We start from the raw sequence: 72,089 nt of genomic DNA, 5'->3' as shown, positions 1-72,089 counted from the left end.
CCTGCTCCCTGTAGAGCACCAACTAGGTTCCAAGACAGGCCCTAGGCAACGTGATCCATCTTCTGTGTACTCACCAATCTCTACTGCTTTCCAAGTTTTTAACATTCCTGGAGTAGTGGGGAAATTGAGTCATTTTACAAATAAGGAATCCAAGACTCAGAGATGCCTGACCCCACAAGCTTGCTAAGGACCTGAGACAAACCAGCACCTGGGACTTTGGTCTACACCTTGTGTGCCCTTTCCATGAGCTCGCTCTGACTCTGGGGTCAAAAGGGAAAGAAAGAAATGCAGAAACCTGAGTCAAGGGAGAGTGACCTTGATCTGGAAATGCACCTTCGGTTTTCTTTCTTTATTCTTAAGGAAACTTGTTTTAGGAGTTTACCTTGCTTTGGCCTCTATTAGGGCTCTTTATTTTTAAAAAAACACACACAACAAAAAACACTTACAATGGTACTTATCCAACAGAAGTTCTTGCAGTCCCATTTCTTCGGCAGGCTCACTTTTACAGTAATGAGACCAAAGCTTCTCTTTATCTTGGGATGTCATAGGCTGAGCAAGTGTGAAAGCAGCTGGGGCCCTGCGGAAAGTGTGTGCCGGGCTTTACCTTCTGTCCCCAGTTCCTAGGTGACCCTCATGGTAAAAGGAAACTCCTCTGATGTGACTCGCGTGCATGAAGTATCTCAGGTTAAAGGGCATCCGTCTTTTTCATTCGGAGAGTGTGTTTGGGCTCTGTTTTTAATTCTCACTACGCTCTTTTTAATAGCGTGGGGAAGCAGGCTCTGTTTGGGAAAGATTTCCATCGAGACAGATAAAATGAAAGTCCCAGCCCACGAAGCTGAGGGCTGGAGGGCCTGCGATGCTGCGGGCATTACTCAGGCTGGGGGACCGGCCGCCTCTCTGTCCGCCTAGATTTTCACCTGCCTCGTGGATACTAGGGAAAGAGTAGAGGGGGGCGGGCATTAACGGTCTGTCCCCTGCGGAGTCATCGTCTTTACACTGCTCCTTCAAGTTGCTGTTCTCTCACTGTTCCCCCCTCTGCCAGGGTGGAGGGAGGGGGCCGGGCAATGGGGGGGCCTTTACTTCCTTTTATGAATCTGTCTCAGGCCCAAAGAATCCAGGCTCAAAGAGGGGTGCAAAAGGGCCTTTGGGTCTGGCCTCTCATTCCGGAAAGGGCCGAAGCTTGCCTTTAAAGTGATCTGTAAATGAGCTTACGTAGAAACATCGGCCGACGGGACTGGAAGACACTGACGCCTGCCTTGCAGCTTAGGCTTGTACCGAGTCCCTGAGCTACAGCGTCGGTGGCACCCGCCTGTGCACCGTGTAATTACCCTGCGCAGAGCACACTTTTATTGCTTGTGTTTCTGTGTGTGTCACAAAGCATCAGTTTGTCACATGCAAGGGTTTAAAGCATACCCCGATCCTTTGCAATCATATTTTGTAATTTCCTTATTTTTTTTTAATACACTGTTAGCCTCGGAAACTGGAAGTGGCCCTGCCTCTCCCGCTGTCTGAAGGGCCTTGAGAAGAGGAAGAGGCGGGGAAGCCGTGGTAACGACAGTCACCGCAACAGGCAACACGCACTGAGCGCTTTTCCAGGCCAGACACTGCCAAGTGTCCTAATTTAATTCACATTAGTTATCACATTAATTAACATGTACGGATTCATTTAACTTTCCCCTATGAGGTAGGTATTTTACAAGTAAGGAAACTGAGGCACAGCTGATAAGTAGCTGTGTATAAAACTTTACTCAAGGGTTGGGAGAAGCCAAAGGGAATTAGAGTGTGAGGGAAATGACATAAAATGGTTTGAAAACTTCCTGGTTAAAGGGAAAAGCACTTAAGAGGTTAAGTCCCTCAAAAAGGAAGGAAGCCCCCAGATCCTAGCCTTGTTTCCGGATCCTCATATTCTCATACGAGGGTAGCACCTGCCTCTCTGGAAGATTCCAGCCTTCCAAAGGCTGTTCTTGCTCCAGGCATCCCTCTCCCCCAACCAGGTGATGTGTTCACTGTAGGTAAAAAATCCCGGAGTCTGAGTTACTTAGTCTAGAATAACACTCAGGAACTTTGGGAGGGGCGGGTAATGGGGGAGGGGGTTGTTGGCATCCAAATGTCTGGCCCTCTTTGGCGTCTCTCTGACACGGTAGGCAAAAGTTAAAGATCTTTATTCTATCTCAGCCTGTCAGTAACTGCTGGATCTACTTGTATCTTCCAAAGATTAACATTGTCAGAGGAAGTGAAGTCTAAATCACCTCACAGGGATGCAGAGAACCATCCCTAAATGCTTTATAACTTGCGAATCTTTCTCAACAATGGGCTTGGTGCTTCGGTGATCTGATTCACTGTCTCCCTCCCCTCCAGTTGGGTTCCGTTGGGCAAACCACAGTCCTCCCAACAGCTGCCTGGGGTGAGCAGGAGGTGGGTGGGTGAGGGTCTGAAGGCTTAGGTCTTCCAGTTCCAACAATGGAAATTCCTCTACATTCTAAGTGACCAGTAAAGGACTGTGGTTGATATTCTTGGGTCACATCTTACCCCAGCACTGAAGTTATTTATAGAGAGCTCCTGAGGGCCCCGTTGTCATTAAACACTGTTATTAAACACTGCTTTCTTTGAGCCAAGTACCAGGGCCTGACCCTTACCGGGCTAAGAGATGGGAAATCTTATGTTAACGTTTTATTATGATCAACATTACTTGCAGCTGGCCTCAAGCAGAGGGATAGATTGGTACTATAAACAATTCAGAGGCAGTTTTTAGAATGAAAGCTCCATGAATTGCTTGTAATGCCCAGAATAACAAGTTAAGTTTTCCAAAGTACTTTGACACATACCACATTGTTTCAGTCTCACAATAACACAGAAAAGTCATTGGACTTGGCATTATTACCTACATTCAATAGACCAGGAAACTGAGACTTGGAGAGTTTAAGTGATTGGGCAAGGTCACCCAGCTAGCTAATTAATCACAGAGTAAAGCTTGCTTTTTGACATCCTGGCCCAACTCCTGCCAAAGTGTTGAAGTTTGACTTCCTTATATCCGTAAAGCATTTCACAGTTATTCCCCCTAATGTGTAGTTCTATAGTTTAATATTCGTGACGGTTAATTTTATGTGTCCACATGACTGGGCTGAGTGATGCCCAGGTCGCCCAGGTGCCAGGTAAAACACTGTTTCTGGGTGTGTCTATGAGGGTGTTTCCAGAAGAGATTATCCTTTGAATTGGTGAACTGGATAAAGCAGATGGCCCTCCCTAGTATGGGTGGGCATCATCCAATCAGTTGAGGGCCTGGACAGAACCAAAGGGTGGAGAAAAGGTGAATTCACTCCCTCTCCCTATGAGCTGGGACACCCATCTTCTGCCCTCAGACATCCTCAGACTTGGACTGGGACTTCCACCATTCCCTCTGCCAACTCCCTTGGTGGCTTCAGTGCTGTGTTAAGAATACAAATTTGAGATCCTGGAATGATCTCTGAAACAAAAGTGCATAAATGGGAGGAGACAAAGGTCCTTCATGTAAGCCAGGTGCCAGCAATAATTCTAATAATTATTACTGACATTAGGAATAACTTCTCAGAGTTGTCATCAATTGATTTTCAACATGGTACCAAAGCAATTAATTCATTGAGGAAAGAATAATCTTTTCAACAAATGGTGCCGGGGCAGCTGAATATCTACATGCAAAGAATAAAGGTGGGCCTCTACCTCACACCACTACAAAAATTAACTCAAAGTGGATCAAATGCCTGAATGTAAGAGCTGAAACTACACAACTACTAGAAGAAATATAGAGATAAATCTTTGTGACCTTGGATTAGGCAATAGTTTCTTAGATAAAACACCAAAAGCACAAGTAACCAAAGAAAAATAGATAAATTTTATCTAAATTAAAAAAAAAAAATTGTGCTTCAAAGGATACCATTAAGAAAGTAAAAAGACAATCCACAGAATGGGAGAAAATACTTGCAAATCATTTATCAGATAGAGGACTTTTATCCAGAATATATAAAGAACTCTTACAACTCAACAATAAAGAGAGAAATAATTCAATTAAAATATGGGTAAAGGACTTAAAAGACAATTCTCAAAAAACCCAAAAAAAACCCCCAAAACACTAATTGCAAACATTGCAAGCACATAAAAAGATGTTCAACATCATTAACCATCAGAGAAATACAAATCAAAACCACAATGAGGTCCCACTTCATACCTACACGGATGTCTACATCAAGCGCTAACAAGGATGTGGAAAAATCGTACCCTTTGAGCACGCAGGTAAAAATATGAAATGGTGCAGCCACTCTGTTGGAAAACACTCTGGCAGTTCCTCTAAAAGTTAACCATAGAATTACCATATGACCCAGTAATTCCATCCCCAGGTATACACTCGAGAGAACTGAAAACATCTGTCTACACAAAAGTTTGTATACAAATGCCCACAGCAGCATTATTCAAAGTCGCCAAAAAGTAGAAGGAATGTACATCATTCAAATGTACATCAACTGGTGCATGGATAGACAAAGTATGGTAAATCCGTACAATGAATAATGCTCAGCCATAAAAGAGAAATGAATTACTGATGTCGCTACAAATAGATGACCCTTGAAACACCATGCTTACTGTAAGACGCCAGATGCAAAAGGCCACACAGCGTCTGGTTCCATTTATATGAAGTGTCCACAACAGGCAAATCCATGGAGATAGAAAGCACATTAGTGGTTGCCAGGGGCTGGGAGGAGAGGGGAAAGGAAAGTAGCTGCTAATGAATTCGGGTTTGGGGGGAGAGGACGATGATGTCCTGGCATTAGCGGGATGGTTGCGTACCTTGTGAATCTACTAAAATCACTGAATTCACACTATAAAAGAGCAAATGTTATGGTATGTGTATCATATTGCTCTTTTTTAGAAAAAAAATAACCCCCAGCTTCTCACGGTTGCTACATTAAAGGAAACAAATAAATCGCTTAATTCAGTGCCCCTCAGCCCATCATCAGGGAGCCAAGCGAGACAAGAAGGATGCTCAGAAAACCCAGTGAGGGAGCTCAGACTGGCTGTCCCGACTCTGAAGCATTCTGGTTGCACGCCGTGAAGGCCCCACAGAATCTGCATTCACGCTTTACGCCGTGACTAGGCCCAAAGTAAAACTGTGGCCTAAGGACCAAGCTGTTCTCGTTCCCATTAACCTCCATCTTGCCATCTTTCAGGTGCTCCCTCTGTGGTATTAGGAAGAAAGAAAGTCAAGCTTATTATAAAAGTCAAACTCAATTCAACTCAACACATGGTATTGAGCACTTGGGAGAGGCCAGGCGCTTGCTAGACCCAGGGAACTAGCTGTGATCAGGATGGACAGTCCCCTCCCTAGATGAAACTTATAGTCTAATATGATCAATGGGTGATAAAAAATATGCTGGTTCTTCTTCAAGGGCCAACCTATCCCCAATTCATTTGATGGGCTTTTCTGACCTTCTGCATTCTGGGGAGCTGGGGTTGGCTTCTGTGAACTGCATCACCCGGGCTCCCTTGTAATGGCAGGAAATTAGGCAGCAGGAAAAGAGAGATCAGGGTATTTCTTCTGCTGTTCTCTCCCGGCCTCAGCACCACAGTTCTGGCAGCGCACAGACCTTCCTCCATAGTACCAGATCTCACTGGAAATTCTATTTTCTCCCACTGTCCTTTCATACTGAGGCACATGTGGTAGATTATCTGCCAAGACGGCTACAATGATTCATCTGAACGGTATATGCACATGCCGCTCCTGCCCTGAAAAGGTAGTACCTATTTCGATCCCCTCGAAGCTGGACTTGCCTTGTGCCTTGCTTTGACCAGCAGCCCGTGGCAATGGCGCTGCTCCGTCGGCTCTGTGACAAGTCCTTAAGGGGTCCAGCCGCTTCCACTTTGACTTTCTTGGGGTCTAGCCCCCTCTGAAGTGCTCAGGCTGATTAAATAACGAGAGACCACATGGAGAGAAAGAGAGAGAAGCCCGCCCCACCCCTCGCCATCCCAGCCACCCTGGCCGAGGCGCCAGATGTGTGAGGAAACCCATTTTTGGATTTCCACCCAGCTCCCCTTGGGTTGCCACAGCAGACGCCACAAAGTACAGAGCGGAGAGGAGCCATTTCCACCAAGCCCTGACCAGACTGAGGAACTGGGAGCATATAAATGGGGGTGCTTTTCTAAGTCACTAAGTTTTGGGGCAGTTTGTTACACAACAACAGAAACTGATGGCAGTGGCTCCTCATCGGTGCTAGTCCCCCTTGCCTGGACAACCGTACTGACATCTTTAACCCTGACCTTGGCTCCGCAAATGGTCAGTTCACTTCACTCTCTTCATCTAACCCCCTTTGGGTGCTGTTTTCTGCCTTGAGTTCTGCTTAATATTACAAGTAAATACAGAAAAAAGACAACCACAGTTTCTGGTTGGTACATGATGAAAATGAGCAGGCTGCTATGATAGGGAATGGCAGAGTCGGGACTTCTTCCTATTAGGCTGAGCATTTGAAGTCAAACAAAGAAAAAAAAAAGAGAACAGTTCCCTCCGTGCCGCGCCCGCCTTGCATCTCCCAAGATACTTGGAAGTTCGATTTTGAGGGGTGTGAGCCACACTGACCAAGAAGAAACGGGGCTGAAAGATGGGAGAGATGTTAGAAGAGACTTCGGTAGAAGGTATGAGAACACAGGTTTACCTCAGAAGTACTTGGGAATTAAGGAAACATATTTTTATCAGTCCCATTGGCAAAAATTCAAAAGAGCAATAGCTTCTAGAGCTGGTGAGGATGGGATGTGACAAAAATGGGTTTTTCAAGGTGTTGCTTGGTGAGAGTGAGAACTGCTGTAATCTCTTTGGTATACAATCTGCCAATATCCAATTAAATAAAAAACACATATCCTTCCCTGTTCCCACTTTTGAGAATCTAAACACCATATGTAAAGATAGATGTACAAAGATCTGTTTTACTGCAACACTGTTTGCAGTAGCAAAACCATAAAATAGCAACAACCTAACTACCCATCAACAGGAAAATGGTTCAATAAACTATGGTGCGTTTATGTTAAGGAATTACACCCATATTAAAAAGGAATGAGTTAGGTCTGTATTTACTGAACTAGGGGGCTATCCATGATATTATTATTAAGCAGATATTTTTAAAAGTAAGCCTCATGTACAAGCACGATCTTAAAGTAAAACCTACAAAAGTGCACATGCATTTGTTTATATTTGTAAGAGACGGAGAGGGTGTGGGAAAGTACATGCCAAGCTTTTAACAGGATTACCATCGTGGGATGAAAATAAATACAAATGGTTTAACTTTTCTTTATGCATTTTGGATTGTTTCGATTGTTAAAATGAGAGTATATTACTTTTATTTTTAACTCTCCTGTTCCCACCCCTCCTTCCACCTCAAGCAACAATGGCTCTAATTTATTTCACCTTAGGTTAATTTTGCCTGTCCTAGAAATGTATGTAAATGGAGTCATAACCTTTTGTGCCTGGCTTCTCTTGTTCACTACTACATTTACGAGATTCATCCAGGTTGCTGCATGTATGACTGCTTCATTCCTTTTTATTGCTGAGACATATTTCATTCAAACAATGTTCCACGATTTGTTTGACCACATCCTGCTGATGGACATTTGGGTTGTTTCTAGATTTTGGCTATTGTGAATAAAGGTGCTATGCACATTCTTGCACAAGAATTTTGACACAAATTTCCAACTGAATTTATGGATCAAAGGGCAGATATACGAATATATACGGGCATATTTTACTTTTGTAATAAAAAAAACAAACAAAACCCTTTCAAAGAAAAAATGTTTAAGAAAGAGAATGAATCTGTATTTAAGAAGACAGTAACACTTGCTTTCTGCTCCTCCGGTCCCTCCCCTCTCAATAGGTATTTGGGTCTGTCAGATCTTAGGCTTCCCAGGCCAAGTCAGCAACCCACCACTTTTTCAAGGTGAATCATCAAAGATGGGGAAATTCTAACGTCCTACCTCCAAGGAGGAACTAGATTTAGATATCACCCACCAGAAGCCATAAGACTCAAGCGATAATTCAAGAGAACTGCTAACACACAGGAAAAGCAGCTTCCACAGACAGAAACTGCTTGCAGACAAAACTCATGACACTCCTTTTCGATAATAACCATCTGTCACCAGAGTAGATACTTAGCATTGAAAAGAAGAAGAGAGTGGGTTCCGAAAGTACTCAAAGCAACCCGTCAAGAAAGAGGGTAGCAGAAGTAACCTCACCGCAAGGGAAGGTTTATAAATAAATTGTGAAGCAAACGTTGGTAAATTCCAAATCTAAACTGGAAGTCCCAGATGCTATGAAAATCCAATCAATATCACAAAGACCTATTCTTAGGAAAGGCTGGCTGGAATATACATATATTTTTCTTTCCTTCCCTTCTGTCAATGAGAGACTTTAGGGGTACCTACTAGGCCCATGGCCCACCACCCCCCTTTTTTCTCAGAACTAGCCTGAGTCCTAACCCACAGGAGGGCAACACTATCAGTCTTTCTTCTAGGATACAGCTGTTTGGAGCAGGGATGGACCCCTGATAAGTCAAGTCTGGGTTCTAAGTGCCATGGGAAGCCATTGAAATATTCTGTGCAAGTAGTCACATGGTCCCCTTTATGACTCAGAAAGATCTTGGAGGAAGGAATTAGGAAGCACTTCAGATGAGAGGTGATGATGGTTGACAATGGAGGAAAGCAGTAGGTGTCCTCAAGCTCTACAAGCCAGGGAGAGGAACACGGGTTTCCGAAGGAGCCTGAAACGCTGGAAGAACTGGAAGAGAGGGGAGGTCATGAAAGCTAAGACAGCAGGGAGCTGTGAGAGGGAAGGAGTGGCCCGCGGCTTGGGGAGGAACGAACAGGAGCCTGTTGGTGAAGACCACCTTCTGCAAGGGGAGCAGAGAAGTGGGAGAAGCATGTCCTGGAAGAAGATGAAGGGTCAAGGAAGCGACTACAGTGTGTTCATAGCTCCTTGTTGCACTTCAGATAAAAACCTAAGAGGCAATGTCCTTAGCTGGATGCCTCAGATCAGGCAGGGTCCCAGCAGCAAACACTGGTCCGCTCAGAGTTGAGCTGAAGAGAGCAGAACAAGGCGAGGAAACCGATGACGGTCTGGGAAGCACCCAGGGGTCAGCATCAGGGTAGGGAGCCCCAGCCACAGAAGGCAGCCCCCCCCCCACCCACACACACACACCAGCAGTGGCCGCAGGGGGACTCGATGCAGAACCACGCTCCTGAAGCAGGGAGGCGGGAAAGAAATCTCATGACTTGTCTCTCCTCCATCTACTGATCCCACCTCCCAGCACTGACTGAAGCCCACAGGAAGCCAGAAGCCATGAGAATGTAGATAATGGGGTCCACAGAGGGCAGGAGGGAACAGAGCAAGGCTCAGCTCCCCGGCTCGGCTCCAACTATTTTCCCCCTCTCCCTCCAGCCTCACTGGGCTTCCTTTATGTCCTGGAACATGCTGAGCTGTAGCCTATCTCTGGCCTTGGCACAGGCTGTCTTCTCTATCTGGAATGCTCTTTCCCTCTCCATCTCATTAACTCGAAATTATCTTTCTGCCTTCACCTTAAATGTCACTTTCCCAGAGAGGCCTTTCCTGGCCCTTGCTCCTCAGGCCCAGTGAAACGCCACTGTTATATTCTCTCATAGCACCCTGTTCTTCCACTGCATTCATTACATTTGCAGGGATAGATTTATCAGGGTGCTATTTGTTTAAAATCCATTCCCTTCCTCAGACTGTAAACTTCGTGAGAACAGGAATTGTGTCTGTTTTTCACGTATACTTTTTGGCAATGGGGTAAGTGCCCAAATACATATTTATTGAAAGATTTGATGCACCTGCTCTAACACCCTCTCCCACGTTGCCTAGGATCTCTGCATATGAACAGTTTAACAATGATATTAGCTCTTAATAGGTCCTTGTTACATGTCAAGCACTGTGCTAGATGGTTAATGTACGTCACCTTACTCACTCCTCACAGCCCTATAAATCAGGGACTTTTATCAGCCTTATTTTCTTAAAAGAGGTGCAAAGGCCTGCGAGATCCAGTAACTTAGTCAAGGCCACACAGCTATACGGTGTGAACCAAGGTCCTGATGATAAGACAGCCGATGCTCTGAACTCTCCCCCACACTGTGCTGCCTCCTTAAATATCTCGCTGTAGTTTTTATTTGTCTATTTATATGTCTCTCTTCCATAGCAGACTGTAAGCTTCTTGGGTAACAACAGTTTTAGTCATTTATTTAACTCCACTGCACATTGCACATCGCATAAACATTGAATGCTGACTCCTTCCCACCAGGAAAGCACGCCTTGTGCTGACTGACCACCCTCCCCTAAGTCTTCAGCCACATTAATTGTGTTTATTAAAGGGCAGAGGTCTGTCCATCAGACTGTTTTAATGCCCACTGCCGTGAGCTTTCCCTCTAGAGCACAATTCTTTTAATGAATTGATAGAATTCAAAGACCAGCAGAGCCTCCATGTGAACTCTGGACACCTGGGGGCTTTCCCAAGACTCTTGACCTTATCCAGAAAGACCCTGCCTCAGAAACCAGCCAGCCCATCCTCCCTGACATCCACCCCATTCGTTCCTGAATCTGACTTGACAATGCAGGGTCAGTTCCCACACTCACACGCTGCCTCATGGCTTCATTGACGGCACCTTGGCTTCCCGTGAATAGTTTCAGAGACCTAGACACTAGGAGCAGCGTGTCCACTCTGGGCTCGCCTGTGGCCAGGAAACAGAAGGACAGAGCATCCCAGGAGGCAGGGAAATGATTCCAAGAGCACTTCTGCCTCCATCTCACCTCCTGCCAGCACCTGCACATTCCTGCAGGAGGACTGCAAATGTGTTAGCCCTTTAGAGCACCCAGCAGGCTTTCTGAATAGGCCCACCTGAGCCCTGCTGACAGCCCTGAAAGGAGACGGAAACTCAGCCAAGAAGAGCCCGACTGCCAGGGGAACAGAGCCAGCAAGCCAGGGCACGCCCTGCTGCCCACTTACCTGCCGCACAGCGCTGCAGTGCCGCTCAGCTCCTCCCTTCCTCGTGGCTCCCTTTTCTTTTCTGTTATTGCCCATATAAACTTTTCTCTTCTGCTCTCTCCAGCCCAACTTTTGTGGAATTTGGGCCTTAAAAATAAAAGGTATAGTGTTAAGCAAAAAGGACCTGGTGTCATCCTATCCAGAGCATCCCCAACCCGCCAAAATCACTTAAGAGGTTGTTTTAAAAAATTAAATTAAATTAAAAAATAAAATAAAATAAAATACTGATTCCTAGCCCCCACCTGAGCCCTGCAGTAGGAAACAACTGTTGTTTTCATCTGCCAAGGTGTGGCTTTCTTCCACTTTCCCGCTCCCTGTGGTTCTCCTAAAGCTACGGAGTCGGTAACCAGGCCTCCTAGAGGTGACAGGCCCGTAGGCAGGCACCTGATCAAAAGCGGGCCAACCACAGTCATTCCCTGTGACAGTCGACTCAGTGGATGAAAGCGAGGGATCTTTTCCCACAGTGTTGCCTAATTGGAAAAATGGTACCTATTCCCCACAAGGTGGTGTCCCTATTACCTGCCAACTAGGAGAAACCTATCTGCAATAAGGAAAAATGAGAATTAGACAGTTCCGACAACATTTGCTAAGTTCCTGAGGCAAATTCCATCTCTGAATTCTCCCCTTCCCCTTTGTCAATAAACTCCTTTGCTCTGCTTAAAGCTAGTTTTTGTTTCTGTCACTTGTGGCCAAAAGTATAGGGGATAATATACCTACTGAATCAAGAACTCAAGGGTTAGGGCAAGATCATCTGAAAATTTTAAGGGTGTCCAGGAATTTCTGATGTATGGTGGGGTTTAGGATACTCTGAAAGACCAAAACTCTCAGTTTATAAGAAAAAAGCTAAGATGCACATAAGAAAAGAGGTTTGATATTAATAATGAGGTAGAATTTAGTGAGCACTTACTATATGTAAGACCCAATGAGGAATTATATATATTATTTCATTTGATCCTCAGCATATCGCTTTGAGCTTACTATGTCTACGAAATCTATTTATTTGTTTATTATTTGTTTTATCTATATTGTAAATTTCATCTATAAATTGTATATCCACCACCTAGCACAGCCCCCTGGAACATAGTAAGAGCTTACTAAATATTTGTTGAATATTGACTACATTTTACAGACTGACACGATTACTATTATTATTATTAGAAGGAGGTGTAGGAGTTGGAGGAGCAGTATCACTACCATTTACTGAATGTTTATTTTGTGTTAGGTACTGTTCTGAATTCTTTTTAAACATTACCTTATTTAATTGTCTAAAAAAGCCTTTCAGGTAGGTTTCTAGTATCCCCCATTATGACGAGAAAACAGCCGCAGAGAGGACGAATCATTTTCCCAAGGTCAAGCAGACGAATCATTTTCCCAAGGTCAAGCAACTAGTCAGTAGCAGAATTAAAACTGAAACTCAGAATCTGGCTGCAGAGTCCTAGTTCACAACCACTATGCTTTGCTGGTTTAATGAACTTATCCAGAATGACCATGCTACTGAATAGCAGATGTTATTTGGGCCTAGGTTGGTCTGAGTCCAGAATCTGCACTCGTTAACCACTGCCTTATACTTCCTCTCTGGGATTAATTGTCTGGCAGTTCATGATAGTCCACATATATGGTTCCCCTAGGGTTATGCGATATATAATCTGCATGTATCGTGTGGCAACCATCTTATTATGATTAGAAACTGAGTGCCCTGACTTTTAGAGAATATAAGCAATAATATAAATGGAGCCACTTTAAAATGGAGCCGGAGCTGCCATACCAGAGGAACTGCCTCGCATGCCTTATACCTCAAACCCTGGAATGTTAAAAACAGGGCAAAAATCACCTTTGGGCTGGGCCTAAACAACCTGGTTCCCCAAATAACGATTTGAAAAACTAACAAGAGGCCAATTGTTGTGACTACTGGACTGAAAATTCAAAACATTGTTTAGAATTAATATCACTCTGTTATTTTATGAGCACCGAGAGAAATGCCTTCCTTCTGTTGATGTACTTATCTGATTTTCCCTTCTTATAAATACCCATTGCCTTTTTCTACTAATCAGAACATTATTTAGACTCCTGCCTGAATGAATGATTTACAGCTAGCTATTCTTTGATCTCAAATAAACACTTGTTTGCCTTTCACTTTGAAAGGCCTTTTTATTTTTAGGTTAGCAAGAGGAGCAGTCAGGTGTGATAAAAAAAAAAAACAAGATTCATTGTGCCAAATACTGAAACCAAGTTACGACTGCTTGCCTGTTGTGTCAGTTTGGGTACTGACGGGAGCAGAAGCCAAGGTGGAAGTAGAAGTATGAGATTTATTGAGGGAAACACCTATGAAGGATTAAGGGAAAAGGGAACAAGAGTATGTGGGGAGAGCCTCAGGCCACAAGGAAGTTCTGGCACTTGTCAAGGGAGAAAGAGAAGGCAGGAAGACAGGGTAGGAAGAGGGTCCCTCCAGTTGCAGGGAAGCTCTGAGGAAATCTGGGCCAGGTTGATGGGGAGTCCAGGACAATGCTTGCTTAATAGGAGTCTGGCCTTGGGCAGAAATGGTCCAGCTCCAGCACACCTTGCTCAGTCATTGCCTGGGAGTAGCCCAGTGAGGGCTTGGCCTTGGTGTAAATGCTTCGGCCAATTCCCAAGGAGTGGCTACTGGGAGCTGCTGGCCATCCACACTCCTCACACCAGTTCTCTTGAAGAGCCATCTGGGCGGTGCCTTCCCAGGCCTGCCACACCTGTGTGCCCTGAAGTAAACTCCCTAGAAGGAAACACCAAGGTGCCAACCACATGAGATCAGCAGTCAGTGTCTATAACTGCCCCTCATATGTAAATAATGCAGCCCAGTGCATTTGTTTTCAAGCCCTGCAGTTGGCTTGGCCTTACTAAAAAAGTGTCAGCTCATTGAGTGAAAAATATGTTTTCCTGAAGAGGGATGGGTAGGGCATTTTCTCAGTTTTTCTACCATGGACACATTTAAATTGCCACAAAGAAGTTCCTATGGAAACTGCTCCCAAACTTGTAAGATAAAATGTAAAAATGGAACACTTTGTTGACATACAAATGATTAGTTTTGTGACCATTTTTAACACTCCCTTTGTCTGGTTCTTCTGAGTCCATTAGGGGCTCTCTTGAATCAAAGGTGGACAGGCAGGTTTTTGGGTGTTACATGATAGACTGCCCTCAGTAACTGTGAAAAATCCACAAGTGACAACCCTGGAATAAGTCTAGACACCTCCAAACTTGGTGTTGGAACAAGCAAAGTAGACAATGACATTGTACGTTCTGGGTAAATCTGGTGAAGGTGACTGGGAATTGCTATGAACAGGCAGACAGGCCCAGAGCTGGGAAGGTGGTTATTTTTACACCCTGCCCATTCTGCTAGAGTACCCTGGACCGGACTGTTCGAAGGTTAACTAGCTGAGCTCTTATTTATGCGAAGTGGTTTCTCTTACCTCCTCCTGCCACATTCTATCCTTTGAATCTTGGGCTGGGCAGTCCTTTCAACAGGAAACACAAACTTTTCATTTAGAAGTCCAGCTTTTCTACCTATCTCTGCTCGTCTTTACCTGCCTCTCCCACCCAACTCTCCGCCTCACTGCGTCTGCCCAAGCGCTCCTGTCTTGACAAAGCTTAGACCTCGTTTTGTCCTGATTTCTGTTTTTTGCGCTTTTCTGCCTGGCAATTCTTTCAACTTGCTTCTCTCAGGCCTTAATCCCAAAGCTTTATTGAAAACCTTTTCAAAGCTGCTTCCAGTAATTAAGTGGATGCAACAAGTTGAGGTGGCTTGACCTGAGGAGCCAGGGGTCAGAGGTCCTGGGTTCTTCATTTGGGATCCTTGTTACTTAGCTTTCTGACCAGCAGCACTTCACGCCTCCTTTGGGGATCAGTCTGTTCCCTTCACCAGGAATTACTTTATTGCAGGTCTTTCTTTCACCGCCAGCTCCTTTTAATCATTCGAGCTTCAGCTTGAGTTCCTCAAAGAGGCTCTAAATACTCCCTGATGCTATTTTCCTCTAAAATTTTCTGAAACATTCTTCCCCAGGCACTTTCTCTCTGCAACTGTCCTAAAGTTTCCTTGATTATTTTGTTTCCGCCAAAGACCATTAAGACCCAAGAGAGCTGGGGCTTGTGGGGCTCGTCCCCCACTGTGCTCTCCACTCCTGGCACATACATGCTCAATAAACATGTGCAGAATGAAAAGGACTGGACATTCTAAGCAGTTGGGCCAAATGCTTACAGCTTTTGGTTGTTTACAGCTTTAAGACGAACACTGTCAAAAATATGTAAATGGGAGACGAAGTGGCAGCAAGCCTCGCAGTGACGCCGACTGCGGTGTGCGTGTGCCCGCGCCGCGGGGCCGGGGCCGGGCCGGCCGGTTCCCGGCGTGGACACGGCTGTTCCCACCGCCGGCCATGGAGCGCGAACTGAGCTCCTGCGCTTCATAATGAAGCACCTAACAAGGACGTCAGGCAGCTGGCGAAATGTGAATCCACCGTACCCTAGAATTCGCGCAGCGGTTTCCGAGCACAGCCTCTGCCCTCACGGGGGAGCTGAGGCCGGGCAGGCAGCGCGGCTGCGCCCCCGGGGCCGCGACCCCGCTCAGCTCCGCGCGCTCGGGGAAGCACCGCAGCTCACGGCGGAGCCGCGGTCCCGCCGCCGGCGCGTGGAGGACGGGAGAGAGCCAGATTGCCCGCCCCCCCTCCCCCGGAGTTCCCGGCTCTGCGGGAGAGGGAGGGAGGGAGGGAGGGAGGGAGGGAGGGAGGGAGGGAGGGGTGCGGCGGCCCGGGCAGTTCGCGAGCGCTCGCAGCCCCCTCGGCACTTCCCCTCTCAGTCTGAAGCTCCGCGCGGCGCGCTGAGAACTACTAGTCCCGGCGTGCCCCGCGCGCGCGGCGGAACCTCGGGCACTTCCGCCCCACGCAGCGCCCGGGCCCCGCGTCTCGACGTGTCACCGGCGGCGCCGCGGCTGTGCCAGAGAAGGAGCCGCCTGGGGGAGTTCGGGGCGGCGGGCGGCGGCGGTACCCGGCCTGGATCTGCCCCGGCGCGGAAGTGTTCCGGGGTCCGTGCGGAGCAGGAGAGGGAGGCGCGGCCCGGCCCGCGCGGGGCACGATGTTGAACATGTGGAAGGTGCGGGAGCTGGTGGACAAAGCGTGAGTATCGGGGCAGTTGTGGCCGAGGCCCACGCGGGGGAGGGGAGAGGGGTGAGGGGACCCGGCCCTGCGCTCGGGCGGCCCGCGTCACGCCCCCCGGCCCGGCCAGGCCATCATGGCGGCGGCCGGCTCGCTCCCCGGCCCGAGCCTCGGCCCGATCGGCGGGGCCGGGAAGGGACTTTCCTCGTCTCAAACATCCCCTTAGCCCCGTGGCTCCCGTGCAGGCCTCCCTCGCTCCGTCCCGCCCCCACCCCTGGGCACCAGCCCCCGGGTCGGGGCCAGGGGCGGGGTTGCCCGGCGCTGGGTCACCGCCCCGGCGGACCGGCCTGGCCCGGGCCGTGCGCTGCGCCTCGGGGCCGAGCGCCGGCCCCCGTGTCCCCCGGGGTGAGGCGGGGTAGCTCCTCTCCCTGCGGGCCCTCGACGCCTCCGGACCCGCCGTGGGGCCGGCGGGAGGCGTAACAAGTGGCCTTGTGGCCGGGCTGCAGTTCACCGAGGGGAGACTCGCTCTTCGCTTCTCTAGCCCTAGTGAAAGTAGATCCCGTAAATTCCTGTGGTTCTTTCACTGTTGCCTTTAACGCTACACCTCATTTTCGGAGGGCCCCTTGTTTCATTAGTTTTAATTAGCAAGTCATTAAGAAATTTCCCCTAACGAAGAAAACAACCCACCCAGATTTATATCCTGTTGATCTGCTTTAACTTCCCTGGCAGGTTAAATGACTAATACGTAGTTGATTTCCTTTAAGACTAAGTGATAACTTTAATGTTACTGCGCTAAGAGAACTTGAACACTTACATCGAATGTATCAGATATCACAGTGGTTAAGTCAGGTCTTCCAGGCAGGAAATAGAGTTTAAGAATTTAACCACTCTCTTCCTTTTGGGTTTAGTGAGTATGCAATATGCATTAAGTGTGGTGACAGAAACAGTTCATTTGTGCCTGCATCCCACCTAAAATTAGGAAATGTAGGTGGCAAACTGTTAGGCTTTCTTGACTTCAGAAAAAAATAATTCACGTTGGCTTGGATAATGCATCAGATGGAACTTAGAGCTTGACCATATTTTCAAATTTTCTGTGCTACCAAGAAGGCAATAGAGCGCCTAAGGAGCCTAGGTTTCAAGAGCTGGTTCAAGTGCTGTAACCCTGACACGTTAATTCACCTCAAGTGCCCCAGTGTTCTCAGGTGCAGTATGAAAATGATAGACACTTACCTTAGAATGCTAGAATTAAGGGCTAAGAGCTTAGATAACACAATATGTTTAGATCAGTATACTTCTGATAACTGTAGCAAGTGTTCTGCATTGAGAGTGAGATAAACTTCATTAAGAGAAGCCTCATGTTTGAAAGGTCATTTGCTTTAATAATTTTTCCTTTATCAACTATTCATTTGACCATTAAACCCTCAGACATTTATTTTGGGCTTATTTTGCTATTTATATACTCTGTTTTTGCTTTCCAAAGATAAAATACTGTTTCTTTTCCAGATCCAGATTCATTGATTGCTTTTCATATGTAGTATAAAGACTAGGGTACTAGCTTAAACAGTTTTTAAAAGCCCAAAAGTTTCTAAGCAGGACAGCATAAGAAAACCTCTAAGAAGCACCTTCTTATCTTAGCGGACTAAATTTATGGTGCTCAAAAAATTTGAAGAGGCTGTACATTTTTCAGGAGACAGCAATCAAGGCAACATTCCTGCTGCTGGTGTTCCTTTCATTGCTTGTCTTCATCATCTCTGTTACTAATCTTCTAGTGCTTTAGGTTAAATTTGCCACATAAGTAGTTACCAATGATCTAAGGGAGGAGCTGTTGTTGAAGAGTAACTCCTACCTTTGTACCACTCAATTTAGAATGGAGACTTAAGTTATTCAGGAATTTGTAAGAATGTTACCACCAAGGACTCCTGAAAGTTTCGTGTGTGTCTGACATGTGATGTTAAGATTAGGACGTAGTTATTTTATTGATGAATACTTGGGATTTAATTTTCATTGTTCGCTGGCAGGAGAGAAGAAATTCTTCCCCAGAAATGTAAGCATCTTACAGAACCAGTACCTGTGGCACTGTGTCCAGTTAGACTGTTCACCTTAAAATGCTACTAATAGGGGTGAAGTGGATCCATAGAATGGCTGCTCTGATTAGCAAGGGGATAGATGATCAGAAAACTTGCAAATGAGGAAACAATGAAATGATTAAGGACTGCTCTGAGAACTTTAATAGAATGAGGACTTTTATGACAAAAAAGACCCTGGTTTGTGTTTTGGGGTACTTGGTTCAGCTTCTGACACTGCCTTTTAGAGGCAGAATCACATGACTCTCCATATGTTGGTTTCCTTATTGGCAAAATGAGGGATTGGGCTATATAGTAGGACTTTTTCCAACTTTACTGGCTATTTAGAGACATGAATTTCCACCAGGGGGAAAAATTGGAACTAGTATTTCATAATAGTAGATAATTTTTTGAAAGTCATTATATTATCCTCCAGAGACAGTTTTGGCTAAAAAAAGGACATTTTTTAAAAGAGTGGTAATCAATAAATGTGTTTAAATGCTTTATGCAGTAAATAAGTGCAACCCATGACTCAGGAAAACTAGGACTTTTATTTAGTATATCCCTACTCAATGAGGTTTACTTCAGGAAGAGAAATGTACTCTTTAAAAATAGTTCCCTACCCTGCCGGGCGTGGCTCAGCAGTTGAGCATTGACCTAGGATCCAGGCGATCGGGGTTCGATTCCCGGTCAGGGCACATGCCTGGGTTGTGGGCTCAATCAATGACTCTCTCATCATTGATGTTCCTATCTCTCTCTCTCTCCCTCCCTCTCCTTTCCTCTCTCTGAAATCAATAAAGATATATTTAAAAAAAAAAAGTTCCCTGGAGCTACTGTTTGATCCAGTATGGTAGCAGTTCTTAAGTATAATGATATATTTCAAATACTCGCTTTTGAGAACTTTAAGACTTCCGGAGGGTGGGGAGATATTTTCCACACTTGTGGCACCTCCTGGTGGTATTAAATAGCTCTGTTTTGCAGAACTTTGTGGAACTGAGGAAGAGCAGATAGCCATAGGTCAGCCAGAGCTGGGAGTACCAGTTTCCTCCCACATGTACTCAAGTTGCACAAAAGGCAGCTGTGGCAGGAAAGGATAAGTGGTACCACTCCCACCAACTAGGACTAGCTTGACCATTGCTATCCTATAACCTGCCTCCCTTTATTTGAGGCTTTAATAAATTGGATACTTTTATATTTTGCCACGCCATACAGGATATAAATTGAAAGTTGCTGCAGTTCTGTTACATTTCTTCCTCCAAATTTTGGAAACAGGGTGACGTGGTGTAGTGGTAGATAAAAACTGCTACTTATCATTCAGGCCTGGCTAATCCTCCTCTTTCATCTCAGGGGGTAATAGTAATTAATGGTACATCTGTTTCATCAGTGGCTCTTACTCTTTTTATGATAGTGGTTCAAAAACAGCGCTGGCCAAGGTCCTAAGGCAGCTGCTACAGACAGTCCATTTTAAGTTACTCTCCTAAGCATAGTTTGCACTTTCCACCAGTAAGTTGATTTTTGTTGGTGTTATGTGTATGTTTTCATTTCCTAAATGTTAAATAATGTAATAGAGTTATAGAAACTACTGTTCTTATCAGGCTGACCCCAGAGGGAGAACCTTTTGCTTTTATAGAAAATAGTTCATTCAATTATTTCAACAGATAGTATTTTTTTATTGGATTAGTACTGTATTTTGTGAACTTGCAAAGTAAAATATCTGCCTTAAAGAAACTTGCCCCTACAAATGTGCCACACCTTGAACTTATCATTGGTTTTACTTTTCTTTCAGTTTCCCCTCTTATTTTTCCTATCTTACCAGTAAATCTGTTCAGTTTGCTTCTTAGAACTTGAAAGCAAAGATGATTGTCAGCTTTCTGTCTTCCCATATCAACTTTTCTTTGAACCAGTTGTAAATAATTGTTATTGCTGAAACAGTAAATTATCCGTCCTCTCTTCTAGTAACTGGACAGAAGTAGATAATACGTATTTAATTACAAAGAAAGATGAGTTTAATTTCTCTTCTGCCAGCATTTCTTAGGGATGATTTTCTGTAGCTTAATTTATTTAGTACAACTGTCAAGATACTTTTAAAAAGCACTTTACTGCCTCGTGTTTTCCTTAACCCCCGTTTGTGTTAGTTTGCAGGCAGTTTTTCATATGTTTACTGATACATCCACTAAAAATACTTGCCTTTCTTAAGTACTTCTTACTAGTACTCCTAGTTTTTACTAGGAGTATAGTATAGCTCTCCAGTTAAAACTTTTTCTATGCTCTTGTGTTATCTTCTTATTTCCAATGTTTAATTTCCTTTAAGAAGAATATAGGCAGCTTAAATAACTTTCTTTAACCTTGAAGGAATTTTATTGTTTCGTCTTTTATATTTAGATCTAGACTTCAGATCTAGTTGGAATTTATATATTTGTTAGTTTTTATTATGCAAAATTTCAAAAATATCAGAAAATGGAGGGACTGTCTGTGACACAGAGTAGCTTCAGCAGTTGGTCAGCCTTACTTCACCTGTACTTCTGCCCAACACGCCCACTCCCTGTTATCCTGAAGCGAACCCCAGACACCATATCCACTCATCTATAAAGATAGCAGTCTCTGAAAGGTAAGGAGTCATCTTTTTTTTCAATCATAACCACAATACCATTATAAAATCTTTAAAAATGATGATTATTTAATATCAAATGTCCAGTCAGTATTCATTTCTTAACTGCCTCATAATTCCTTTTCGATGTTTCTGGCTAGTGGATATACCTCTTAATTCTCTGATCTATACATTCAACCTCTACTTTTTTCCCCATGCAGTTTATTTGGTGAAGAAACATGGTTATTTTCATTTCCCTCAGCCTGGATTTTGCTAATTGGACCCCCATGGGGTTATTTAAATGTTTCTAGTATTTGCTGTAAATTGGTAATTGTATCTAGTCATTCTGATCAAATTTGAGTTCTAATTTTTGGAAAGCAAACTACCTCATAGATTCAAAGTACATTTTTAGTATTATGAGTCTTATGTACAGAGCTAACTCTGTAGTCTCAGCTGACACTACTTAACATTCTAGAAGAACATATTTGACTGTTTACCCTTTTTTTTAAGGTGTCACTTCATGTAAGCGTTCCTTGTTTAGCCTAATTATGTGTTTATCCATCTATGGTTTTTCTTTTTTAAATATATCTTTATTGATTTCAGAGAGAGGAAGGGAGAGGGAGAGGGAGAGAGAGAGAAACATCAGTGGTGAGAGTCATTGATCGGCCTCCTCCTGCACGCCCCCCTCCTGCACGCCCCCAACTGGGGATCGAGCCACAACCCAAGCATGTGCCCTGACCGGGAATCGAACTGCAATCTCCTGGATCCTAGGTCAATGCTCAACCGCTGAGCCACGCCTGGCCAGGCCATCTACGTATTTTTATACTAATTTGCTAGCCATACCTCTTCTCCTACTATTCATACGTACCCCAGGTGGTATGTAATGGATCTGGGAAGTGGTTTGTGATTCAGAGATCAGAACTGGATTGAAATCATACTAAGAAACAGCAGTGGAATGGTGTCTCTAAACTTCTTATCTGTAAAATGGAGATATTTATTTTACATTGTTCTTGTGAGGATTAAGTGCATGTGAAACACTTGGCGTAGTACTGGAAGTGCGTAATAACTGTGCCTTAATCCAGGGACCCTTATATTTTCAGTGGGTGCTCTTCACTTTAGACATCTTAACCTACATATAGGAGACTCATATAAGTATCTTTATTGTGTGTGCCTCGTGGTTGTGTTTACAGAATTGTAAATGCTTTTACTTTAACATTGTAAAGCACATTACAGAAATAACTCTTTTGAAAGTCAAGTTGAGGAATAAAGTCCTTGGAAAGACATATTGCTCCACCTGCTCATTTTTGTTCAGTTTGTTTTGTATTTCCTCAAGATTTTAAAGATACTGCTAATGTAAACATTTTTTAAATGTAAAGATTTATTTTTTTGACAAGAAATTGAAGTTGACATTTATCCTTAAAGAGACTGAATAATATCAAGAAAAAGAACCCTCTAAAATATGATATCAAACTCATGATCTCTGACATAGATGAGCAGTATATACAAGGAAAGCGTACTGCGGAAAGGGCTTTCTAGTTTTTCAGCCCAGTCTAAAAACCGGCAACAAATTCTTTTGGCTTACCAGAGCCCTTCAGCCTGAAAATTAAATACAGGTAAAAGAACATGGCATATTCCCATGTTGGAACCAATTTATAGCTACTTATGACTTGTGGCTAGATTTAGCTAATGAATTATTAAATATGAGTGATTTTGTTACTGTACAGCAATAGATAGGCATGTTTTATACTTAAGAAAAGTTGAATTAGCCAATTATTTTAGAATGTCCCCTCTCATATGAATTTTGTTTAGTTTCTAAATGCTTAGGAGAGTCTTTAATTCTAATATAAATAATTTTTATAACTTCCATACAAACTGACCATTATGTGATAAATGTGTATGCATGCTTTTAAAATGTTTCACTCAAAAATTCTCATCCAGCCCAGCCAGGCGTGGCTCAGTGGCTGAGCATCCACCTGGGATCCAGGTGATCAGGGTTCAATTCCCGGTCAGGCCACATGCCCGGGTTGTGGGCTTGATCCCCAGCAGGGGACGTGCAGGAGGCAGCCAATCAATCATGACTCTCTCATCATTGATGTTTCTATCTATCTCCCTCTCTTTTCCTCTCTCAGAAATCAATAAAGATATATTTTTAAAAATTCTCATCCAGATAGCCTTATTTTTTTTAGTAGAAAAATGACATGCATTGAAAATTCTGCTGATTTTCTTTGCTGTTTGTTCTCATGCATTTATGAAAATCATTAAAGAACAATGCAGATAAATGTACTGAACTTTTTTCTGTTTTTCTTATATTCATTCTTCAGTTGTCATTTTTTAAAGTGACTTAAAATTGTCTGATTAAAACTGTGTTTTATTTGCAGTTTAACCACCATGGTTAAATAATATCCTTAGTTTGATGTGTTCGGCTTATAGTTAGAAGCTTGGTACTAAATGGGCTTTCGAGGTATGACTCGTTTCTCATGAAGCTAAATAAAAATTTTGACCCTATAATCTGCTCTCCACACAGTAACCAGAGTGATTCTTTAAAAATATTGTCCCATCTGTTCAGAACACTTCCAGTCTCTTCTCATCTCCCTGCTTCCAGCCTTTACATGATCGGGCTCTCTGCTGCTCCCTCGGACCTCATCTACCACCACCCCAGGCCAGTGTCCTGTTCCTGCGTAAAGTAGCCTGACTCATTTACATAGAGTCCCCTGCTGTTTGGGGAATGTAAGCTTGTAGAGGGCAGGACCTTTGTTTTGTTCCTGCTCTATTACTCCATACACAGTGTATGACATGTAGTAGGTGCTCAATAAATATTTTTGAATGGGTATGTTAAGTTTGGTAAATTGATTTATATTACCAAGGAAGTCTTCTTTTAAGTCCAGATATTTCTAATAAAGGCTAATAGTTATGCCCTGGCCAGTGTGGCTTGGTTGGGCATCATGCTGTGCACTGAAGGGTTGCTGGTTCGATTCCCAATCAGGGCACATGCTTGGGTGCAGGCTCTTTCCCCAGTAGGAGTCATACAGGAGGCAGCCAATCAGTGTTTTACTCTTGCATCCATGTTTTTCTCTGCCCCTTTCCCTTTCTCTCTCTCTAAACATTAATAAAAATACTTTTTTTAAAAAGAAGAAAAAGCTAATAGTTATCGAGCATTTGCCATATCCCAAGAACAGGGGTGACAACATTATTATCTTCAATTTATTAATGAGGAAACAGGCCACAGAGAAGTCCAAGAACTTGCCCAAAGTAACTTACCTAGAGAATAGAATCTGGGTTTAAATCTAGACCTGCTTTCAGAACATATATTTACAGTTTGGGCTAACTTTTAAAGGACATTATTTAAACAAAAAATTGTTGTATTCACTATAATAAAGGTGAATGTCTAGTGTATACCTTATGTAAGTTAAAAATTACTTGGAAAAAATTATGATACTTAAGTTTTTGAACCAAATTCAGTGAGAAATGTTTATTCTTTTTTCCCCTTTTATGTATCTGCCATAAAAACTTTTCTGGCCTCTTGCAGTACTCTGAATAATGTTTGTAAGTTGGAAGCCCTCAACAAAAAGGAGGCAAACATGTATGTGAAAAAGAAAATCTTAACTGTTGTAACAAAGATACTCACTGTAATTAATCCTAAAAAAAAATGTAATATTCATGAGCTGTATTATTTGCTTCAGAATTAGTAGTCCTCTGTAACCAGCTTTCACAACGTTAATAAGTTTCATGTAACCCTGTGGTCTTTATATGGTGGTTAGTTTGCTGTGCCTGTAATGCTATGTCATATTAATCGGTGATTTATATACAACTTTTTCCAATTTTACTTATGTTCAAATTGGATAATTTAGGAATAATTTTTCTTAGTCCATTATGTACCTGAGTAGTATATTTTTGGCATAGATTATAAATATTTAAATGTTACACAGTAGCTGAATTACTGACATCCTTACTAATCTTGCCCATACCTTATAAGGGCGCTTTAGCGAGTGCTTATTAAATACTCCCCGTGAGCCCTATGGAGTACTGTAAGATGAGAGACTGACCTATGGTTCCAGTGGCAGCTTGTAATGCTGTCAAGCACATGAAAAGCACTTGAACAAGAGAGAATGCTACGTGATGGTGTGGTATCTGAATTTGGGGTAAAGGGTGTAAATACTGTAGAAATTTAGAGAATAGAAAGAATTAAGACTGAGCAAAAGCTTCATGAAGAAGTAGATCCTGGTCTTTTTAAAACTGTACACTTGCTGAAAGGAAGGTGAGGGCAAGTAAAGTATCAAACACGGAGTGAAAAATCTGACACAGGTCATACGATGTAGGCTCGCTCACTGATAAGAGCCTGTTCCCAAATGTTTCCAAGCAACAGGTAAACATCAGTGAATACTGCCTGAGAAACTGTTCTATCGGGAAAGGAAGTTCCCCTTCTATACCAGTCCGATAGTTCAAATGGAATAAATTGAAGTAGAGATGTTTGTTGGGGTTTTGTTTGTTTTTTTTAGAGCTTGAGGGGGAATAAATTACAAAGCTTTCAAAATTTTAGGAGTGAGGTTCTGGAAACATTTTTTCCTTTCAGAAAAGCTGAGTCCAGTTTTTGGAATTTGTAAATGCATTTGTGTAAATCTAAATTTAGTCAATCATGGGTGAAAAATGAAAAAACACAAAACTATTACTACTGGCTCATTTTAAACAAAATATCCAGTATTTGAGTTTACATAGAGGTAATTTTACAGACTTACTCAAAGTGCAGGGTTTTTTCACTTTTATCATTCTGTCGATAGGATTTTTTAGTTACATATTTTCTGTTAAGTGTTTGATATTTGGCTATGTATCTGAATTTAATCAGAAGTGAGAAAAATATGTAAATGATGTAATCAAACTATACAGTGTAAAGTATTTGTGTCTACAAATATCTAATTTTCACATATTGTCTCAGTGCAGGATATGTTGTCATTTTATCATTCTCTTAGAAGGATTTTATGCTTTTTTTTTTAAGGTTAACCAATTTCAGTACTTCTAGATTTTTTCCTTGAAGGAGTCATTTAATAATGCATTTAATAAAACTACCTTAATAAGGTAATTTAAATAGAGTGTTGCATATTTTAAAAGATAATTTGTTATGAGTATGTCCAAGCTGAGCAAAAATCTTTGGGTTTCAATTTTATTTTTAAATGAAGGGTAGGGAAGGGAAATTGGAGGGGAGGAGACATAAGTAAAAAGACTTTGTCCACTTCTGCTGTACAAAATAGAGATAAGGTCTACCCTCCAAGACACTCAAGAGAATTAACGAGTTAATATATTTTGAATGTTTACCATTGTGTTCTCAATAAATTCTTATTCTTTGCTTTTGTTTTGGTTATTTAGTTTTGTCATTGTGAGAAAGCTTTAAAAATCTGTAACCCAAAATTAAAAGATATAGATGAACAAAGACTGTTATTTCTTAGATGAGTTCTGTTTTTAGTGGCTATTTCATCATACCTGTAAAAACTAGAATTGGGATCTATAATGTAGATAAAACTCTTATGCGGTACTCACTTTTTAATACCTTGGTTATTTGATCTGCTTGTCCCTTGGATATTTGATCTGCTTGTGGAGCCAGTTTAACACAGGATACTCTTGACAAGAAGAACACCACACTGTTCTTTCTTAAAAAAAAAGGATTTATTAAAAAAAGTAAATAACCTGTTCAAGTGGCCTTAAGCTACTGTCAGCAATAGGAAAGGTGGTTTCACAATTAAACTTACACATAAAACAATGTGAGCCTGAAGCTGCTTCAAATACAGAGTAAGAGTGTTTTGGGTTGTTAAATAAGAATAAAATTCCCATTTTTAAAAACAGGCCTTGGGAGCTTAGGCTTTTAAAATTTATTAGAAAGTGCATTTGAGGAACTTGCACTTGAATTGATAATGTGTACCACAGGATATCCAGTTGAATTTGTAATGCCTGAAATTTGCAAAACAACTTTTAAATATTTTACACTAAATATTTGGCTAAAAGTTTTCTAGCAAGTGGAAATTGGGGCCCTAGTTATGTAGAGTAATAAATATGCTGTTGTTATTATATCTAAATATAACATTTTGCTACTTTTTATTAACTTGTCATTAAATATGGTTACATGAAAACTTTGTAACTAGAACTATCAAGAGCTTCATTGAGGATGTTTTTGGCCTATTTATTAGTTGAGTAAAGTGTTTAACCTTTATGATTTTTTTACTCATAAGTACTTAGGACTGCTGAATTTGTGAACATGGTTTTGGGGGGGGGGGGTGTCCTAAAACAATAAGATTTGCATAACCTATCCAGTAATTCCTCCTATTTGTGGGGTATATATTTCGAGACCCTCAGTGGATGCCTGAAACCATGGATAGTACCCAACCTTTATATACTATGTACAAAATACAGTACAAAGTACTGTATTCTTGTGATGATACAATGCCTATGTGATGAGATGGCGTGAGATGGGTGACGTAGGCACTGTCACAGAGCATTGGGCTGCTATAAAGGTTACTTGAACACAAGCACTGATAACCGAGATGGCTACTAAGTGACTAAAGGGTGGGAAGCATATACAATGTGGATACACTGGACAAAGAGATGATTCACGTCCCAGGCTGGACAGGGCTGGACAGCGGAAGATTTCATCACATTACTCAGAACAGTGTACAATTTAAAACTTATGAAATGTTTATTTCTGGAGTTTTCCATTTAATATTTTTGGGCCATGGTTGACCACAGGTAACTGAAAACACAGAAAGCAAAGCTGTGGATAAGTTCCTTTAACGATATCTTAAATGTAAAATAAAATGACATTAATTATAAAAATCAGGTAAGCCTAAATTTCACATTAAAACTTATGCATTCTGTATTTAAAAGCATAACGTTCACTCTGCATTTGAACTCTTCGATGCTTTAATGAAGGAATGATTGCACTTGAGAAAGTTAGTTGTTGCCTAATTTGACACTAAAATAAATGTTCTCCAAATTGTAGAATCAAGAAGATGACAGTTCAAAATGAAAAGGAAATAAACCAACCACTCCTTTTCATGAAGTTTGACTTTGTTCCAAGTTATATGTATTTCTTAAGCAGATTTTTTTTTTAATTTTTTTATTGAGGTAAGAGTCACATAACATGAAATTGATCATTTTAAATTATTGAATTCAGTGGCATTGAGTCTATCTCACTATGCAAAGAGGTTTTAAAATAACTTTATTTGAAATTAGAGTTTTAAAAAGAGTGATGGGAAAACCTGTATACTCTTTGTCTAGATTCATCAATTTTTAAGATTTTGCTGTATTTGTCACTCTCTTTTTCCCCTCCACTCTTTATCTTTGTTTGTCTACACACACACACACACACACACACACACTCACTCTCTTCTGATCCATTTAAAAGTTGGTTACATACTCCCTTTGCCTCAAGACTTCTATGTGCACTTTCTAAGAACAAGGATTATTCCTTTAGCATAGCTACAGTATAGTTATCAGATTCAGAAAATTTAACACTGGAACAGTGACTTTATCTCTGTAGTCCATATTCTGGTTTTGTCACTTGTTCCACTTTAGTTCAGGATTTTTGTCCAGGGTCATGTATGTATTTAATTGTCATGATTATTTAGTCTCTTTTAATGAAGAGTTCCTTAACCTTTTTAAAAATCTTTCATAACATTGGTATTTTTGAAGATTACAGGCCAGTTATTTTATAGAATATTCCTCCATTTAGGTTTAACTGATGTTTCTCAGCTTATGTATTCTGAGCTAGAACGTTATATTAAGTAGTGTTGTGTTCTTTTCCAGAAGAAAACAATGTCTGTGTTTCCCTTCTTAGTGATTTTAATTTCGATCACTCAGTCAAGGTGTTATATAGTCAAAGTCCCCTGCACTGCTTACTTAATGTTTTCTCTTTGTAGCTGATAAGCAGTCTGTTGGGAGATACTCAGACCTCTCCTAATCAAAATCCCCCCCAGATTTAGTCTCTACTGGTGTTTCTTGCTTGAGCTAATCTTCACTGTTATGGTTATAAGTGGTGGTTCCCCAGGTCTAAACAGAGTTTATCTAACAGGTATTTTCTCTGTAAGGCTCATCACAGCCTCCTTATGCTTAGGAACACTAGACAGCACTTCGGCACTAGGGCTGGGGCCAACAGTGAAATCACCAACAAAAAGCACAATGCAAAAAACATGGCACTAACTAGACCAGGGAAGGGCACTTGTTCACAATACGAACTGAAAGGCAGCGGCAAGCATCACCTTTGTGATCCCACCTCACCTGGGCATGTGCATGAGGAACAGCTCAGATTTTCCACTGCTCTGCACTTGTTCACAGTGACCATGAAAGCACTGTGAGTATTAACTTCAGAGCACTGTATTAATTTGGGGTTACAGATACATTTTAGTGAGCAAGCAAATTTGCAAGTCTGGAATGAAATTTAAAAGTTTTTTAAACCCAGTGGGAAAAAAGGTATAAAAAGTAAAACAGATGAGACCTAAGATAGAAAACTTAAGATCAGTACAGATCAAAGAGGTTTTTAAAAAATATGAAAAATAGATGTGAAGGAAGATAAAAAGCAGAAAGCCAGCCAACAGGTAAGAGTTTAAAGACATAAAAATAAAAGATTAAAAGAAAGACTGTTAGGTAAAAAGGAGGGGAGGGGGAAGGGAAGAAAATAAAGAAAATACAGGGTGTGGCAAAAGTAGGTTTACAGTTTTGAGTACTTGAAAGTTTATTCTTGTATTATCATTTATTTATTATTGCATTATTTTCCATATAAACAACTGTAAGCCTTCCCTTTTTTATAAACTCTCACCTGAGAATATGTTTATTGATTTTAGGGAGAGAGAAACATCGACTCTTTGCCTCTCACATGCACCCCAACCAGGGATTGTACCACAACCCAGGAATGTGCCCTGACCAGAAATCAAACCTGCAACCTTTCAGTTTAATAGGACTATGCTCCAGCCAACTGAGCCACACTGGTGAGGGTTGTGAACCTACTTTTTCCCATCCTGTATATTAACAGCAGAAATGGTGAAATGAAATGTATACACTGACCTTTTCGAAGTTTGAGGGGGAAAAAGGCAATTTAAAAAAATTGTATGTATACCAAAGTGGGTTTCTTGGGATGCTTAAAAAAAGCTCCAGGGAAAGGGTGTGTTGTTCCCAAAGTTTGAGAGACTCACAATGCACATTAGAATCATAAAGTCTCTGAGAAGTGTTGCAGAAATACAGTTGCCTTTGTTTTTCCGTAACATTCCCCAGATCTCACCATGGAATCCTTTTCTCGCATGATACCTATTAATATCTCCCAGAGTATTTTTCACAAAATGCTAGAGTACTGTTTGAGAAGAAAATAATGAAAATCTTAAAAGTTATATAGAGGTACATGATAGAAAAAAAGAAAAAAATCAGTTGGGGATAGAAAACAGTTTGGCTTGGGGCTGGCATTCCTAGGGAACAGGCTTCTGTTGAGGCAGCACTCTTTTGCCACTAGCCAAGGGGCAGAGAGCAACTTGACACTACCTTCTGGCCCTTCGTCCAAAGTTGTCTTTTCAGAAAGCTTTTTATCTGTGCAGACAGGGCACTGATAGAACACACGGGCTGCTGAGCCAGGGAGTAGAAGCTGATCCTCAGCAGAATTAAATCAGCCCAGCCATGGGACACTTCCCAAGCAAGTCAAGAGAAGTTTTATATACAAGTGCTGTTTTCTTTTTTTTTTTAATAATTTTTTCATAGTGCAAATAAAATTTTAAACAAAGGTGCGCCCCACACTCTCATGGTTTTTGTTAAGGCTTTGTCCATACGCACATGTGCTTTTGTACAGTTGATAGTGGTTAGTGTTCATACAATTTTGTTGTGTGAGCTTTTTCTATGACCATGAAAGGAAAAGAATTTCCTAGTGGTGGCTGCCTCTGCCTGTGCACTTGCTGCAATGTTCAAGCACCACTCCTGCCACATTTTGGAAACAGCTTTCATCCTGCTTCCCTGAACCACACAACTCAGTCTTCTCTTTTGCCAACCATAGAACACTCTGCCCCCTCCCCAATCTTATTGCCACCAGAAGGCCTCTCTGAAAAATAAGTCCTTAGCTTATGTTGAGACAGCTTCTTTGTGAGCCTGTCATCTGCTGCCCAGGTCATGATAGCAGCAGGACCTGTCTGTGCTAGAGGGGAGTGGAAGGACTCCCATGTAAACCATCACGACCCTTGGACATCCAGACGTTTCCTAGTATAATGATTTGTGTTCTTGCAGATGAAACAGTACAGAAACTGGGTGTCATGGTCCTTGTAAAGCCTTTTGTTCAGCCAGATACCTCATGGAGTAAGTTACATAGACCTTATTTTTGGCATTTTGAAAGTTCAGAATTCTTTTTGAAAGTACAATTCCTAAACTGTAAATACAAAATTCATGCTAGATAATAGCATCAGGCTTTGTTTTTGCTAATTTGCTTCAGTATGTGGGACCCCAGTAGTGTTGATATCAGTGAGTGAGTTTAGTGAATCTGAAAAAGTTACTGTTTTATCACATGATATCAGATTACCCCTAAGACAGAAATTGCTGCTTAATGTAAAATAAAATCCTAGCTCACAATCTTTGGTGTGCTAAGGTTAAGGAGAGTGAACTTTAAAATACAAATTCTATTAAGCATAAAATAGCAGTTCTGTTCTGGGGCTTATATTAATAGATGCTTGTTCTGTCTCTCATTGATACTTATTTCTAGCTCTTTGGGCATTTCTTAGTAATAAAGTTATTTCTGCCTTGCTGTATAGTTATGGCTTCAAAATCTTCATTTTGGTTTCTATACTGTGGGTCAGATAGGCTGCTAGTTACTGTAACTGTAAAGTTCTGCCACAGTGAATGAGCTGTGGGTAAGTAGTATTATGCCAGTCTACTCTAAGGGGCCATATGTGTGCTAAATGCTTTACACATACCATTTCCTTTAATCTGTGTAGTAATACATAGGAACTACCTTTCAGAAGAAGAAACTGAGACATTTGTGTAGGGATCAGAGGCAAGATTTAGGCCCTATTAATTTCTTAATAAATTATTGATCAATAATATGTATATTAATTAGCTTTTACACAAAATTAGCCATAAAAGGTGAAACAGATTATTAAAATACATAAATGTGCAATATTTTCCTCTGGTATAGCCTTGGGTTTTAGAACAGTTCCTGGAGTCGAGGACCATTTTAATTTCTGAAAATGGGCTGCTATGAAATGGGTTATTTTACTTGGTATTGCTAACCACTGAAGTTGTAAGGAAAGGGAAATAGTTGTACAGTTTCTTCCTCCCACGGGTCATAATTTAGTTGTGGACACGAGGATGTTTTTCTTGGCTTATCTCATTCATATCGTTTTCCTTGCACATCTGTTACATAAATTATAAAACTATTTTATTGAAAAGTTGCCAGTTTAAGTCACATTTAATAGTGATCAAGAGGTTCATACCTTTTGGAAAAAGAATTAAATGACAGACTTTGAGGGGCAGAAATCCAACTACCATCCTGGTTTAAGCTTTTTTTTGTTTTGGATCAGTTTCGATATTTTTTGAGGCACTGGAATAATTATATGTGGTTTCTAGTGTTTCCCAGAAGGCTTCATGTTGGACTATAAACATTTAATGACATTTTATGTAAAATGAGGTATTTTAGTCACTGCTTCTATAAGTGTTTATCTTCTCAGTGATCAATTTACACATACATTCTAGATGGAATATAGATTGCCATTTGGAACTAAATTTGGGGTGTTGACTTCTTTAATGATTATTCATTTTATGTAATCCTTCCTGACCTTTATTCTATATAAATCATAAAATAATGACTTTCTGTGTTTTCTTGGGAAATAAATTAATAAGATTTATTCTGTTAGGACAACTTTGTGCTTAAATGATGAACATATCAGTTTTTGTGAATCTCAGAATTTTTAGATATGTCTGGTTACTTTGGGCCCGTGCAAACTGGTACTGAGTCAGTACTGGAAAATTTCCTGGAATGTTAGGTGAACTCTTATGTAAGCAAGGGACTGAATATTTATTTCTTTAATGTACACTTTGAAATTGTGAGGATTTGGAATGCTGGTTTTTAAGCTTGAAATATTTAGATAAAAGATATCATTTGGAATACTGATAATCTCTAAAGGGTATTTTTTGAGATTACTTTCTAAGAGAAAGTATGCTATAAATCAGTTAATATTAGTTACTAATAAAAATTCTTAGATTAATCTTTTTATGTTATATTTCCTATGAAACTGTTCTCCTTTCCAAAATACAGTAGGTTCTTGTTAGATTTTTCTGTTCAAAGTTTTGAAGCAGATCTAGAAGGTTTATTAAAGAAAGTAATATATGATTTTGTTATGATTCAGATCTGACATGCGTGTGTGGGAACAGGCCACCCAGCTAAGGTAGTCACTGGCATCCACCTCACAGCTTTATTGGGCCCCAGCTCTGGGGCTGGGGAGAGAATTTACTCCTTTGTGGAAAACAAATCCAAGAAAGCCAACCTCCAGCGCTGGCAGTGAGCCTGGCGGTGCCTGGGAAGGTGACTCACAGGTAGAGAATAGCAGCTTTCATGCCCTGAGAGGAGCATCAGGTCTGGTGGTACCTTGGGTTAACGACACAGTCAGATCTATACAAAGTCAGTAAAAATTTATGAAAAGTGTTCTGCCGTGCAAAAGTTCCTACCTAAAAATAAAATTTGTTGAATCTAAACATTGGTTACCCTGAGCTGAGTAAGTCTAGTACACACAGGATACTTTAATTCTTGATCGGATCTGGGAGATTCGAGTCTGTACAAACATTTTCATAATTTTGAAGATGCACAAAGGTGTTTAGCTAGTCTTTCAAGAATGTCAAGTTTATTTTTAGTGCTTTTTTCCTACCTGCAGAGTAGTGTTTGGTGTTTAATTTGCTCTTCATCACCCACCCCCCCACAAAAGCCCCGCATAATACGTACTTGTATAGAAAAGAGTTTTATAGAATTTATCTTTCCATTTTATCTGTAAGTAACACAAGTGCAGGCTAAAATTTTGAGTTAAGATTACAGGAATATTGAGCCACATCAGGTCAACAATGTTCAGTAATAGGAAAACATCTGGGAAGATTCAAGTTCTGTAGTGTACTTCTCCATCCCCATGATAAGACTGGACTGCACTGTTACTGAAGTTGAAGGCCATCATTGGTCTGAGTGTATCAAAGAATTCGGTAGTAGAATTAACGTGAGAATGACTTTTGGCTTAGAAAAGAGTACACAGCCCTTCAGCTTAAAACAATTTGGTATTTAACAAATAGTTAACATCAGCTAGTAGTAATTTTCTATTGTCTTACATCATACTGGGAGGGAACAATTGAAGTGGTGTTTTGAACATTAATACAATATTTTCTGTGGTTTTAATGTCATATAGGCAGGGAACTTGAGTTTGGGCTTAGGCAGTTCTTCTGTCTGTATCATGTTTTTGCAATGTGTTAGGTATCCAGGTATAGTGTCTAAATTGATCTCTGAGTATCTAAACTTATTCTTGAGCTTCAAAAAGGGCTATGGGACTCCCCTCCTCCCTCAACAAAACCTGGCAGTAACCTGCTCTACAGTATTTATTTGTGTTTTGTTTTGTTTTTGTGACTGATAGCTAAAAGATGAGCTATAAAATTCAGTACAAATTCTTGGTAGTTACTTTAAAAAGCAAAAGTTTCCTGTTTCAGCATTTAGCATTTTAATGTTTGCTTTTGAAAAGTAAAGAGGAAAACAGGAGGTGCATAATCCTCTGTGTAAGTAGGTGAAGTCCAATAATATGCACATAAGCTTCCCACATGTAGGATATATGACTTTCAAGTAATCAGGTTACTCTTCTGAAATCGTGATACTGCAGAAGAATGGATAAGACAGCCTCGGACTTTAGATATCTTTAATTTCAGTTTTTCCCTATTCAAACAGTTATTTTCTTTACCCTGCTTTTAAGAGCAAGGGGGTACATTGGTTTCCTCCTTTTCAATTGGATAGTTTGTGTTTAATATTTACTAAAACCAAAGAAAATGTAATTTCCATGACTGAGAATATATTTTATTTTTTAGGTCTTTTTAAACATTAAATCAGCATTTAGTATTTTTAGTAGCCGTTTGTGATGTCATCTTATATATTCATTAGTAGGCTTTTCCATTTAGGTCAGATGATATTACTGATTCTCTGATCCTAGGGCATAGTGACATAATAGAAAATGGACTTTGGAATTAGAAAACCTAGCAAAGTTTGAACATCTATTGCCACTTACCAATCATGTGATCCTGAGTGAGTTTCTTAACTTCTATACTAAGGAAGTTAATAAAGAGGAATTGCTTTTAAATACATTTTTCTTCTCTCCTCACTTTTTTTTTTTTTTTAAGGTCGAGGGAGCTGAGGAAGCACTGTAGTTGCTATTAAATATAGTATTTTCCTTCTCTCCTCACTTTTTTAAGGAGAGGGGGCTGAGGAAGCAGGTAGTTTTATTCCTTGTCTTAGCATGGTAGCAATTTTATAACTAAGCTACTATGTAATCAAATACGATAACATTTTCTTTAGTAGCATTGATTCTTCTATTGAACCACTGCTTGTGTTAAGACATTTTCCATTGCTTTGTGTTTCATTTTCAGATCAAGAAAATACTTTTCTCTTGATGGATAGCAAATATCCAGCCAAGAGGATGAATCAGTTTTTCCACCTCCCTCACACCATTTCTATACAGCCTCAAATTTTCTGCTAACAACAAAAATTATGTTTGTTAAATTTGGGAATACTAGAGTTCTTCGTTGTTGACCATAAATTTGATACTTCTTCACAGGCTATAATAACATAACTAGGTTTTAAAATATGAGTATTGAATCTGTAATATGTTCAGCTTGCAGATAAGGGTAACATGGTGAAGACATTTCCTGATGAAAAATGAATATCACATGGTCCATTATCAAGCTTTTAGAGCAGGTTTTTTTTCTTTTCTTTAATGTTTCTTTATTGTTGAGAGTATTACAGATGTCCCCTTTTTATCCCCAAATCCACCCCACTCCCACGCCTTCCCCATACCATTGTCTGTGTCCATGGGTTATGCTTATAAACATAAGTTTTTGATTAATCTCTCCCCACCCACACCACCCTCGCCTCCTTCCCTCTGAGATCTCTCAGTCTGTTCATTAGAGCAGGTATTTTTAAAACTACTTCCCTAATGTTTCAGCTAGAAAGATTTTTTTTTTTTTAATACAGGGTGTCCCAAAAAAATTTATGCACACTTTAACAGCTGGTAGCTCTATTTTGAAAATGAAATTTATTTTGATAAACACTGCCTTTATAATTACTCAAAGTGTGTGTATGCATTTTTGGGGGGACACCCTAGTAACAAATTTTCCTGGCTTGAGTGACTTGTAACCTCAGAAAACTTTCTTAATTGTTCATTTTATGGATGTTTTATTATTTTTTAAAAGGTTTTTTTTAAGATTGGTACTTTACAGGGAGCATAATTTTACCTAAGTCATAAAAGGATCACCTGAAATCTTTGTGGCACTGAGAGTAAAAGGTAACTTTTATTTAAAGGTAACTTTTAAATACAGGTTTTATTGTCAGGAATCCTTCTTCCCTAATATATAGTTTTAAAAATCATTTTAATTTCAGTATTAGGCACTTAAACTATTTCCTGTGGTTTTACACACATAGAACTTGGTTGGTATACATATTTTAGTATATATATATATATTTAGTTACTAGTTTGCTGCACTTACTAGCCTGACAAAACAGAACATTGGAAGTATAAATAACACTCATGCTCTGTCATGATGCTTACTTCCCTTTACGTAAAGTGTAGCTTATGATGCTATAGTACTTGATTTACATTTTTTAATGGCATTTAATAATTTTCCTTTGCAATATAATATTCATAGGAGAAATTTTGAAAAATTCAGCAAAGTTATAAGAGAAACATACTGTTATTTAAAACCATTACTTTGAACTGTCTCTGTCTCTTGCTGCCTGTTTTCTGTTTCTCTGACCCTCTGTGTCTTAAGTGTGGATGTAAGTATGCATGTACTCAATAAAATACAAGTTTAACGATCTAAGAGAAAATACTGCTAACTATTTTCCTGACCTTGGAGTGAATGAAGTATTTCTAATAAATTTAAAACAAAAAGAAGAAACCATATTAAAAATACAGACCCATTTGACTCCATCTTTAAAAAAGTAAAATTAAAAAGGCAATCTGGGAAAAATACTTCTTTCTTCATCGTTTCCATTTCCTTATGCCTTTGTTAGCAGTTAGGACTGGATTACGCTTACACTTGACCTTTCCTCATGTGTATAGTTTTGTTTTAGGAAAACATATTCTTGAACTTTTGACAGGGAAAAATATAAGCGATTATACAAGTGTTTTCTTGTCAATCATTTCACTGATTATTCTTAATACAGATTAGAGCTTCAACCATCGGTAAGGAAAAGCCCATTTTAGCTTTTATTTTCAACCAATTTTTGCCTCTAAAACCTGGACTCGAGCTGTTATCAAGTAAAATAACTTGATATTTCATTATTAGTGAGTGGTGCAATAAGCAGAAAATGGGGAATAAAGAGGAGGGCCAAAGTGAACATTAATAATTTAATTTACAGATTGAGTAATCAGCCCTCAGCTAGTCGTGCATTTTCTGTGTTCACACAGCCACGGAAGCATGTGTGTAGAGCTTGAGGGTGGCAGGTCCTAGCAGTTGGCGCTGGGCTGTCGGGAGTTAGCCCACTGGGGACTCTTAGCGTGGTCCTACCTGTTTACTAGGGTGTTGTGAGGAGCCAGTGTGAAACTAAAAACTGTGGAAACAATTAATAGTTTTACAAATATAAGCAATAATGATTTTAATTGTGGATTTTATCCTTGTAAAAAGCAATTCTTCAATATTGCTTTAAGGTAAAATCTTCAGAACATAATCAACTTCTTATATTCTTTACTGGTAATTTCCTATAATTTTGTTTGCAGAATAGATCCTAGACCTTTGTCTGAATTTTGTGTATAAAAAAACTGATGAGAGAGCCCCCTCTAGTGTCTGAAATATCTATTTTAAAACATTTGTGTCAATCATGGGAAGTTTAGGAATTAAATTAGCTGCCTTTTCCTTTCACATCTGGACATAATTTTTTTTTTACTTTTTGGAGGGAGGGAGGGTTTTTCCTTCTTTAAAAAGGTCACTGGAATTATAGGTAGGGTGTGGATTGAGGGCAGTAGAAAACATGGGAAAGGAAGGATCAAAATGCCATTTCTACCTTTTTAGAAATAATTATTTTTGAATGACCTGGGATAATACCAAACTGTACAGTGTTGTTTTTAGTTTACATTTGTTTCTGAATTGCGTGAGGTTTAAAAATACTTTGTTTTGGAATTCTTTATGCGATCAGACCTCATTTTAAGAGAGTTCTTTCCAGTTTCTGAAAGCAAGTTTTATTGGAAAATGTCTTTAAAATAGCCTGATTCTCTTCATGGAAGTGTTCTGACTTTGTTAATTTTTGTTATTATTGTTGCTATATCTTTCTGTGGATATACTTTATAACAATATTGTGAGTCTGTTCTAATGGCAAGTTGTCATTTTACACAGTTCCATTGTTTTCAAACCTAGGAAAAAAAGAGATTCTTAAATTACTGGCTCTTTGCCAGTTCTCCCTAAGCACACAGAACTCAAACACACAGGCCTTCGGCTAAGAACTTTTTGAAGGGTTACAGAAACAGGACCTTTCTCATCTGACCCATGGGCTTTTGTAGCTTGAACAAGGAAAGTAGTGTTCTGAAAGCAACAGCATTTATGAAAGCTCTAGTGAAAATATTTCATGCATATGGACTAAGAGATTAACTTCTTTCATCTTGTTCTCCAACAAATTAAACAATGCAAACAGATTTCAAGTGCATTCTTGGTAATGAAATGCTTGGATGAATTATAATCCTAATTGCTATTGTTCATTCCCACAGCTGCATTTTGACACTTTTAACTGCCTAAGCCACACATTCTTCAGCCACTAGGACAAACAAAAGCATTCTGAAATCCATCATTTTGAGGCATCTTAAATTGCAAATCTGTCGTTGGCTGCCTTGATTTTATTTTGGTCCCATTGTTGAAAAAAAAATGTGATTATTCCTTTATACATAAAATTATTGTCAATAGAATCATTAGTGGATTTTTTGAAAATTCACTCATTAAAAAGGAGACAGTGGAGATTATGCATTTATTTTAATCCCAGGGAAATAATTTGTATTTATTTTATCAAACTAGTTGATATTTTAGGAGACAGTTTTCTCCAAGATTTGAAAGAATAGTGTTTTGCTTTTCTTCCTTAGTAGAACAGTATTCTGAATGTAAATCTAGAAGTCAGATTTATTCTGTGACTTGGCAATTCATAATTAATATGCGTAATGGTTCCTTTAAAATTTGACCCAAAACTGTTTTATAACTAGCCTGTTCCTTCAAGGTAAAGAAACTGAAGTGTTTCCAGTAAATCTGCAATTTATATTTCTTTGTTTGAGAAAGAGATTTGAGTGCCAATTTTAACCAAACCTTTCTTATTTTAAAAGCAAAATTTGTTGATGACTGTGAAACTATTCCGCAAAAGTTGGATCTCTCTAAGTAAGAGTTACCAGTTCAATTTTCTTACTGTCTCTAAGACTTAATCTTAAGTGGGAGATTTGAATTACCATGTTCACTGGCATCTGTTGCAACAATTGTTTAGTAACAGTTGGAGCTGTAGGTGTCGATTTAATGCTAGTGTATAGTATGTCACATTTTCAAAGTACTTCTTTATTCCTCAGAATGCCTTTGAATTCCCAACTCCATAAAAGCACGTGGAATTGCTTTAAACTCAAACAGTTTTGCCATCTCATGTTTTAAATTTAAGGTACTCTTCTTAAAGTTAATCCTTTTTAATAAAAATTCTTAGTATTTAAAAATTCGAATAGGTGATTATTGTCTCTAAGAATAAAAAAATAATAGCTGACATATTGATCACTTCCTATATGTCAGACACTGTGCTACTAAGTGCCATTCGATATGCTGCCCTTCGAGTTAGTGTTCTTCTTCTCTGTTCGCATTTTACATTTGAGGAAGCTGAGTTTGAGAGAATTAAAATAGTTTTGTCAAAGGTTACAAAGTAAGTGATTGGAGTCAGATCTTTCTGACTCCTAGAAGCCATGTTCTTGATGCTGCTGAAGTCTTAAGTGAAAGTTAAATTGTGTTATCATATAATCTCCTGATGGAATATCATGTAGCCATTAAAAGTGAGGGTTACAGTGACTGTATAGTGAGTTTAAAAATGTATATGGTACAATAAGTGAAAAAGACTAAGGGATTCTGACAATGAAATGTTCAGAGTGGTTCTAAACATTTTTGGAGTGTTATCTTTTATTTGTCATTGCTTTTTAACAATATTAAATAATGTTCAGCTATTATAGAATTTTGCCAATTTACAGAATTTCTGTAAGCTGGAAGCTTAAGACTGCATGTAAACCAGGTTTGGTCAGGGAACTGACAACTTTAGTTTATAGTAAACTCTAGCATGTTCAATTTTCTTTTTAATTTGACTCCAAACCATTTTTTACTGGACTTATGCCAGCTCTGATATAATCTATTATCAGTATTCTTGAAGAGTAATGGAATAGTAAAATCTTCTTAAAGATAACTTAAATATGTTATATAGTGTCCTTAGGGTAGCTTGTGCACAGAAGATATTTTCTGTTCCATCCTGTAGAGATACCTCATTAGGACACTCAGTAGTGTCAGTATTAAGTTTTCATGTGTTTCTCAGTTTTGATGCTAATCTTTGTGCATATGTGCGTGCATTTTTTTTCCTTTGCAGCACCAATGTGGTTATGAATTATTCAGAGATCGAGTCTAAGGTTCGAGAAGCAACGAATGATGATCCTTGGGGACCTTCTGGGCAGCTCATGGGAGAGATTGCCAAGTAAGTGATAATTTGACTCAGTAGTGCAGAAAGGATCCAAGTATCTTTACACAGAAATGTGAAATTTGCTTTTAGTTTTAAATCATTTAGTTGCCAGAGAGAAATTTTGCATAATCATTCAAATATTAATGGAGGAAGTTTTTTTTACACAGGGTCCATTTCTCTTAAAAATTAGCTCAAAAAAATTAAAAAATTTTTTCAATGAAGTTTAGAGACTTACTATAGCTTACCATGTAAAATTTTGACAAATGTAATATGTTGTTGTTGTTATTATTTCCTCGATATTATACAAAATATAGGAAAAACATTTTTAAGGAAGCATATCATTACTTTTTTTGAATTAAGCTTATTAATTTTTTTAAGCTCTTTAGGAAAACATAGTAACTTAGAACAAGCCTGCCATCTACTGTCAAAAATAACATATTGCAAGGAAAATTACTCTCTTTTCAGGGCTACGTTTATGTATGAACAGTTTCCAGAACTTATGAATATGCTTTGGTCACGAATGTTAAAAGACAACAAAAAAAATTGGAGAAGAGTTTATAAGGTATGGGCATTAGTTTGTTTTTATTATTTAACATGTTGAAATTCTTGAAATTTTAAGGCATACATTCATACGTGATTATGAAGGACATTAAATCCTAGAATATCCTAAAACAGGTAAAAGATATAGATTTGGTTTGTGTTCTGTTTTTAGTTACCATGAATAACTATACTTAAAATGTTTAAAATTAATACTTTCCCTAAATGTTGAATATTTTTATTGGTTAACATTTTTCCAAATAAAAACATATTTATGCATATCAGAAGTAATCAATCTATAGTAGTATGCATATTTAGTGTATGAGCAATTAAGATGAAAACTATAGTCTAATATGGTTTGTCATCTCTGCATAAAATTTTGCCTAATTTATAACAGTATTATTACAGTATTCTGCACCAAAAAAGTTAGTTTAAAATAAAGTTAGAGAATCTGTTCTGATCTCCCAATATAATGTAGAATATTAAGACAAGGTAGTCATCTCTTCTTCTATTCCCACTGTATTTCCTTGCTACTCGGAATAAGTTCTAATATGCATTCCAAAATGGGGTATAATATTTGTATGTGAAACTTTGAAAACAACATTTCTGGTTTTCGGGATTGAAAAATCAGTGTTTTATTTAGTTACATGTTTTGTATGTTGTTTGTTTCTGAAAACATTCACTGTCATTTCCTCAGCTTATACAGTAGTTGTGATGAAATAGTTGAAATTTCTTTAAATTTTTTTAAACTAGAGTGAAAAAATAATCCTAGGGTAAACTACTTTTAAGGGGGGAACATCTGTAATACTTTCAACAATAAAGAAAAAAGAACACATACACAAAATAAATAAAAAATAAACAAAGAATAGTTCCTGGTAGGGTGAGGGTTTTTACCACTCAATTTTGCCAACCTAACTAAATTTTTATAGATCTTATCATCTCTATATGAGGTTTGTTCCAAGCACAGTTAAGTTCAAAATGCACTGTCCACTGATGGTTGTGTAATTGTGCAGCATTCCCCACTATCTAATACCAGAACACTTTCATCACCTCAGAACGAAACCTCATAAATGTTTTTTTCCCTTTATTTGTTGGCAGTGAGTATTTGAAACAAAAGCCACATCATTAACCCCCCAAATTAAATTTTATCTGTGGAAAATGCTGTGGGATCTTATAATTACCAAGTAGCAGTTCTCTTTAACGTACACTTTAACAGTTCACAGTTCCGTAATGCCCAGATGAAAAGTAAAAACAGCCAGCTTTCTGAAAACTTAGTAATCATTTATATCATACAGTCAAGTATTTCTTAACATCAGAATTATATTTTTAATCTTCTGAAACATGGAATCCAGTGAACAGTGCTTGGTATAAGGGGAACTTCAAATTGATAATGTAAGTTTTAGACTGTATGTAGATTAATATACGGAAGAGTTTCCTCCTCCCCCTACCACCCCAAAGATTATTTATTTGCTAATGTTGGGATTGTTTTTTTTTAACCATTTACCAAAGCTTTACTACTATTTATTTTGTTAAATCATTTGGTGCTTTGTATTTTTACAGTCCTTGCTGCTCCTGGCTTACCTCATAAGGAATGGATCAGAGCGTGTTGTTACAAGTGCCAGAGAACACATTTATGATTTGCGATCCCTGGAAAATTACCACTTTGTAGGTGAGCAATAGAAAAACCTTATAAGCAAATTAAAACAGTAGTTGGAGTTGTCAGTCACCTGAACCAGCTTAGAAGCTTCTCCGCTCTAATTAGAATGTGACTGTTGCTGGTTGTGTGACGAGTGCAGAATCCAAGACGTGGGGCCCTAGAGTATTAATTAGTGAAGACAAGAACTTGCAGAAAAGACTGGCTAATAACAACAGAACCAACACAACATGAGTGTTCGGGTTTATATTAAAATATGCACTGGAGACTGGTCCCCTGTGGTGTCCATAAAGGAATAGCTTTAATCATATGGGAAGAAAAGGTTAGAGCTCCAAAACACACACATCTGTTTGAAGCTGGGGGTTTTTTTCCTCCCACCAAATAATATTTACTGTGCAGAGGCAGCAAGGCCAGAGTGTGTTTTGAATGGGAAAGAGGGTATAGCTTGAACCACATTTCATTTTGTAGTGTACCCCAGTTGAAAGCACTTTAAAAATGCAGGTTTTCAGCTATACTAAATTCCCGTAATTAGTGTTTCCAAACTTGTATTGGGAAAACCAAGGCATATGGGTGCCTTTCAGTCATTAAATGCGAGTTTTAATGACCGAAATGAGTTTTGTTTTTTGTTCTGTTAAAATACCATTGAAAAAGAAAATAGCATTTGTGGACATAAGTCCATTTCATATGGTCATTAGTAATCCTCCTTAGTGGGTCTCTAATTGATCTTGCATAGCACCGCTACTTATGGTCCTTTATAGTTCACCTTTACAGGCTCTTACAAACCAAAATTGCATCTCAGGCCTTAGAATTTGCTGATGAGGAAGTAACAAATTTTAACAGTACAATTTGCCTCTTTTTATTATTTTAAAATATTGAAGTTGGTTTCTTATGTTAAAATTTTCATGCCTGTTTTTTGTGTTAAAGGGTTTGATACAGATTAACTGAATTCTTAAGGTTTTGTTTCTCCCTTACCATCCTCACAGATGAGCATGGCAAGGATCAAGGTATAAATATTCGCCAGAAGGTGAAAGAATTGGTTGAATTTGCTCAGGATGACGACAGGCTTCGTGAAGAGCGAAAGAAAGCAAAGAAGAACAAAGACAAATATGTTGGGGTTTCCTCAGACAGTGTTGGAGGATTCAGATACAGTGAGTATCAAAACCAGACTGGCTCCTAACCATCAGTCTTGGGTGAATTTTAAGAATCATTGAAATATGAAAGACCAAAATGCTATTTTTTTACCTTTATCCTCAACCAAGGACATGTTTATTGATTTTAGAGAGGAAGGGAGGAAGTGGGGGCCGGGAGGCATCAGTCTGTTGCCGTCCTGTATGCGCTCCAACTGGGGTTTGAACCCCCAACCTTGGTATGTGCCCTGACCCGGGATCAAACCCACAACCTCTTGGTGTAGGAGACGATGCTCCAACCAACTGAGCCACCCGGCCAGGGCTCCCACGTTTATTTTTAATGTGGTGACATAATTTGCTTAAAATAGATCACGAGGTGCTTGGAACAGATACAGAAAATAGCTCTCTTCCATAGCATGTCTCTTTGGACTCATTCTAGAGCTCTGGCCATCCCCTGGTCACTTTGTGTACACACAGGCCAGTGCTGTGTATACTAGCAAGCTGCATATTGGGGCTCTCCGACTCCCCCACCTATATCTGAGTTTGTTTATATTTGGATTGTACTGAGAACTCATCATTGGAACTGTGGGAAAGCCTTCAATTTCTTATCATATTATTACCTATGAAATAATATTTTCACTCCTTTGCTTTGCTTTCTTTCCCACAAAGAAAAAATCCTGCTAATTAGCTGTTAGAGGATGTTTCTAACAGCAGAAAAATGTCTTTTACATCTCAGCATCACATAAAAGTGAATTTTTGAATTGGGCAAAAATATTTATATTAAATAAATCATGTAAATATGTTTTGGAGTTTTTATTTGTTTAAGAAGATAAGTTTTTGGATTATTTGCCCAAGTAGTTATTTTATTCAAAGTAGCTGGAGCAATTTAATGTGTTTTTTAGTAGAAATTGCTATTGGCAACTCATTTCCTCATTCTACTTTCTGATAATCCTCTTTTTGACCAGCACAATATATAATTAGGTAAATTTAGAAGGTTGAATAAGTTCTCAGAACCAGTCACAGTGAACTAATAATTACAGTATCTGCAGTAGAGACAGAGTTGAACATCCAGTGTTTGTGTTGCATTCTTTTACAAATTATTGTCCGTAATGTATCTGATTCAGAGACTTAACTAATTAACTTTAACTATATATTTTATTCATTTTCACATCAGATAATGGCTTGCCAATATCCAGTATCTGTGGCACAGATTTAGTATGATATCTATCTACCACACTAATCAGTTTAGTTTTCATACACTTTCATTTTTCTGGTAAATTTTTCTTTCCCCCAAAGTCTGGTTTATCACATTGCCATTGAAATGTTCATTATTGGAAAACCACCATTTTTATAAAACCATCCTGGTTTAAATTTTATCTAATAAACTTTACTTTTTCACGTTCTGTTTAAGTTGGTGGTCACTTTGAGATTTAGTAGACATATTTTAAAATCCTCTAGCTCTTACAGAAAATTTTGACTTTGCAGTTTTAGCAGGCAGCTCAGTAAAATGGTTTTATTCAATCTCCAAAAGACATGTATGCCATCAGAACTTGTTAACCAAAGTTTAATACAAAAGCTCTGAGCCACATTGGATTATTTTATTTCTCATTGCCCTTCCCCTTTCTCTCCATCCTGCCTTAATTTTCAATATTTTCTTCTTTTTAACCTTATGTGATTTTTCTGTACCTTCTGTCTAGCCTCTTAAGTTGAGTTTGAATATGGACAGGGAAATGGAAAAGTTCCCTTTAATGCCTATAATTCCCTTCTCTCCTTTGGACCCCAAGGTCAAAGAGTAAAACAAATCTTGATGTTTTGGGGGTTTTTTGTTCATTGCCATGATCTATGCACTTCACTCACAAATTCACACTGAGGCTCCCTAGGTTTTGCCAGTCCCAGCATATGTTTGCTGTGAACTGCTTGAGCATATTTCATGATTCCAGCCTGTGTAGCTTTTGGTAGTTAGAATATTGTTTTCTTTTTACCGTAATTAAAAGACGCTTTCTCATGTTGTGAAGTCCATTGAGTTATCTAGTTTGATACTAAGGAATGACATTTATGAGTCTTTACAGCACATTTGGGACATGTAGCATTCAAAATGGTGTTTCCTATAGTTTGTGTTTTAAGAGCCTTTGCTGTCCAGTACTTTTCTAATAATTGAAAAATCCTTATGAGACAGGAATGAAATATAATTCATTACATGACTTTTATAAAAACAAAAGGATTTCCATTTCTTCTTTGCGTATATAGCCTGTGGTGGTCCTTGTGTTTTTCTCTACTCCTTTCAGCAGTCTTTAAGAACTTCCTGACAATGCTGTGCTATGCATTAAGGTTGTGTAAGTTTTCATAAATAAAAGCTTTTGAATCTGCATTCCTGCCACTTAATGACTGGCACTACATGCTGTGCCTTGCTGTAATTGTGTTGATTCAGCACTGTGGGAGCTTTCTGTTTTCCTTTGAAAACTATTTTATTATGAGGAAAAGCTTCAGAAATAAGAACTGTAGACACCTTTTGAACTTAATGTCCTTAGAGTTGCTTCTCTTTTAAATGCTTTATATAGGTGAAAGATACGATCCTGAGCCCAAATCAAAATGGGATGAGGAGTGGGATAAAAACAAAAGTGCTTTTCCATTCAGTGATAAATTAGGTGAACTGAGTGATAAAATTGGAAGCACAATTGATGACACCATCAGCAAGTTCCGGAGGAAAGACAGAGAAGACTCTCCAGAAAGATGCAGGTATTAACACTTTGTATTCTGGGTTTCTGGGAGAGGGTGCTAAAGTTATGCAGCTGGTTTTGTTTTGGGTGTTATCATTATTTGAGGTTCAGCTTTTTTTCCTTTTTTTTTTAGATTTTATTTTTTAGATTCCCAGAAAAATTGTTCATGAAGTACAGAGTTGTCATATTAACACACACAAAATTTCTCCTGTTATTAACATCATGCGTTAATATGGTTCACTTATTAACAATTGATAACCAATATTGATATATTACTAAGTAAGTCTGTTGTTTGCATTAGGGTTCACTGTGTTGTGCAGTTGACAGATACATAATATCCACCATTATAGAACCATATAGGACAGTTACACTGCCTTAAAAATGCCCTGTGCAAAAATCTGGAATGACCTATGAATCTGCATGTCATCCTTGTGCATGGGTCATGCTAACCTTTTAAGCTGTATTGTTCCAGTATTACTATGTTTGTTGCTGGTAACTGACCGTGCAACTGGTTTTAAAATGCTAGATCAAACATTATTTGAAATTAGTCCTGACATACTTATCATGTTGTCCATGTCCATTTATTTCTAAAGTTATCACATTTCCTATATGTTTTTATTCAGGCTATTTATTGTCCTTTTTTTCCCCCCAATAAGAACTTCCAAAGCTTATTTTTCATTTGGGCATCAGATTGAAATTTAACTCCTCCTGTGACGTTTCATTATGATTCTGTGCCAGTGTGTACCAAAAAAAGAAAATCCAAATGGATTTTTGGACTAAATGTTTTTGAGTATAGACCTGTATTTTCATAAACTACATTTTCTAATGGTAGAACATTTTTATTTCATTTTATATAGAATACTTGGAATAGCATTCATTTTTATTCTACCGACCAATATAGCTATAACCTAGTTTTTCTGCCAGTTAAAAGAGCAATGTATGTAGCACTTCTTTTGCAAAGCAAGTTTTACAAGACTTTTGTCATTTGTGCCTCATAATATTTCTACTAGATAGGCTAGAGAAAGGGTTTTACCATTATTGTATAGAAGTAAAACCTGAGGCCCATTCAGGCTGTGTGGAACTTGCCTAAATTAACAGTGAGTGAGGGAAGCCTTCAAGTGAGCTCTTGTGACTAAGTACTGTCTCTTTTTTTTCTTAAAAAATATTAATAATTCAGACTTACGGGTTATCGAAAGAAAATGTAAAAATATATATATAATTTTTAAACTATTTAGATTTTTAAATATTTGTTTAGTGTCTTTTTAGTGTTTCCTTATGTATTAAATCCCTGAAATTCCTGTCTTTTTCAAGACTATTTCTGGAATATGATCTTTGAAGAGCTAGAATTTATTTTTAGTCCTTTGAATACATATATCTATTTTATAACTACATCTTTAACTCTTATACTGAAATAGTATGTATATGGAAATAAACACTAAACTTTGGGAAAAGGTGCCTACTTCAAATATTCTATGCAGTTTTTCTCTCATTAATGGTCTTGTGGCCTGCATGTTTACATTTTTGTTTTGGTTTAGAAAACATAGTGGCCATATATTCTGTTGCTATTTCCTGGAGAAGTGTGGGAATCAGGTAGATAGGCGGGTTAGACATCTCCCGGTATACGTTCTTATGTTGTTACTTTCCTTTCCCTTCCAGGCTCAGTTTCTTTCTGTAATTTTGTCTTCTTTTTTTTCTTCTTTTTCTACTTCGATTTTTTTCCCCTATGTTGACTCTAAGACAGGATCTGCTAGAGTTCCTAAATCTTTTATATAGAGTATTCAAGTTTAAGAGTGAAAACACAGTGTGTTTTATTTATCATAGTAACTAAAGGGCACACCAGGGATTTTACATCTTGGAGTATCTGTGAGGGAAGAGTAGATTTTTGGACAGAGTTGCATGTGACCTCTCTGGCATGTTACCAGAGTCTCAGACTTCTTGGTTCATTATTAGATTGAACCTAGATCAGATATGAGGCTTCCATTTCATTGTTTGCTAGTCAGGTTTATATTATCAACTTGTAAAGGAGTTACCTTGTATTGAAATAAAATTGGACATCAGAAAGGTTAAGAAATTTCTGTTTTACTTATGGGACTGATGGTGGGAATCTTCAGGTCATTTGCGCTGAGAAATTACATAGTGACAAGGACTTTTAAACAATCAGAATTTGTAGATTCCCTGAAATGCTTACCAGGTAAAAACAAATTTAATTCCTTTGCCATGTGTGGGAGGCCATTCTTCTTGATCCTTTTGATTTATACAGATTTGGAATGAAACCATTCCAGTGTGTTTATATTTAAATAGAAATTACTTTAGATTAGTCTGATTTAAATTGCATCAGTAATAATAATCATAGTTTTAAAGAGAATTTTAAGTATTTTATTTAAGAATATTTTAAAATTAATATTTATAAACCATCTACTCTAAAGTTAAGTAATATAGGTAATGGAACATATTTCAGGTAATTTCTCTCTGTGTCCTACTTGCACCAAAACAAAACAAAAACCAGTGCTTTATTACTGGAGAACAGACTAGCACTGGCATTTATAAATTTTTTCTTTTGCACTGTTAAAAAAATTTTTTTTTTTTGACTGTCACTGAAAAATTGTTTCAGAACATTTTAAATATATTTTTTCTGTAAAGCAGTGTAAGAGTTTGATATGCTGATACTATTGTAAAAAAGAGCACAGTTGTTGTAAAGTGTATTACCTTATAGGTTTCTGTATTTATACATTAGTGTTTAATCATTTTAATTCACATATCATATTTAAAAGGTATCCATTGAAATTGAAATATTTTTTTATGTATTACATTAGTATATGAGAGTCAGTGACAGTATTATGTTACATAAATGGAACTGTAGTTCCATACAGTTTATTTCAAGAAAATGGTCATCACATGCAGATGTTGGAGCTCCTAGGGTCTCCTCTGTTAATTCTGATATGGTGATAATTCTGTTATTTTTAATTATGCTTTAAATCTGTAATAAATAAGCACTTGAATTATTTCCGACATTTTTTATTTGTACACATTTATGTAAATACCTCTTTGTAGCAGTGTTTTAGACTTACCTAGGGAATTTGTCGGCTTCCCACTTTTGCTCCCCAGCACACACACGTCATTATTCAGGTAGCTTAGGTAGCATTCTGTTGATCCCTGTCAAATAGTCAAAGTATGGAATTTTAGAGTTACTGTATTTGAAATTCTCTAGCTCAAATCACTGAGGACTCCATTTAAAAATAATCCCTAGTCTTATTATTTTGCTTTATTTTTAATATCTTTTAGCGACAGTGATGAGGAAAAAAAAGCAAGAAGAGGCAGATCTCCCAAAGGTGAATTCAAAGATGAAGAGGAGACTGTGACGACAAAGCATATCCACATCACACAAGCCACAGAGACCACCACAACCAGGCACAAGCGCACAGCAAACCCTTCCAAAACCATTGATCTTGGAGCGGCAGCACATTACACAGGGGACAAAGCAAGTCCGGATCAGAATGCTTCGATTCATACGCCTCAGTCTTCAGTTAAGGTGGGAATGGCATGAATTTACACTTTATACACAGTTTCATTCTTATAAATTACTTTTAGAATTACTGCATTAGTAGGCTTGGGCATTTCCAGGCAATCATATTAATTATAGATCATCTGACATGTATTACTCAGAGTCATTAATAATAAGAAATCTCTTGGGAGGAAGAAAGCGGTCCAATTCCTGAATGAATTTCTGCACTTTCTCTGAAAGTAGAAATAACACTCTTGGTTCATTTGGGAAAGGTTGTGAATCAGAGTATAGTACATCTGTTTCCTTCTAGACACACCTCTGGTTACCAAGTACAACGAGATTCACGAAGGAAAACATGGGAATATTTGGAAGTTGTAAGACATGACAAAAGAGGACCAAGTGGATATATTGGGGAAATGGTCTCATTTAATAGAGATGGCGCCTATAAAGGGAAGCTGATTTGCTTGGTGTTCACTACTGATCCATAGCAGCACTGACTCTTGTACCTTCCTCACTTGTTTTTCATTCACCACAGAAATGGAAGTCCACCTACTAGATACCTGGCCACAGGCTAGTCTTTTGGATAGAAATCTGCCAAAGAGGGAGATTTGTCCCAAAAGGCTAAATTGTTCTGTCACTCTCCCCCTACTAGTGTTTGCTCATCTTGTGTCTTTGCATCAGAAGTAGCTAAAGCTAGGGAAAACATTTTTCTAAAGTATCCTGCAAATAATAGGTGACTAAAAATAAAGCCTGTCCAACTTACTGTTAAGAACAAGTACTGTGTCAACTTTTGCCAAATATCTTCTGGTGTATAATTTCACCCATATTTGCTTTTTTTTTAGTTTGATGAAAACCTAATAATTAGGTTTATAATTGAACTTTAATTGTAGTTAGAGAGGGAAGTGCTGTGAATTCTTCCTGGTCTTAGATTTCCCCTGTTGTGGATATAGTTATCTTACTGATGATGGCTGTACAGGATCTGGTAAATAGTCATAATTAAAACCCAAATACATGATGGCTGTTATGTGAAGAATTCGTTAAGGTTGCATGAAGAAAATTATCCCAACTCTATATTTTAACAGTAAATTGGACTTGTATTTTAAAGGACTTTAAATATCGATTTGTAGTACAGCCTGAATATGTCACTCTGCCATAAATAGTTCATATTTTTATTTTGTTTTCACTACAAGAAAAGTTTAGAAGGTCAAAGGTCTTGAAAAGTTTCTCAACTGTTGCAGATCTCTTTCAATCTCAAGGCCTTTTTGAACCATGATTTAGTATTTTAATCTTCAAAGCTCAAATTAACAAGTTAGCCTAGGAACTCAATGTTTCCCTATTGCCTAGCAATTCTGTTCTCATGTAGCGTGTACGTATTGAATGTACAGCATATGCTTCAGAGTGCTCGGCACTATGGGGAAGAGAAAACTCATATTACAATTCCAGACCCACAGTTTAGTTTGGGAACTAAATATCAAATAATTAGATGTCAAGGTATATCGAACAACATGGAATTGTACTGACTTAGATGGTATGCAAACAGTAAGTGTTGCTAAAGTTCATAGAATCATAGAATTTAGAGACAGATAGGATCTTGGCCTCTAACCCAGTGTATCTCAGACATTGTTAAGCATTGGAATTATCGAAGGAGCTTTGTAAACTGTACAGGCCAAGATTCCACCTGGGCAGTTATGACTCATAATGTTGTGATGAGACTGGGCATATGTATTTTTTAATGCTTCTCGTGATTCTGATACATAGCATTAAGATTTGAGTGGAAGGTATGTGCTCCAGAGTGAAAAGCAGTAAGAAAAAATGAGTTAGCGAAAAAAAGAGTGGGGATGTTACAGATTTTACAGTGTTGGGAATAGAATTACTTAAATATACTATCCATAAGGATTTCAGAGTCACATCTGTTTTTTCAGAAAACTAAATATACCCCTATTAAGATAATTACAGGTATCTGTCTAAGTTGGAAATTAGAGTAGAGCAGATTTAGAAAAAACAGTCGAAATTTGTTCTCTAAGTTTATTAATTCTTTGTGTGTTTTCAGACTTCGGTGCCTAGCAGCAAGTCATCTGGTGACCTTGTTGATCTGTTTGATGGCCCCAGCCAATCAACAGGTAAGCTTCCCCATTAGCTTTTTCTCTTTTAGTAACCTTGGTTTAAGAGTAATTTTTTAAAATGTCAAATAAAAGGTGGAGTGAAAACTAAAATTTTTTGCCGTGGATTTATTTTTAATATGAAATTAGTGAGCCTTGAGCATTATTTGGGGGGGATTATCCAGGAAGAAGGGTGCTTAAATATTTGACCAATAATTCAGTAATCCTTAATTTCTTTAGCACTGAGTATTTGGGGTCCTTTGCTTTCTCTATAAACAAAATGTACTGCTCTGCTTGTGTTACTGTCTTTTGCTAAAGATTCTAATTCTGGTTTTCAGCATCAGCCATGCCTAGAGTTCAACAAGCATTTGTTGAACCAGACACAGGTCCAGGTGTTGGAGGTATAATGCTTAGTAAAATGGAGTTCTTGCCCTCATGGGAAAGTCAAGCGGTGGAAGTACAGCAATCATTAATCAAGAGTCAAAAGTGTTTTCTTACTTAAAAACATGCAGAGTGCTTTTGAGGAAAGGAACATTCTATGAAAGTAACTACCAGCCTGACGTATTTTAAGAGGGCTGCAGCAAAAGAATAGTTTGCCAAGATTTTCTCAAGATAGGATTAGTGATTTGTTCAATTTGATTACCACTATATGCTAGATTTTGAGTAATTTCCTATGAATTATTTTAAAGAAAATTGATGTTTTAGGTTACATTCAGTGATAATGGAGTTCTAATGAACTCCCATGCTACAAGTCAGACAGCTTAAGAAATAAAACTTCTCTTTAAAGACAGTCCCAACCTGTTTCAGGTTCATTTCATATTAAATTATAGATGGCAAGATTGGTATATAAGTAATATGCAAAGTAAGTGTACTGTCCCTAGTTGTGTGTAATGATTTTTTAAAACTGTGTTAAAATTTACATTAGTGCCCTGATGGCGTGGCTCAGAGGTTGAGCATCGACCTAGGATCCAGGAGATCGTGGTTCGATTCCTTGTCAGGGTACATGCCCAGGTTGCGGGCTGGATCCCCAGTGGGGGGTGTGCAGGAAGCAGCTGATCACTGACTCTCTCATCATTGTGTTTCTATCTCTCTCCCTCTCCCTTCCTCTCTCTGAAATCAATAAAGATTTTTTTTTTTAAACTTTACTTTCACGTCTAAGTGGAAGTCTGTGATGGAAATCACTTCATTAATAGTTAGTGTAGCACATGTAATTAATATAAAGTCTCCTGTTATTTTCGTCTCCTTGCCTGCTATCATAAAGTTCTTGGATTGGGAGTGAACCTCATCGGGTATATGGTTCAACCTAGTTTCTGAAATTCTTTAATTCCCATCCCCTTTTTTTCTGTAACTGTAAAATGTCCCTAAAATTATTCTTTAAACTCTATTTAACTGTCATGCACAAGGTTACAAACAACTACATTAGTTTTTTAACAATTTATGTGCTTTTCGTATGTTTAAGATTTTAACTGTAGTATTAACTGGCAGTTAGCATGTATTCCCATAATACAGACGTAGGGTCATAGAATATCAACTGTTTGGGACTTCCTGGCACGAAATATTAAAGGTCCCCTTTCGTGCATCTGTGGAAAGTTTTAATGGAGCAGTCAGAGAAGAAATAACTAGGAAGGGCAAGATGAGTGAATGTAACTTCTTTCCTCCATGATTTCAAGATTGCTTTGAACAGAGGATCATTAAATACCAACATGCTTCCTTTGCTTGGCAAGAAGCCTTTGAGTGATTTTTCTTCTCCAGTGCAAACAGTAGATTGATTAAATAGAAATAGCAATTAATATTAATACAGTAATTGAGACGAAACCTGGGAGGTCTCTTGCCTTAATGTTTATCTTAATATTCTCTTAAAAAACAGCTGAATGTGGGAAGTCATATCCTATTTGAAACAGTATGTTTAACCAGTTTGTGCAGACTCCTCCAATCAGTACATAAATTTTGTTACCCAAAATCTCTAAATGTTTTAGTAATACATTTGAAATTGAATTCAGCAGTGAAAAAACTGGACATTAAATCTTTAGCACCTACACACATGAGAAAATCGAAGAATCTACCATGTTAGCCTTGCTCTTCGGCAGGCCATTGGGTGTCATTTACCAGATGGGCCTGTGCTTCTAATGGAACCATCGTGCACATAATATGGACACGAACCATAAACCTAAGCAGATATGGCATCTGTACTGCTCGCCAGATAAATATCTCCTCTGGGAAAATGTTTAGATTTTCTTTTTTTATATATGTTATATCCTTTTTGTTAGCAGCTTCAAAAATAATATGTGTGGTAAAATCATTGTAGAATATTTACCAGTTTTCAAAATATACATGTTAAACCCATTTATCAAGGTTTACTTGAGACTGTCTGGATAAATGTCCCACTGTGGTGGTGATCTTTTAAAATCTGTACTCAAATGGTATTTTGATGGCTTTTACATGTAGGACATTTCTAAGTAAACATTTTTAAATGAATAATATTTTCAAGTTTTTATAAAATAAGCCAATTAGAAATAGAATGCCCCAAACTATTCCATTTCATTTTTAAGTATATCTCACTTTAAAAGCCCATGTTATCTCCTTTGTCCCTTTGTAAATAAGGAATTTAGGTCATGGTTAACATACTATTAAACAGGTTATTTCTAGTACAATAAATTATGTTGAAGAGAAAATACACCATAGTGGGTAGACATTACATGACTTGCATATGTTTTTATTTCTTTTTTTAAATTAAAAATTTTTAAAGATTAAGGTATATCAAATCCAAAATGCTTATTACATTTACATTTGAACTCACTGCCTGTAACCAGTAATCACTAAAGTTTGTTGAGGATATTTATATGAACATGAATCAGTTTGTTACATCCTTAATACATCAACTTATACATTAGAATTTCCTGGAAGTTGTCTCTAGTTTAATCCAAGTTTACAAAAATAAAACGTTTAATATATTCTCTTTTCACTAAAACAGTAATGCTCATTCTAGCAATTTGATGGAAAACAAGTGAGTCACAAGTTAGATGCATAAAATTACTAATTTTGGTGACTATTCCTTCTTAAAATGCATTTTCTGTGTGTTCATTCAGTGTATTTTAGTATTTACTGTGTGGCACATCTTTTTCAGGCTTCTATTAAGGATTTTTTTGTTTTTATTTTTTCGTAAACTAAACTACTCTTCAACCAGAATCTCATGGCCATTTCCTTACAGATCAATCATAACTCGTTCATTCATGTCTGTGTCCATGTTTTAAATTGGGGCGTTTATTCTTACTGGCATTTTAAAGAACTTCTTACATATATTAATTATTTGTGATATATTTACACTTTTTGTCATTTTAAAAACTTTTGTGTTAGAATTCTTTATGCAGAAGTTTGTTTTTCTAATGTGATCTAGATTAAATTTTTTGTTGAAGCAAATTTCCATTTGTAGTTCAGCTATATTTTTTTCTGTTCACAGTATTGCTTTGGAAAATGCATGTTCCCAGCTGGTGATTGTAAATAACCTCCTTGCTGCCCTGAAAAGGCAGATGGAAATGGTTCATTTATAATGACAGCTCTCATGTGGGAATCTTGAAGGATAGCTCTTGCTGTGAAATTTAGCAGTCTTCCACATGCAGCAATTTTTGGTAGACTTTTATTTAAATTCCCTTAGATAGAAGTTATCTGGGGAAATGCTTAAGTATAGAAAATTTCTGTTGAACTTAAGGCATCAGTATGAATAACATCTTGCATATAGGTATGGAATAGTCCCTTCTAGGAAAAAGAATTTTCCTAAGTGAAATAAAGAGATTTTTAAATGTTAAGGTAGTTTTCAGAGCTGAAGATCACATTGTGTGAAATACAAGTAGAAGCATAATCTGTGGCACTTCAGAAGATGAGAAAAAAGTTAAGTTATCTTTAAGGAAGGGTAGCTTCTGTTTAGTGTGTGCTTTTTTTTTCTTTTTTCTTTTTAAATTTTTGTTTATTGATTTTTAGAGAGAAAAAACACATTGATTTGTCATTCCTCTTATTTATGCATTCATTGGTTTAGTTTTCTATGTGCCCTGACTGGGGGTCAAACCCACAACCTTGGCATATTGGGATAACACTGGAACCACCTTAGCTACCCAGCCAGGCCACGTTTCCATTCGCTACTCCCAGTGTTCTTAAATTAGTCCTGTTGAAATCAAACTCCCTGGTAGTATAGATGGAGAGGAGTAATATTTGCTGTAGATATGCTATGAGCTTAGTATAATTTCATTTTGGGTGTTAGAAGGTAGGACAATAGAATAACCAAGGTAGGTAATTACCTAAAATACTACATTCAGGATATGACACAAAGAAATGCCTTAACCTAGTTGGAAGCTGTAATCCACAGCACTCAGTGCTTTTATCTGCAGCATGAATTTTCTTCATAGTCCAGACTGAATGGGATTTGCAAGTTCCTAACTCATTTGGCAGAAGTTGCATACTGATGCTTGCATGGAGGAATTAAAGTAGTTCCCCATTTTCAAATCCTGTAATATTAGAGTAAATGGTTAACTATCATTTTGTTACCTAACAGTATACTTTGATCAATATTTTGGACATGAAGAAACATTACAGAAGACAGCTTATGAATATTAAGCAGCAACTGTTCGCAACACTCACTTCCCTGCTATTTTTTATTAATATATGTGCCTGTTTAAGGAGTTAAAAATATAGGTCATTGATCTTTTGTGCCCCTCATCACATTTTATCATGATGTATGTACCTATAAAGAAGAGAAAAACAAACCACTGTGATATCATCCTTTGGACAAAGCAAAAGTAGATGTACAAGCTGTAGTGTTGATAGGAGTGGAGAACCTTAGCCTTGGTGGGAGGGGGGTTAGGTTAGTTCATGCTGAGTGAGGGTATATGTGAATATATGCATCTTTAATGAGGTGAAAGAATGAAGAATTAGTTATGCCTGCTGATAGTTGACTACAGTAAATGTGCATTAAAAAGAAATAATAAATACACATGTACCAGAAACTGATTTGTTCCTTTTATTACTGCTGGCCATTTATTAAGAAGGGGAGATGGTTCTAGTTTAATTAACCCAGTTGAGTGTAGCAGATGGGGCAGAATGTCTTGCAGCGATAAGACAATTCAGAAATGGCACCAGATGTTGGAAGCTGTCCCTGGTGGTGTTTGAGTGCAGCCCAGATGTTCGAGTCCCACCTGGCTAGTTTCTAAGCACTGCAGGCTAAGCAGCTGTGATGTAACCTATATAATGTTCACATAACACTAAAAGCACCATAATTGAACTGCTGCTCTAACTTCTAGGATTGTGACTCTTAAGAAGTGAAATCTTTAAGGACAAACAAAAATAAGGACAACTATTTAAGGTTTTAGATCCTTTGGCTGTTGCTATTTAATTGATAATTGGAGAGAAATGGAATATTAAAATTTAATGTAATGTTACTGTTCAAATTGTAGATAAAAGGAAATATTCTTACCCAAGTAGTATTTACAAATAAGAATGAATTTGTATGAGAATGTGATCTTATACACACAGAGATTGATTTGGTTTTCACCCCTTGAATACCACTTTAGAAGTAGCAAAGAGCTGTTACTTTTTTCATGTAATAAAAGTGCAAATATTTGCTTGCTCATGGAATAAACTAAGTTTTTTCCCTTTTATTTTTAAAAATTTCAAACCTACATAAAATTTGCCATAGTTTCTTTCCCTCTCTTTAGTTCTTTTTGTTGTTTTATTGTGTACCATTTGTTTACTGTGTTCTATGTGAGAGAAAATTGCAAACATGATATTTTGCCCCTAAAATGCTTTGGCACTTACCTTCTTACAAGGGAATTCTCCTTTATAATCACAATATAATTATTATACTTGGGAAATTTAACATTTAAACAGTATTATTGTCTAATAACATACAGACCATAAACATACAGACCATATTCAAATTTCCCTGGTGTCTCAGTTATGTTATTTCAGGATAGCACTTTTTTAAGAAATTCAGAGTCCAGTCAGGGATCATGCATTTCACTTACCTGTCATCTTTCTTTAGGCTCCTTTAATTTAGAGCAGCCCCAGTGTTTTTTGTCTTTTATGATGTCTACATTTTCTGAAGTCTTATGAGTTTTTACAGAATGTCCTCAATTTGTATTTGTCTGATTCATTCTTCATCATTAGATTCGGGTTTAACATTTTGGAAGGAATTTCTAAATGGGTGACAATCGCCTTTTCAGTTCCTTACATTATTGGGCCCATGAATATTATTTTGTCATATTAAGTTTGATCACTTATTTAAGTGGTTATCCATCCAATTTCTCCATTGTAAAAGTAGCTTTACCCCTTTGTATTTACTAAGTAGCCTGTAGGGTGATATTTCAAGATTATGTGACTATCTTATTTCCCAGCAACATTTTACCCAGGTTTTAGCATCCATTGAAGATTCTTACAAAAAGCATAATTGGCTGGATAAATTGCATGCCTATGTTATGTTCGTGAAATGTGAGGGATAACTTTAACCACAGTTGTAGTGTAGATTATCCTATTAGATACAGAACTGAGGAATGTAAGAGTCTGTGGTAGCTTAAAGGGAACATGACCTGAAAACCTAGATCAACAAACTAGCTTTTATGATGGGTCTGGGCCCTCTGATAGTGGGTATTTTTTAATTGTGGTGCAAAAATGGCTTCCTGAAATTACTGTCAGTTTTTCTGTGGTTCCAACAGTTTAACTTCTTCCTCATACTAAATTTCTAGGAGGATCAGCTGATTTATTTGGTGGATTTGCTGACTTTGGCTCATCTGCTGCATCAGGCAATTTCCCTTCCCAAGGTATGATCCAATTTGATTGATCAGAAATCTAGGGGCAGTGAAAAGGTTATCAAAACAAAACAACTCCGCCCTGGCCTGTTTGGTCCTGGGTTCAATTCCGGCCAAGGGCACGTACCTTGGTTGCAGGCTCGTGCCGAGGTGCATGAGGGAGGCAGTCAGTCCATGTGTCTCTCTCACAGCGATGTTTCTCTCTTTCCCTTCCACTCTCTGAAAAGCAATGGAAAAAATATCCTCAGTGAGGGTTAAAAACAAACAAAAAACCTTCCCTCCCTCCAACATCAGCTCCTTTTGCCCATTTTTCCCTCACCTGTAGAATTTATTCAAAGGTATATTATTGGGCCAGTGTCTTAATTGTGCCAGATGAATTAATTTGGTTACAAACCACTCAGGTACACCTAAATAAAATTGTTCTTACTCATAAGTAACTCCTATTTAGTTTTTTGGTTTTTTTTTTGGTTGGGGTGTGTAGGGAGTACGAATAAGCATAAATCTCATTTTAGCAGCAAGGGTATTGTGGTTTATGTTTAGCTTATGATTTTCATGAGTGAAATTCAGGGACCTTAGGTTTGAGCAGACTATCTTACTAAAATCCATTTTTTTTGTAATTTGGATATCTTAAGAGCATTTCTATGAAAAATAACCAGACTTCATTTTGACACATCCTTAATGAGCAGTTGAGAACATCAGGCAAAAATTCCTCACTCCATGTTAGGTTAGAAGTAAAAAAATGCCCTAGACTTACTGTGGTGATTGTTTCACAATAAATTCAAATATCGAATCATTATGTTGTATACTTAAAACGAATATAATGTTATATGTCAATTATACCTCAATTTTTAAAAAGGCAAAAAAAAATAATAATAAGCCAACATCCAAGCAGAATTTACGTTTAAACATCAAGGAGTAAGGTGAATGGCTTGTCTTTTTTTTCCCTTTTTTAATTAATATAAACTTGTATTCTGTTTGACGTTGGCCTTCTTTTTTTTTGCCTTTTTAAAAATTGAGGTATAAGTGATTTTTAAAAATGAGCTAACATGAGGTGAGACAGGGAGGAAAGATGTAATTTAACTGAATTAGTCTTTTTACTCATTTCAAGTAGAGTTATCTATTAAGTGGGTTAAAATTTGTATTTAGTGTGGTTTAGGTTTGTAAGGATTTAGGAAGAAAGAGGCATAGATTTTAACGTGGTTTGGAGTTATTTTGACAGCCTACTTGTGTATATTTCAAGTATTTCCCAGAAACCAGAGTTGTGGAGTAATTTAACTGCTTCTTTTAGAAGTGTAGTTATTGACTTCTATGTAGTTTTAACTGCTTTAACCCACTTAATAGATAACTCTACTTGAAATGAGTAAAAAGACTAATTCAGTTAAATTACATCTTTCCTCCCTGTCTCACCTCATGTTAGCTCATTTTTAAAAATCACTTATACCTCAATTTTTAAAAAGGCAAAAAAAAAGAAGGCCAACTTCTTTAGGCAAATCAAAGTGGAAGATAAACATTGCCCTAATTTTACAGATTGCCTGTGTAATTCTCAAAGTTCTTATGTATAAAAGTTGCCTACTATGCAAATCATTCAGGTGTTAATGTTGCTAAGTGATACATCTCTTCATCTGTATGAATGTGATTAATATAACTTGATCACCATTACGCAAGGTTCTGAAATGGTTGCAGCAATGATTAATCATTTCTGAACAATATATGCCACACTAGAAATATCTTCCATCCATGATTAATCATCTCAGATAAAGTTTTCAGATGGGGCAACACACTTTGCCCCCAGTTTCCTTTTTATTTCTGCTTTATATATCAAGCAAATAGAAAATCAGCATAAAGTGTACCTTTATCCAACAATCTTCCTTAAATTAGTTTAAATTGTTTAATATATACAACTAGTTGTAAACTCTTTAATTCAGTCTCTTTTGTAAAGATCAGAGACATGTTTTAGTAAAAACCTGAGGTGATGAATGATTAGCCCAGTTCTTGTATTAATTTGTTGGTAGAGCTTAGGGTTTCTAAGTAAATTATTTTCTCTTTTGAACGTGCTTACATTTTAATATGGTAATAAAGAATATAATATTAAAGACTTAATATTGTTCTTTTGCTGTTTAGCATAATGAGACACAGTATTGTAGTGGTTGGTTACCTTTTCACCTAGGCAAAATTTATTTCCAACTTGTAAGTGAACATGGAGTGCAAAGAGATTGTTAATTACCTTGGAAATGCATACAATTTACTTTCAGATGACAGGTTATATGTAGCTCTTTCTTCACCTTTGTTTTTCAGCTTCCATTAATTCATATTTTTCTATTTGTCCCTTTCTTAAAGAAAGGTTTATGTACTTAGAATTGTGTTTTAAAGTATCACTTGCCTTTATACCTGTGTTCAAAAATAGTTAAGATTATGTATGAAGAATATATAAAGCTTGACTTAAACTTTTATATGGCATACCTGAAGGAATGAGAGTGTGATGTCTTGCTCTCTCAATTTTCACAATTATCCCAAAGTAAAAATAACAAACCTTAAATGGCACTTACTATATATTAAATTATTTAATCTTCACAACCTAGATTTTTTTTTTTTTTTTTTTAAGTGAGGCACAGGATGGTTAAGTAGCTTGCCCAGGGTTTCACAGCTATTAAGTTACAAAATCCATACTCTTAAACACCAGTCTTTTAATTAACCTGTTACCAATTTTTATATTATTGAATGCTTTAAATCTTAAACTTGCTGTAATTATACTTTGGAGTGTAGTGATAGTTACCTTTCTTTTTTAAATATTAGCATGAGTTCCCCTCTTAAGACTATACCCCCACTTTTTATTTAAATAAATAGAGTGGAACAGTCCTATTTGAAGCAAGCAATGTACCGAGGTCATATATATCATGGCTGTCTATAGCCCTTGTATTATCAATGGGGCATGGTCAAATGGGTGAGAACCTCTTACCAAATTTATTAACCCTACTTTCAATTTTTTTTTTCTCCTTTTCTGCTTTTGTTTCATAAGTTTAAGAATTTGGTTTTTATTTACATGATACGGTATATATTGTAGTTTGATTTCTCTTTGAACCTTTCCAAATAACAAATAAATAAAGTGAGTTGGATTCTCTGATTTTACTGAGTATCTCCTTGCATGAGGATTCTGGATCTCCCGGAAAAAAGTTTAACCAGTTTGGAGTTTTTGTCTTGCTTTTTGGGGTCTCAAGCTAGTTCATATTTGTTTAGCTGGAACCATATTTGATATGCAAACTTATGTTGAAGGGAAGTTTTGATTATACTTTCTATGTGTCATCCCAGACCTGCTAAGAGATGGATTTTACTTTGTGGGAGTTTTATTTTTTCTTTGTCACCTTGTTAACACTCGTGGAATATTCATGAGAAAGAATGATGTCCAGATGGAGATGGTACCTGCAGATGTTAATCTGGATGGACACAGATCAGCTCTAATTTGTTTCAGTTTGTAGATTGTTATATTTGTACTATGCACTTCAGACAGTTTCTTACCCTTACCGTTCTCTTTCTCAGTAACTGCAACTAGTGGGAATGGAGAGTTTGGTGACTGGAGTGCCTTCAACCAAGCCCCATCAGGCCCTGTTGCTTCCAGTGGTGAGCTCTTCGGCAGTGCCTCACAGCCAGCTGTAGAACTTGCCAGCGGCTCACAGCCAGTTTTAGGCCCATTTCCAGCTGCCTCAAATTCTTCAGACCTGTTCGATCTTATGGGCTCATCCCAGGCAACCATGACATCTTCCCAGAGTATGAATTTCTCTATGATGAGCACTAATACTGTAGGGCTGGGTTTGCCCATGTCAAGATCACAGGTGAGTTGTCTGCCTCTCTTGGAAATTGTGATTCATAATCTTTGAGATGCTCTAATCTAGTGGTAGATTAGCATAAAACAAAAATAAGCAAGCTATGAGTAGATAGCTTTTGCACATTGCATTTATCTTAACACACTTTCCCTTGGTATAGTCATTTGAGTTCTAGAGCGCAAGCCTTCCCACTCATCTTGTAGTCCGTGCAAAGCCAAGCATGGTGCCTTGCACAGCAGCAGCACTTGCTGAAAAATTATTGAATTAATTTTAAAAATGGTATTTAATAGTTTTTAAAAATTGTTTTTAAAAAGAAGGAATAGATAACAAGCATACCTTACAGGTATTGCAGGTCTGGTTCCAGACCACCACAACAAAGTGAATATTACAGTAAAGCAAGTCACATGAATTTTTGGTTTTCCAGTACACTTAAGTTATGTTTATACTATATTGTAGTCTATTAAGTATGCATTAGCACAATCTCTAAAAAAAATGTATATATCTTAATCTAAAAATACTTTATTGCTAAAAAATGCTAACCATTGCCTAAGCCTTCATTCAACGAGTCATAATCTTTTTGCTGACAGAGAGTCTTGCCTCAGCATCGATGAAAACGCAGTATCTGCAAAGTGCAATAAAAAGAGGTATACCTGTATTGGCTTCACCCATGGCCAGCATTCACTCAGTAAAATCTCTGGTCATGTTCTTCAAGCCTCACTTACTAGTTGCAGTCATTGTTAATAAAGAAAATCGTTCCCTGAAAAATGAACAGCGTTGTTCCATGTTCTGGACCTGCTCTATGTTGTATAATGTTTATATAGGCTTTTCTTTCAACTCTTATTTTCATAAAGGGAAATTAAAATTGGGAGCTTTTGAATATACTTTTTTATAGTATATTCAATCTAAATTACCTAATACTAGCTTAGAATTTGAAGAAGTGTAGGGTTTGTAGGGTTGGAGTATTATATGTCTGAGTTGTACCAGGAACTTAATATATTTATTTTAAATATATTTTTACTGATTTCAGAGAGAGGAAGGGGGAGAGAGATAGAAACATCAATGACAGGACAGTCATCATTGATCGGCTGCCTCCTGCATGCCCCCTTCTGGGGATCGAGCCCACAACCTGGGCATGTTCCCTGATGGGGAATCGCACTGTCATCTCCTGGATCAAAGGTTGACGCTCAACCGCTGAGCCACGCCCGCCAGGCAGGAAGTTACTATTTTTGATTGGAAGTTACTATTTTTGATTTGTGTATGATTCTAATGACTCATTTTAATGTGTAGATTCTCCTCTTTGGGGTGTAGGATGAAGGAAGAGAAGAAAGAAGCAGAAGGTGACTGCTCTTTATAATAGAAATTAGATCTAACGTTAAGAAAATGGACATGAAAGCCACACCAGTACTATTAAATTGAACTGTGCACCATTGAAGCAAGCCCAAGCCAGTTTATTTTCGAGTTTCTTTTATATGATCTAAGCATAAAGCCAATCTCATTTGCAACCTTAGTTACAACTGTGTTGTGACTCTTTCCATCTTTATTTATTCTTCCTATTGCTATTCCGTCCCTCTTTTATGTTCTTTTCACAGTTATCCTTAGTAACTAACAGGCACCTCTGCTGCTTTCTCCCAGATTTCTTCTTTCTCTTGAATTGGTCCACTTATATCAAGCTCCACTAGTGTTGCTCACTTTAGTCAATAGACATGGATAGGGAGCAGGGAAATATCGTGATATATATATGAAATACAATTTGCTGTTTTGATTTTGCTTTTTATAACATGAGAAATCATATCCTGAATTCCATTTTGTAAGAATAAATATTCTACTTGTATATTTCCTTAAAGCTATACTAACCTGAAGTTGGTAGTTGCCTTGGGATGGGGGCTTCTAGACTTTGCATAATGGGAAGATAATTGTTAGTGTAAATATGTTCTCTGTTTCCACCCCAAACATGATTTGGACTTCTAACTTTTGAGAAGTTAGTGATTCAGGATATTGAACACCTTAGCACAGAACATTTGTGGTTCTTTCTAGTTTCAAGAGTTTATTACAAAGTTTAGTATATATTTGGAGTTACTGTGATCAAACTGCCATCTGATATCTTTGTAGAGTGGATACTTAATTTTTAGAGCATTTTTCTATTTTCCAGCCTTTGCAAAATGTTAGCACAGTGCTGCAGAAGCCTAATCCTCTCTATAATCAGAATACAGATATGGTCCAGAAGTCAGTCAGCAAAACCCTGCCCTCTACTTGGTCTGACCCCAGTGTGAACATCAGCCTAGACAACTTACTACCTGGTATGCAGCCTTCCAAACCCCAGCAGCCATCACTCAATACAATGATTCAACAACAGAGTAAGTTGCTGAGAGACTTGCCATTGCTTTGTGTGCATAAAATCTTTTGCCCTTATGCCAGGATTGCTTCAAGTTCTGAATAAAAATATATAACACAAACTGTACTAAAGACAACTGTGTGCTCACTTAAGATTTTTTCAAATAATACTTGTTATTCCTCCTGTCACATTGAATTACTTTGTATTCTACTCTTGACATGATAACACTGTATTGTGAGTTTTGGGAGCCTTATCACTAAAATAAAAATATTTGTGGTAGAAAATTTTTCAATATATGCAAATATGACAAGGATGCAAACATCATTTGCACTCCATAATCCAGGGAATAATCACCATTAATTCATATTTTTTCTCTTTTCTGACTACAGGAGTGGGCAAAGGTAAGTTTACAGTTTGTATGGAAAAACACATGCAGGTTATGATTATAGTGATACAAGAGTAAACTCTATGTTTCATGTACTCAAACTGTAAACCTACTTTTGGTCACCCCTGTATTTTTAATACTTGAGATCATTCTGTCTATATTTTGTTTCTTGCAGTTCTCATTCAACATTAAATTATCATTTTTTTCTGTGTTGAATATTCTTAAGAAAAAATTATTTTTAGATCTTTATAGCTATCCATCCTACCAGTTTACAGTTCCTCTATTATTGGTTATTTCAGTTGTTTCCAGCTTTTTGCTATTAAAAGAACTCCATAATTTTATTTATTTATTTTTTAAATCTTTATTGATTTCAGAGAGAGGAAGGGAGAGGGAGAGAGAGAGAAACATCAGTGATGAGAGAGTCATTGATCAGCTGCCTCCTGCACACCCCCTACTGGGGATTGAGCCCGCAACCGGGCATGTGCCCTACTGGGAAACTAACTGCGACCTCCTGGTTCATAGGTTGATGCTCAACCGCTGAGCCACGCTGGCCGGGCCATAATTTTATTTGTATAATTCTTTGTGCTTGTGATTTTCCCCCCTTAATATTCTAAAAATAGAGTGAGTCAAAGGATTTAAACTTTAAGACTTTTGATAAAAATAGCTCTTGACCATTTGTTAGGTTGGATTGCACAATAGATTTTGTAGGAGTGATTTTATAGTGCCTCATGTTTTCCCCCAGCCCACTCTTACTGTTTCCGCATCTTTGGGAAGCCAGAGCTAACAGCTGCTGAATATTTCTCAAGAGTAAACAATGCAAGTTAATTGACTTCTCTTGTAAAATCACTAAAAGAATTTTATTGGAGCTTATAGGTAATGATGGTCAGGAAGATTGTATTATTTTTCTGCTCTATGAACCTAAGAATTCAGTGTGGTAAAGTTCTTTTGTCTCTTTTCTTCTGGTAGATATGCAACAGCCTATGAATTTGATGACTCAAAGTTTTGGAGCTGTGAACCTCAGTTCTCCATCAAACATGCTTCCTGTCCGGCCCCAAACTAACCCCTTGATGGGGGGACCGATGCCTATGAGCATGCCCAATGTGATGACTGGCACCATGGGAATGGCCCCTCTTGGAAATAATCCGATGATGAGCCCAAGCATGATGGGCATGAACATGAACATAGGGATGTCAACTGCTGGGATGGGCCTGACGGGCACAGTGGGAATGGGCATGCCCAACTTAGCCATGACTTCTGGAACTGTGCAACCCAAGCAAGATGCCTTTGCAAATTTCGCCAACTTTAGCAAGTAAGAGATTGTAAAGGAGCAGATTGAATGAAGGATTTTTAGTGGTGCAGATAGGTGATGTTGGGATGGAAAATGCTAATCAATTCCCCTCTTATCAGTTAATTAAAATAAACCTATATAAAGAACCAAAAAGGATGTTTTATAATAGTGAAATATCTAGTATTTCAGATGGCCAGGCAAGGGCACTTCAGATGAGGCAGTCAAAATCATTTTTCCCAGTGAGATTGACCAATGGGGTAGTGAGACCATTGAAAGAAAGCCTTTATAAATTGAAGAGCCTGTTTTAACATCATTTGTGGGAGGACTGCAATAGGGCTGAATAAATATGTTTGAATCTCTACTTTTATACTTTTATTTTCCTGAGGAACTTGATTTTTCTGTCCCTTAATCACCTTGTCATAATTGGATCTGTTCCTTTTACTACCACTCTTGAGCCCATATATGAAATCATTAAAGTTGGATGATCAGTTTTTTATAAAAAAATATATTTTTATCCAAAAAAGGCATACATATGTGATTATGGCTAAATCAAAGGTAACTGGAATGTATATACTTTTGCTAATGTTCCAGCAACACTGCTATTATACTATCCAAATTTTTATTGTAACAAAACCTCTTTAAGTAATTGGTGATACCTATGGGACTTTCCCCATATCTTCTGCTATAATTATCCTCTGCAGAACTAGGAAAAAATTTTTTTCAGGACTGCTCTATGGTTTCCTTTAAGAGAAAAAAAACGAAACAAAACATCTCCAGTATTTTTGCTTGTTTTTAGCAGTCATTATTTACAATTTGCAGTGATTAACTTGGCAAGGCTTCCTTCCGTGTTTGTCCCTGTAGCCACCATTTAACAGCAAGAGTCAAAAGAGAAAAATATTTATTTTTATTTTTTTGATGTCTTCAAAAAATTGGAAAGGTAAAAATCCATTAGGACCTTAAGTTAAATATAAATGTTGGAACTCAACAATGTTGGCTTTTAGATTTTATACAGTGTTTGTTTTGTTTTGGTTTCAACTGTATATAATAAGGCATTAGCAATATGGTTCCAATAGAGAGAAGTTAAATATATATTATTAAAGGAGACCTGTAGCAGTCAAAGATTTTATTGATTTAATGACAAATAAAGGAAATTAATTAAAATGTTTTTGTTTTCCTGCTGTAATTCTGCATTAAGCTCACATGAGAAATCATGATTCTAGAGTTTGGAATGCAAAATTGTTTCACCCTCAAGTTGGGAATATTTTAAAAAATAAATACTATAATATAGGTATCAAATCATTACCTCCCACTTTGTGTTGAAATTTTTTTATGAAATTGATAAACCTTGTTTCCATTGTAGTCATAATGTTCTGTTATATATAACATTAAAATGTTCGTTAAAATCAATGTTGAACTGCTTTTTCTTTCATTCTGTTAGACATTTGAGACTGTTTGGGGGAAAAATAATTATAATTTGGGCAAAGTAATTTTTATAAATAATTTAAAATTATTTAATGACTTCTCTATTTTTCTTATCAGACTCTACTGTTAGGAATTAAAAATGAAGCAGCAAAGATACCCTGACCCGCTCCATTCTTGCTAATGTTCCATCTGCAACGTTTCTAATTAGGCAGAAATTCATGTACTTCTGCTAAGTGGTAATGAAAAGTGATTCATTTGCTGAATAAGAGATGAGAGAGTGTAATTAGCTGACTGCGGTTTTTAATCTTTCAACAATTCAATGTGTTTAAATTAGTTTCAAAGAATAGGAGCTTTCAAGTGTGGTTACTTCAGAGCAGTCAAGCCAGGCTGGTGGCAGTATGGAGAGTATCTTCACTGATATTTAAAACCCATCATCTTAAATGACTTTTCTATAAATTGAGAGTTATAGCATCACCTTTTATATGGTTCTTGGAGGAAATAAATATTTTGTTTCTAAACTTTTGTGTTAAAAATTTTTTTTCCTAATAAAATTAATATTTATTTCTAAAGCATTTTCTGTACTATGCCTTCTTCCTATGTTGTGTCTGTGGACAGAAGGAAGCTCCCATCTCAGTCATTACACCTCAGCATACAGTTTGATATCTTACCAGTATGTTTTGTTTCAGAGCCAATGAAAGAGGAAAACATAAGACTTGCCTCATTGGAGGTTCATCCAATTTAATGATTTATCTCTGAAGAGGTTACTAAGTGATACTTCAAAGAAAAGTTCTAATATCCCCAAATTACTTGAAGTTGGCAAGAAAATACTCTTCTTTAATAATCTCCTATTGGACTCCCTTTTGCCCATCCTACGCCTTTTCCTTTTCAGCAGCTTCTCTGCTGTATCTGTTTTCCATATGCCTAATATTTGTGGAGGGGGGTGGAGGGTGAAATGGTTACTGTTCTAGCAATTTACATATGAGGAGTGAATCCCCACTGCCACTCCAGATCCATTTTCACTTCTCTGATACGATCTTCAGGAACCATAAATGAATACAGTGTTCCTGTAAGGTATTTCGAATGTTTCCTTTATTATTCAACATAAACTGCCTGAATGATACCCATAATGCTATTGCTTTTGGGGTAGTCACTAATAAGTTGAGACCTATAATTACTTATATTTGGAGGGAAGGGTTAATACTTCTTTTCTTCTTAAATATTTATGAAACACATTAGCAAAATAAAGCTGACTGTCCTTACGAGCACACCTTATGGTAAATAGGCTTCTGAAATAAACTGGCTTTGTGTTTCAGCTCTCCTGGGAGACAGCATCGCATGAGCTTGGACTTGGAAGCAAACAGATCTAATCCCATTTCAACCACTCACTGTCTGGGTGACACCTGATCAATTAACCTGGCTTCTTTGGGCCCTAATACATTTTTTTTTCCCCCTATGAACTTAAAATCTGGAAGTGTTGGATAATTAAATAAAATGATGAGTGAAATCTACCAGTACTGACATATATGTGCTTTAAATGTTTCTCTGCCTCCCATTTTTTTATGTAAACGCACTTACATATCAAAAACTTTCTATGTGGCAGTCACTGTACTAAAAACTTAATGTGTGTGTCATTTAATCTATATAGCAAACCCCAAAATTCATATTCCTGTTTTATTCCTAAAAGTATGTAGTGAAGAAAGCCTGAGAGATTATTCTACTAAATTGATTTCTAATGAGGATTTTCCTATATGCCTGAATTTAATTCCACTTTCTTTTTTAACAATTTCCTTTAGAAAAGGAAATTGTAAATGAGCTGTTTTGTGGATGTATTGAGTCACTTCTACTTACCACATTAGTGCAGATGTGAGGGAGAGAACTACAAAAGTGAGCTCCTGGTGTGAGATTTGCCACACAACCCTCAGAATGATCTCAGCTTTTAGAAGCAGTAGAGAGCTCAGTTTTTCTATTGACTTCTTGCAGTTTCATTAACTAAGATCTTTCTGTCCTTCTAATAATCAGATAAGCAATCAAATAAAAAGACTGAAAGAGGAAAGTCTATCCATGAAAGGATTTCTGGTTTACTTTTAACTTGTTATGACCTTAATTTTGTGTCTTCCTCTTTAATACTGGCAGTCTTGCTAATGCAGTGTCTGGCACCCTTTATTTACCCTGTGCTGCTTATGGGAGGTTTGGAGGGGGGGCGGCGGTCAGCATGAAGCCAATTCAGACACTTAGCTTCCCAGGGATTTGAAAGTCCTGATGGGCAAACAGGGATTTCATTTGTGACTCTTTAATTGTCATTACTTTAAGTGAGTCCTGGGCCATGAAACCCTACCTTTTCCCCGTTTGACTTTTCTTAACTGTACAGTACATCTTGCAGCTGTGTTCTTTAAAGGCTCTGAGCACACTCTTCATTTTATAATGAGATAAGAGGGCCCAGAGTCAGTATATGGAGCAGTTAGGTCTCTGAACCCTGTTTACACCCTTAAAAATTATTAAGGACCCCAAAGAGCTTTTGCTTACATGGGTCATATATATTGATATTCAAAATAAAAATTGAGAAACTTTAAAAATACTGATTTTACAGTAACAAACCCTTTCCTGTCAAATTACAATTTCATAAAACGTTAATATTTACCAGAATAAAAATTTGTGAAGAGTGACATTGTTTTTACATTTTTGAAAGTCTCTTCATTACCTGGCTTAATGTAGTTGGATTCTCAATCTGTTTCTGCATTCAGTCTGCTGTGCTGTGTTGTTTCGTGGAAGTATATGGGAAAAGTCCAGCCTTGGACACATGGTTGGGACCTGGCAGGTCCCCTGGATGGGTCTCAGGCTCCCCAGTCGTCCTCAAGCCCCACCTGGGGAACTGTGGCTATCTCGAATTAACAGATGAGATTATTTCCTAGTAACTATGTATCCATTTACTTGATTTAGTCCGTTTATAAGGTGATCTACTTGATGTACAAAGAATTTAGTTTTCCCTTTCACTTCAGTCACAAGCTAAAGGCCTGTCACTTGAAATTGCTCTCTGGATAACTGAATATTAAAAATTGGTGACACCATAGCTTTTGCTCAGTTTTTGAGATTATTTCTTCCGAAACAGAGCACATTTAAAAACGAGTAAGTATATTTCTTACCCACTTGGGATTTTTTAGAAAAACAGGCTGAGAGGGTGGGTGTTGAGGGCGTGGTGAGCCTCTTTTTCTGCCCCTCAAGAAGAGAGAGTAAAATGGGTTGAACCTGAAGGCCTCGCAGGCAGCCTTGCATTCTGTGTTCCCGGGCAGGTTTCACAGAGGATATGGCTATAGGAAGAGTACTCCCACATTCATAATGTTCCCTGTGAATCCTAGATAGATTTGATCCTCAAGACTGGAGGAACCCAGCCAGGTTTCCACCCATTTCATGAAATGGCAGGAGCCAGCTCTGCTGGGCACTTCACATGCTCCCTTCATTCTCAGCCTATGGAACGGCGACCTCCCTCTGACAGAAACAGAACAGGCGTGTCAGAAATGAAACAGCCAAAGGTGGCTTTGCAAAGATTGCTGTGCAGGGTCCCCAAACTGGAGACTGTTGATTTCCAGTAACTCACCCCAATGTCAGCCTTCAGTAAGAATGTTTGGCAGAGTTTTTACAAGGGAAAAGAGGAAGGAAATCCTAGGCAGAATTCCCTCTCATCCCAGCAGAGCTTTG

General features: G+C 37.9%; 1 protein-coding gene and 1 non-coding gene across 5 annotated transcripts; one reads left to right on the top strand and one right to left on the bottom strand.

The window, feature by feature from the left end:
* The first annotated feature begins 16,087 nt into the window (after positions 1–16,087).
* CLINT1 (clathrin interactor 1) lies at positions 16,088–68,381 on the top strand. 4 transcript variants are annotated; one of them, XM_087816949.1, is made up of 12 exons: positions 16,089–16,192; positions 40,635–40,739; positions 41,190–41,286; positions 42,822–42,930; positions 43,899–44,063; positions 46,601–46,778; positions 50,042–50,288; positions 52,312–52,381; positions 59,089–59,163; positions 62,686–62,978; positions 65,173–65,323; positions 66,653–68,381. In XM_087816949.1, exons 1-12 carry the CDS (start codon positions 16,152–16,154, stop codon positions 66,997–66,999), a joined length of 1,878 nt encoding a protein of 625 aa, XP_087673075.1. In that variant the 5' UTR covers positions 16,089–16,151; the 3' UTR covers positions 67,000–68,381. The 4 variants fall into 4 exon arrangements, with proteins under 4 accessions (XP_087673076.1, XP_087673075.1, XP_087673074.1 ...); XM_087816948.1 differs by having other exon boundaries at positions 65,119–65,323; XM_087816950.1 differs by lacking the exon at positions 59,089–59,163 and having other exon boundaries at positions 16,088–16,192; positions 65,119–65,323.
* LOC148093399 (U6 spliceosomal RNA) lies at positions 47,152–47,258 on the bottom strand. Its single transcript, XR_015714526.1, has one exon. It is a non-coding gene; the product is annotated as a U6 spliceosomal RNA (small nuclear RNA).
* Positions 68,382–72,089: the final 3,708 nt, after the last annotated feature.

This window comes from Miniopterus natalensis, chromosome 4 (genome assembly GCF_054644295.1).
Source record: "Miniopterus natalensis isolate mMinNat1 chromosome 4, mMinNat1.hap1, whole genome shotgun sequence".
In the NCBI taxonomy this organism is placed as follows: domain Eukaryota; kingdom Metazoa; phylum Chordata; class Mammalia; order Chiroptera; family Miniopteridae; genus Miniopterus; species Miniopterus natalensis.
Note: the sequence above shows the minus strand (reverse complement) of the source record. Positions and strands in the feature narration are given on the sequence as shown.

Excerpts from the sequence above, each read along its gene's own strand:
- CLINT1 (XM_087816948.1), top strand. The coding sequence starts at position 16,152 with ATGTTGAACATGTGGAAGGTGCGGGAGCTGGTGGACAAAGC. Across the intron at positions 40,740-41,189 it reads CTCATGGGAGAGATTGCCAA|GGCTACGTTTATGTATGAAC; the intron begins GTAAGTGATAAT and ends CTCTCTTTTCAG. Across the intron at positions 46,779-50,041 it reads GACTCTCCAGAAAGATGCAG|CGACAGTGATGAGGAAAAAA; the intron begins GTATTAACACTT and ends AATATCTTTTAG.